Below are 72,089 nucleotides of genomic sequence, written 5' to 3'. Positions count from 1 at the left end.
AATTTCAACTAGAGATTTAGAGAGAGAGAGAGTGAAAATATATAGACACCTGTATATATCAAACACTCCATTAACATTTTTTCTTCTTTTCTTATCATATCCATCGTATCACCTACAATATAATATATACACAAAGTGATGAATAGTGTTTGGTGCATGTCCACCAAACTTCACCCTTCCAATTATCACAAGTACATCGTACAAATTAATATTTCTCAGGCCAACTTTAAGGGAGTTCCTTCCAAAGTTTCTATTAAAGAAATTAAATTTCGCGTGTAGTTATTTACGATCAATAATGAAAACTAGAAGATATAAGCCCCGAGAATGCTTTGTACTCTTTTTACATTTTTCCCATAGCAGCATCAAAGTAGGCCCTGTGAAAAAAAAATGCATAAGATTAGTCAGCGAAACATTTTTTGGTCTTTGATTGAAAATCTCACTGGTAAAGCTGACATTAGATCTATGTTTTATATATATATATATATATATATATATATATATATATATAGAGAGAGAGAGAGAGAGAGAGAGAGAGAGAGAGAGAAATTGCTTTGGTTGAGAACAGTGATTATGTAAAACATTCTCTAAAATAGGGACCTAAATTGCTTGCAGTTAAATTTCTAGCAATTGACCCTGCAGTCATGATCCAAAGGCTGAACTTTTTATTCTCCTTATATTATATATTATAAGGGTTGGAAAATTAAATTAGGGATAGATTAGAGATTCAACTTCCCTTCTTTCTTTGAATGTAAGCAATGCACTATCCAAGGTGACTCTAGATTTGAACCCTTAACAGGTAAAATGATGGTTTACTTCTATTGTAAAAACCACTTTTGGATAGTTATATCACGAACAAAGTCAAGGCAATGAAATTTTTTTGGGGAAATCCATATAGTGCAATGTTCCAAATTTAGTCAAATTAAGATTGAAGGAAAACTATTCAAGTAATTTAAATATGTGTTTGGATTACCTTATTTTATAGTTGAATTTTTTTCAACAACTTCAATTAAAAAAAATAAAAAAATGTTTGTGACTATTTGTCTATCCCCCAACATGGACTCATAAGATGAATTTAGTGCAAATCCTACATCTTCACAAAGGGGCCTTATATTACACAAGGATCACCCTAGAATATTTGTGGATCAATCAAATCTCCACTTGTCCTCTTAGTTAGCAACAAGAATCAAAAGAAGTCAGAAGTCAGAGTCCTTCTTCATAATCAAACATCAAGGAAAAGGCTGAGGTGGAAGGAGGTAGTCAGTTAGCTGCTTGCTGATCATGCCCCCCAACTTATATATAGTTCTCAAATGAAAAAAAAAATAATGTACACCTTTAGCCATTGTTCGTGTGCAAGTAGAACTGTCTACAAAACCAATTTAAATGGCCCTTGAAGCATTACTTGATGTGTGCCAATTCTGAAAATATTGCAGTTCATTTTATTGGTAGTTAAGTTGATGCAAAATAGTAACAAGAATCACATGGCTTAACAATCTTCTTTTCAAGGGATGTTGAAATTCAATTTACCCCATCAATGGAAGATAATGCACATATTGTGTTGTTTTGGTCCCTTAAAATGATCATTATAAAGTGGGAGGTATGAAAGTTTCAACTTGCTAACAATTTGATCCTTTCTACTTGTCAACTTGTAATAACTTCATCTTTCAAGTTTCAAAGGTGTAATTGTAAAGTTATGGTTTCCAAAACAACTTAAGTTGTTCTTCTAATGATCAATCAAATTGTATATTAAATCTTTTGTGGTTTCTTTGGTTAGTACATATACAACAATTTAACTTATAAATTCATTTTTTTACAAACTGTTGAGATATCTTCTGTTAACTTACTAATATGTAAGAAACAATTGTTAATTCTCAGATAGAAGGAGCAGCAACTATAGACGGCAGAGGACCAACTATATCAGACACCTACACTAAACAACAACCAGGTTAACCCTCTGACTAAACAAAAGAGTTGGTTTGTTTTTTTGTCCAAAATTCTTGATAAATATATTTTTCTTATCCGTACTATATTTCATTCTGTTTTCACTATGTAAGAATCGCTCTGTGAATGAAGCCTAATCTGACAAACCCTGTCAGAAATCTGCCTTGCTTTTGTTCAATCTTTAAACACATGTCTAGGTCTAAGTCGAAGCTGAGTTTCATTTCCTTCCTTATCCTCCCATAAGTTGGTGTTCCTTCTATTAGGATATGCGTAACAGTGTTACTATTAGGGAAAAATTGTCAAGACTATTTGATTTTGACAACAAAAGTCACAAACTTATGTCCTATTGAAATGAAAATAAGGGATATGATCTAAAAATTTATCAAAAATCCTTAGATGAATGATTTCGAAGCCTAAAATGACACGGGTCAAAAGCAAAGTCATTGTTGTGTGTATTTACAGTATTAGTAAAAATAGAAGAACAATCTAAGCAATTTCCTTGTGATGCTAGATGTAGTATAATCCTTCTTCAGTGAGTTCAATCATGTTCAAAGTGCTAAAATATTGGAGTTTAATTGACAATGAAGATCCGATATGAATTTATGAACCAAGATGAGGCTAAAGCTGAACTCAAGTACATATAACACATTGAGAAGCTTTAAATGAGTTAAAAATTGAACTGTGCCAGAAAACTTATCTAGACAGAGCGAACCATTTGGCAGTTTTTTACATGAATGGGATTTAGGTCTGGCTTAACCATAAGTGAGACCTAAGGCAAATTTTAAGAAAACTATTTTAGTTCAAAGAGAAATTATATAGTAGGTCTTTTTTGTTAACATCCGAGTATTTGTAGATTATATAGTAGGTCTTTTTCCAGAGTTCGAATGTGCTCATGAAGTTCATCAATATCTGTTGTCAATCATTATACCACTCTGGGACGATACTTTAGTTTCTAAGCTGATTACTTTGTTCAGTAGCTCATCAATCTGCTCTGCCATGCTGAGTGATGAATTGGAGCTAGTCTGAAAGTGTTCTTTAATTAATGTTCTCCTTTAAAAATTCCAACTCCTGTTTCTTGTGAGTCAATCTGGCAATGTCTTCCAAGTCCTTTGTTTCTGCTATTTCTTTTAAACCTCTTTGGAGCCTTGGCTTTTCAGAATTATTCTGATCATAATGGAATTTGTCCATGAGAGAGCCCAACATGGAATTCACATCCTTTACCCTTTTGGATTCAATTCTGGTTTCATCATCTGATTTTTCCAGCTTCTCTTGCAACTATGTCAATGCCTCTTAAAATGATTTAAGAGTAGCTTCTGCCATCAAATGATGACCTTCATCATCTTCAATAGCAACACCTTCTCCAAAGTCATCTTGAAGAATGGAAACTCTGTCTTGCAATTGTTTGATTTGCTCATCGGTTTCCCAATACTTAGCTTAGGAATTATGATAAGACTTCTTTACAAACTCTTTCATAGTTTGTAGAGCCAGAATCTGTTTCTGCAGGTTGTCAACCTCTTGAAGTTTCATGCTTTATCAGAGCATCAATTCCAGCTATATGTGTATGGACACTGCATTCTGTGATTGGGATTATGCAGACATGCTGGTATTAGCCAATGTTGAATATTTGTGATCCACAATTAACTATTTTGGACAAGGTTCTCAACTGAATCTCCATGCTGGAGGCAAGGAATATTAAGATAGAACCAAAGCCTGAAAATACCAACATAAAGGAAAAGAATGAAGAGAGGGGGAAAAAATAAAGCAGAAAATAAAGCCTCCATATATATATATACATAAAGAAGAGAAAACTAAAGAAAAAAGAAAATGGGGGGTTTATTTAAAATAATTGTTTCGGGTAATATGGTGGGAAATTGAGAATGACTTTCTTGGATCCTGCGAGAGACAATTTCACTGTTGCTCAAGTAGAAACTGCTTAAATAAATCAGAATCTAGTGAACTCATTCATTGGATGGCCCAAACATCTAGTGAAACCTTTATCTTATGTAAGTAATATAATAATCCCCTTGCCAAATTGTCATTTGAATACACACTTGTAATATTTCTTAAGTTGTTGATTAAATTTAATACTTATTTTCTTGTACCACTTAGGATTCAGACCTTAATGTGCGGAAGCCAGTTGAACATAGTAGTGATGCAAAGCTTGCAGGTGAATCTGATCCATTGGGAGAGTTGATGAAGATATTGTTTTATGTGTACCAGAATCCAATGGAAGTGCTCTGGGAGGCGAGCCAATTTGGACTTCCTGATATTGGGGCAAAATTTTACATCAGACATGCAGATCTAGTGGAAATAATATCAGGTGACAAGTGTTTAAACATAGCGATACTACAGTTGTGGACCATGTAAGTCATTTTCCTGCAACCTTTATGTTTCATTACCTGATAACCATTATTTTTAAATCTAAAACATTTAAAATAATCATGACTTGTCTTCCAAATAGATTTATGAATGAGTGCGATAGAAGCAAAGCTGATCAGTCACTGTATGGTTTGCTGGAGCCTCAATCTATACAAAATGCTAAGGAAAGACGTCAACAATTCAAACAATACATTGAAACATGGGTCAAGGAATCACAAAGGCAGTTGTATTTAGGAGCTTACTTGCATCAGTAAGTTCAATTGTTCTTCGAATTTAAGTCTTTTTTTGTTGTTGTACAATTATGTTATTATAATTGTCCAATTCAGGGCACATTGGCAACTATTTGTTCTCCACCCAAGGGAAAACACGGTCGTTTGGTTTTGTTCTCTGAGGAAGAAGCCTGATATTAACATGAAAGGCGCAATTAACAGGTTCTATTCAAATATACAAATCATGGCATCAGTTGGTAATTGTTGTTACATATACAGCAAAAATGGTTGTCATATATATGCTATTTTTTTAACTAGTGCAATGAAGACAATAACCAGTTCTTTTGAAGGCATGTCTAATCAAGGTGCACCTCGGTGGGTTGAACCCAAGGTAATCAGTACCTGTTTGTAATGAACCGTTTGTACATCTTTAAGTGTTGAATGTTAAGTAACCATTAAAAATGTTATATGTAGAGTAATGTTCAAAGTGGAGGGTTTGAGTGCGGATATTATGTCATGCATTGGATGTGGTGCATCGTGACTGCCGATTTGAAGGATGACTGGCACAAGGTAAACATAATGCATGGAGTTACAATTGTAACTTTGGTTAATATCTCTTAAGTTACTAATAATTTTATCTAATGTTAATTTTGTAGTGATTTTCTGATGGATCACTGTTAGACGTGGAGGCCATCACAACAATTCGATAGAAATGGGCAACTTACTTTTTAACTTTTAGGAAAAGCAGTTGCTAAATTTGATTTTTATTATGTACAAGTACATTTTTCCTGTGGTTTCATCAAAGAATTAGAACAATTATGGCTACAACTTTGTATGTTGGATACATTAAAGGATCATTAATTCAAAAAAGGGTATTCAATTTGCATGGACTTATGTAGGATGCATGTCATTTGATGCTATTGTTCAGATTTCATTCCTAGTATCGTGTAATTAGGATACATTTGATTAGATATGATCTTCGTACTTCCTGGTTTTGTGTTTGGTGCATCAACTTCAACTTATCAGGTTCATGTGTCTCTTTCTCAATTTGTCAATTTCTCTTGTGCATCAACTTGACAAGGATTGTGTTTTGACTGAGCAAGCTCTACCTGCTGATCTTGTTAAAAGGTAATCCTTATCTTACAAGTTAAAAAAATGCTCCTAAGGCAAAAAAAAGTGTCTATGATTTCTATATTTTTAGTCAATGTTTGTCTTATTTCTTGCATTTTAAAATTGATGAATTCAGTTTTTCATTTTTACTAAAAAAAGTTATCAATTTTGTCCCTCTCTACAAACTCTGTTAGTGAATATGCAAATGTGAGAAACATTTTGCTGATGTGTGTCATTGGTGATATGATCTAACAATAGTTTATAGCGGTTTGAAATCATTTGCCACATCAATATGCTCACTATGCTGATGCTGGGAAGGTAGCAGCACACTCATAGGGTAAATACCTTAATTTCTGGATGGTGCTCTTGGTCACTTGTTGCATAAGTAATTGAAATGCATGTAAGAATTCATAGTGGTAAAAATCTAATTTTGTATAAACATTTAGATTTGAAATGTATACCAGGAATCTTGATCCCATTTATTTACTTGTAAGATGAATTTTATTTGTATGTTTGTAAGGATACATTTCAAATCTATTTCTGCAATACTGTATAATCTATTTCTATAATTAATGGTCAAATATTTTTACACTTATCATATGTACATAAATGATTTTATAAATATTGAAAATCATGATGATGCTTTTGGTTGACATAATGTGCGTCTTATTTAATTTATAGGTACCATAGACCAACACAAAAAAAAAATTAGACATACAAAGACGGTTCCTATAAACGTCATAAAATGACAACATAATGTAGACATATAAAGACGGTTCCCATAACCGTCGTAAAATGGCAACACATACAAAGACGTTTCCCGTAAAACGTCTTAGTATGTTGCAGTCTTGACATGTCATCTACGACGATTCCCTACAACCGTCGTAAAACTATGTTTATACAAAGACGGTCATAAAAACCGTCTTAAAATGTAAATTATGGCTGCTAGAATTTAAGACGATCTCTTATAACCATCGTAAACAATGCAAACCTACTAAGACGGTCTTTGAAACCGTCTTAATATCCTGAAATAATCTGTAGACTTTAAGATGATTATTTATAAAATGTCGTAATTTGTAGCACATACTAAGATGGTTATTCTGAACCGTCGTAGTATTCATAACCTACAACGATGGTTCTCATAACCATCGTAAATTGTCTGATACGTTTTATGACGTCGATTTTAACGACGGTTGAAAACCGTCGTGACATGGGCATAATAATCGACTTAAAATCCAATTTTCTAGTAGTGCTAGTGACTTACTGACTAACGATTTCGCATTGAAACATAATGACTCTCTCTTAGCTTCTGAGTCTTTTTTATTTTCTCTCATACAATGTTTAAAAATTAATTTTCGCTGTTAAATTACTATCTAAATCCGTATAAATTAAGTAAATGTTTATATATACAGGCTCATATATACTTCATTAGAGTAAAAGTTGGATTTGGATACACAAAATTTTGAACTTCAAGGCATGAAAGGACAACGTTTATTTCATTGTTCTTAGAAGTTTTAAAAACGTTTATTTCTCCCACCTACTAATGTAGTTTTACTCCAATTTGATTAAACTACAAGTGGGTGCTGATGAAACAAAATAAATAAAAGAGATGGTACTCAAATATATATATATATATATATATATATATATATATATATATATATATATATATATATATATATATATAGTTTATTATTATTTTTTATCATTATATATAGTTTATTATTAACTATTTACTTGTATTTTAGAAAACATATAACTTTAAATGATTTCCAGGATTATTAATTTCACATTTTTCTATTTTAAAATACAAACTAACTCTAGAAGATTTACAGTCTTTCACAATTTAAGTTTTGTTAGATATACTCGAAGGCACTATGATGTGCATGCCCATATTTTTGGGATTTTAAGGAAGTCCAGCCATCATAAATTCGAAGCTCACAGATTTCCATGATCACAAAATGTCCTTCGTAGCTCATTAACAGATTTTCTGTATGTCACTTAATGTATTACATGTGTCAGAATGCAAGTGCTGCCTTCTTATTCAAGGCAAACATTTAATTGAGTGGGACACACAAAAATTTAATAGAAGATCAAATTGAAAATTTATGCTATTTTAATTCTTTTATGAAATAAACAAACATATTTTTAGTTTTAATTTTAATACTAACTTTATATTCTTGTAACCGTTGTCCATGTTACTACAGTAGAAGCAATAATTTTTTTAGATGAAGTGTCAACTTTATTAGAAAATAATAGAATCAATGTATATAATATTTAATTAAAATAGACTGACAATAGTTTTTTTTTACAGCATCATTTAATTATTAGTTTTCATGTATAGTAAAATTATTAGTTTTGTAATAATTATTGTAGTAGTTATTTTGAAAATCGCATATAACTATTTAAGGTAATTTTTAATATAATGAATAATGTATGGAAACTAATTAAACTGATATTTATAATGTATATAAGTGTTGTTTTTCCTTTTCACATTAGAAGAAGGAAAAACCTTTATAACATACTGGTGATCTGGAGGTCATAGTTATGGTACTATGGAGTTTAATATGCATTTGTTGAATGAGTAAGTAAAATGTTGTTCTTTATGGGTCACCTTTGTCCTTGACCATTTGCTTTCATCCGCAACTATGCTTTACCTGTTAGTTGATTCATTCAAATAATTTTATTAGTCTAACAACGGCACTATCAATGCTACACTTTTAAAACCGAATTATGACCATCACGCCATAAATTTCACTGAGCATCATTTACTATATTGTGACCCTCCATTGTGGACAGATTGTTCTAGGCCACAGAACTTTTGTGAAGGATCACTGTCAAGCTTAAACCAATTTGTAAAGTCAGAGTTGGTATAGTACTTAGCATTAACTTTAATTTGACAACTCTAACTCTACCTGTAAGGGGGAATCCGTATTTACTGTCTATATCTCTATCTCTTTTGCATAAACAAACACATGCCATGCACCAGCAATCTTGATTGTGATTCATTAATTTGGATTGATTCAGCAGATATAGATAGTTGGTTGAACGGTTCAACCTTACACAAAAGAGCTCGTGTTCCTCAAATAGGAAGCTTTATTATTTTTTTCTTATTTAAGTTGATTTAAGTGTTTGTAGTTATAAGATGGTGTGGTGGTTTGAGGGAGGGGCATAAGGGTTGAAGTGATAAAAAGATTTTGGGTTTGAATTTCCCCCACTAACATACTACTAATATTTGCCAATAAGAAAAAAGTTGCTTAAGTGTTACTTATCATTGCTCACTCAATTATGTTTCTCCTTTTTTCTTTTATTATTTCTTTATTTATTTTTTATAATTGGAAACAATGATCTGACTCTATATAAAACCTATTTTGCACTAGTTAAAGGAAGTGGAATATTTGGTGAGGTACCTAGAATCTCCTATGGAATCTTGCAAAGTCGAGCTCCATAAGAAATTTGACATGCAAATCATTTTTAATGAAGGAAATTATATTAGATCAGTGTGTGTTTGCATGGGTGTCATTAATGCTTGCATATATAATTTCTTCAATGCTAGCTGGGTGGTGTTACCTACTTCAGTGCACGAGGAATGCCTCTATCTAGGGTTTGTGTTATTTTTGAGTTTCTAAAAGTCTCAAATTGTAATATTGTGTTTAGTATTTGCAAAATTTTGGGATTATATATTTTCTAGTGAGAGAGAATATATATTGAATTACGTGCTTTACGATTGTGTATTGGGCTTCACTATTTTGGGGGTCAACATATTGGCTTTATTATTTCTAAGTGAGTGATATTGATCCAGATGACTCGAAGTTAAGAATCGGTATAGAAATATATTTAACATCTTTGCTTCTATCTCAGTTGTTAAAAAATCAATATAGAAAGTGACATGATGGCATTTTGGCAATTATATTGATCCAGATGACTCGAAGTTAAGAATCGGTTTGAGTTTTTAACATCAATTTTTACGAATCTATGTTGAATTTGTTTCTAAAACTTACACACAATGTTTCATATTTGATCATGTATCTTCACTCACTACACTCATATCCCTCTCTCTTAAAATTGATTTTTTTTATAATTGTCTCTTTGACTTTTGGTGCCTTGGTGGCTCCAAATTGTTTGCATGTCACTATTAGCAAGAGAAACTTTTGAGGATTTTTTGTTGAATTTGTTAATATGTTGCTGAATTTGGTTGGTAGGTTGCATGCTATTGTCATCATGATTTAAAATATAAAATACATTGTAAATGGATTTGTCTGAAAGATGTTATGTTTGTTGTAATCGGTCATGCTATTGTTGCGGTATGTGGGGTTGTGCCAAAAACATACGAGACTATTGGATTTTCATGTGGGGTTAGAATTTATTTTTGGATTTTGCTTATGCGGTTTGTATGTTTCATGGTTTGCTAGCTCTTTTTTTTAATATTGTCTTTTTCTTATGTTGGATCCTGCATGTGGGATTAATTTGTATAATTGAATGCTTAAATTGCTTATTTTTTATATTGTCTGATGTTGAAACATGTCACCTTAGGGTTTCTTTTTGGATTAGGTTAACTTGTAGTAGGAAAAATAATGAACTTATCACCAAGGAATTGGAAATAAGACACTAAATGATAATATATATATATATATATATATATATATATATATATATATATGCAACAAAAGAAATTCATGAAAAATTTTCATAATATTATCTTGTTGTCATTTAATGTCTTGCTTTCTTCCATCTCATTCATGATAAGTTCATAAAAAAAAAAAATAGTCAACTTTTAGAAGTCTAGGAAGAATTAGAACCATAAACAAAATCTTATAATTGTGAGAAAAGATAAATGATATGCAGCACATAAAAAGCCAATTTTACTAAAAGAGTAAAAAAAACACATTTTTATTTTGCATATTCATTGTGTGCCATTTAGCTATCATGAGTTGACATTTTTGCCTTATCTGTTCATGACTCAATGTGGGCTTAGCCCACAAAAGTTTCCGAAAGTCCATCAAATTAATTGTGCTTTTATAGGATTTGGATTTCATTTCAGAGTTCTAAATTGAATTTTATACCCTATAATATCTTTGTTTTCATTCACTACTCATAAGATATAATCCTTAAAATCTTTGTCTAACTCCTAATAATATTTGATTAAATCCATCTTGTTGGTTGTGCTTTATTACTATCTAGAATATAGAATAAATATTGTGTTGAAGTATATGGTTTCTAATATGAGTGTTATATATAGCTACTTATATAAGAAATGATTATATGCTAAAGCTGTTCTAGGATGGATACTTTCTTAAAAATTTGACTATAAGGATGATTATTCTAGTGTCCCACCCAAATTAACATGGGTGCATGCTATCCTTATATGTAGACACGAAAAAAAAAAAGCTCACCTAGGATTTCTTATAGGTTGTATGTGAGAAATATGATGGATGAAAATAGAGAAAATAAATGGAAATAGGTAAGATATAAAACAAAAAGGGTGTTTGTTTTAAGAAAAATATGAAATCGATAAATAGAGTGCAAATAACTAATAAGTTTTGCACTTTTTTTTTTATAATTCTCTCCTCTTTTATTTTTCTTCTATCAAACAATTTTTTTCTAATTTCTTTCTTTTTTATTTTATTTCTCCTCTATCAAATTAAGGCTTAGGAGGAGAACAAAAGCAAAGTCTGCAAAAGGGATAAGATTCAGATTTCATATTAGTGACGAACCTCCAATTTCAACATCCAAAACATCAAAGTCAAATAGAGTAGTTATATAGTTTGCCTTTTGTTGTGTAAACTACATTCAATATATCATCAAATATTGCCTTTCAATAGATAAGCTTGCATGGTTTGTCGTAGTCATGCATGTGCGTTCATAATACCCTTAAATAAATGAGGATTGACATCTCTCAAAGATATAGAAAGAAATTAAAAAGAGGAAAGTGGATGAGCTGGCTGTTTCTTCTATCGTGGCCAAAATTTAACCACATATGCACTTTTGACCCTAGCATCGTTTTAATGGTCCTGTCAATTTGAAGAAAATTTACTGCTTATATTTTTAATCTCAAATTGAATATAAAAAAAGGAGATTAAAATTTGAGTATTTTTTTTTCATGTGGATTGCTAAATTTAAAAGTTTATAGAGATATCGCTCAGTTTTAATTTCAAATATATAAACTTTGTGCATTAAGTTCTTTTTTATGAGAAACTTTGTACATTAATAACATCAAGTAATATTTTTTTATTCATAAAAATAAAAAAATATCAAGAATTTATAATAATTCAAGTATCTTTTTTTATCCAACTGACCTCGAGTAGTATATTATGATAATAGTATTTATTTTATTTATTTTTACTTATTTCATGATAGTTAATAGTTTTTGTGTAGTGTTTTATATGATGTGGATTGCTAAATTTAAAAGTTTATATAGATATCGCCCAGTTTTTTAATTTCAAATGCATAAATTTTGTGCATTAATATATACACAACTACAAAAAGAAGCTTCTACATCGGTTGAAAACAGATATCTACGACGGGTCCTACACTGTCTTTGTTCCAGATGTCATTGTATGTGGACAACAACGACATCGGTCATACTAGGACCCGTCTTTGTAATGTCAGAATACAACGTCAGTGCCTATATAACAATAGACGTTATAAAAAATGATTCGACGACGCACATGTTGAAGAACCCGTCGTTGTTGTGGTCCATTTCAATGTCGGGTACGCGAAGACCCGTCGTTGTTGTGGTCCAGTTCATCGTCGGGTACGCCTAACACCCGTATTTGTTGGGTTTTCTTTCAACATCGGCGGCGTGTTTACCCGTCGTTGTTTGATAGTATGTCAACGTCGGTAGTGAGTACACCGTCGTTGTTCTTTGAAGTTTCAACGACGGTGGTCCGTGCACCCGTCATTGTTGTCAAATAAACCTATAAAGACGGGTTTTTATAAGGACCGTCGTTGAAGTAGTTCCTCTGCTCACAAAATTTGGGTTATACCATTCAAATTTCTAAAACAAAGCTACACTTTGGTTATCAGTTATAAGGAACAAACAAATATTACTCACATGGTGTTCACATCTCCAAGATTTCGGCAACAACAAACATTATATGTGCCACTCACCTTGGAAATTGAATTATGTGCCACTGCTGCACTACCTTTTATCAAAACCTATATGTAGCATACATTATATGTTGAACGATAGAGACATCATTCATGATTAAAACCTAAGTTGCAAGTCCACCCTCAACCCAGCCCTTCTAAATTATCAGTAACCAATTAAAATCATTTTGAAATTCAGAACTTGGCAGTATGTGATATACATATAAATAGTAATAACAACGAGAGGGAGGGCAGGGACCAAAAGCAGACCCAATGATCAAGTCCTATGAAATAACACGTCCTTGAAAATAATTAACATGTGCAATAATACCGTTACTGCTAGTCTAGCCCTCAGTCCATAATCATATCTTAGAACTAACAGACTCTTACCAAAGTTTAATGATGCTTCTGATAGAAAATAAGGCAGCAAGTAGGGTTCACCGCAAATATTGAGAAGATAGATAGAACATACTTGTATACAGCTGCGTTGAACCATTGCTATTCATAGAAATTGTTACTAGTCTTCTGTCTTGGCCCAAAGATAAAATTTGCATCCTTTCAGGCCAATCAGAATTTAACCTTCGTGCAAAATCTTCCACTTCCCTACAAGAAAAGAAACAAAGTCATCAAATGCAACATAAAAGACAAAACAATAAAATAAAGAACTCAACAATTAGCTGACAAGATTATCCTCTTTCATAGGTTATATTTTGAAATGACCATTCCACAAGTTGTTAACTAAAATTAAATAAATGAATGAACTACTATATAAGACAAATGCAGCACGCTCAACACTGAATTCAATTAAGCAAGAATCCTCTTGATTAATAATAATTTTAATGGAATGCAATGAATGAAACATGCACTAAACCAGTCAGGAAGATTCTGCATTTCATCAAATGACGATATTAATTGCATGCAACATTCAAAATTTGAGAATTTCACCCAACTGCTTTAGCAGTAATTACCTGAGCATCTGACAAACTCCTCAAGAACTCTCTTTAATCATAATTTTCATCCCCTGGTCGCCTTCCATTGGCATCCCTGCAATCTCTGTACCAATACCATATAAAACAGATAGCTTCATAAAAATCATAATATAAACCAAAATATTATTAGACTGAAAAAGTGACACTAACAGTTGATATAATGTATGCCTAGCTGATCAATTCAACAATTCATGTAAGCCTAGCTGATCAAATTTTAGAAGTAGAACATTTGAGTATAATGTATTAACTTATAGTTCATCAATCCACAAACAAGGAGGAAACACACATCTTCAATGCTTGTGCTACTAGTCATTTTGCTGCTAGTGAACTTTAGGAGCAGAATCAAAGCAAAAGCAAGGTCAAATGATAATATGAACTGCTCAAATGATAAAATCACTTATTAGAACAATCTTGTGGTAGATAATCCACATGTTGAATAACTAGTCTTGAACCCAAATTTAGGTATATAATAAACAAACAAGAACAAAAGATTATGTTAATTACCTTCGAAATAACTTGTGAGGCAGATTCAACCAAAATCTCCAGCCCCAAGGTAGCCATCACTCATGCAAAAACAATGATACCCTGCACAGGAAATCTTATTAGTTATTAGCATGTACCTCTACCACTGTTGGCCAATAAGCATCTCAAATCATGGCCATAATAATCAGATTTTAGATTTGTTGCTTATTAAGAATTCCTGGTTGGTACATGAGGTTTGTGCGTATGAAGTTGGCTTCTGTTAACAGCAGCCTGGATTTTAGTATTGACAGTCTAATGTCAAAAGATGTAAGTATCAGGGCTGTAGATAATGGGTTTGCTTTTGGAACTAAAAAAGGAAACTAAAAATTATTGGTTTTTTTTTCCTGAGTTGGGATTTGATAGCTTTTTGGTGATTTCAGATATTGCAATCAATTAATTATTTGCCACACCCAATATACCTTGACGATTCCTCAGTCCATAATAACATTCCTGATGGAACTATGACCCACAACTCAGTGGAACCATTAGATAAAGGTTTGTGCCAAAACCTAGGCATGCATTTACCACACCTAAATGGTTTTAATGAAGGGGGTTCTCAGGTAATCAAATCCTCCTAGTCGTTTGTCTGCAAAACCTTTTTTTATAGGGTTGTCTACGAAACCTACTTCATGCGTTTAAGCACTATGAAGCTAGTGGTTCTATAATTCATTGGAATGATTATTTTATTAATAGTGGAGGACCAATTATAAACTTACCTTTCAATATCCTTTCCTGCCTAAATTGGAAGTCAGAGTGTGGATGCACTAACTCGTAGGTTTAAGGGGGAAAATAAATATAATTGACTTATTTTTGTTGAAGTTTCAACCACTTTTTCTAATTGTTCTTTTATCCAATGATTTTCAGTATGCAATACCAACTTACCAATCAACAAGTGAAACTAAGATACACCAACTTACCAACCAATAACAACCCATAAGAAAATTTTTTATTTTTAATAATTTCTAAACGCACAATCAAAATTAATAAACAAAAAGTACCTTGTGCCAGCAATAGATTCAGAAGGTGGTTCAGTCCTTATGGTCTTCAATTTAACCTTCTTGAGTAACTCTTCCAATTGATCTAAGTTCCTCTAAAAAATGTAACAAAATTAATTCAAACCCAGAGATAACTTTGTTCACTGCAGTTTCAAATTTCTGATTTATTACTCTTCTAATCATATCCCCAATCATATAACAATATTTAATTGTTTGTTGTTAAGCACATTACTATTTATTTTCTTTAAATTTATGAAGCTACAAAGTATAAGATTTTTATGATGATATGTTAAAAATAAATTCTGAGTCACTATATGAAAACAAAAAGAATGGTATCAATTGAATAATAACTACAATTAATGACTCTAATTTGTTAGGACTAAGCTCAAACATATTTCTTTCTTCATGTAGGTGTTCAAGTTGGAACCAGATATTATTACAAATGTGGGGATAGTTCTATTCCAGCCATGAGCCAACAACATTTCTTTTAGACTTTTCCAAAACCTAGTCCAAATAATTATCCAACTCGAATAGCAGTTCTTGGACTCTTAGTTTCAACTGAAGCTTAACCATAACTCTCATACTATTCATCAAAACAAAAAAGTACACAACGCAAATAAAAAATTACATTATTGAACAGTGTCATTCATGTATCAAGAAATAGTTCAGATGGGGCAAGACGAAAATTGTATCCAACCACTTGTGCATTTTTATAATTATAATAATAACCCTTAATCAGTGTGAAGAAGAAAACTAGTACAGTAACGTAGATTCCTTTTGTCATTTGAATCCAACAGGTTATGCATATCTAATGATGGAGGAAAATAATCCAAACCACAAATGCATATGTAATAAATCCAACAAGCTATGCTCAAAGTGCACCAATCTAGATACAAAAAACGCGAAACCAAAACAACCAAGAACATAAACTTCCTTAGTACTCTGACTTAAGTAAACCCTTTGGCCTTCAAATCCTTTTGGCATATTCAACGATGACATTGTTAGGGCAACTCAACAAGTCAATAATCACATTTTAAAAGTCTTACTTAAGTAAACCCTTAATACTATAACACATTTATATTACCAAACAAGAACTCAAAAACTTCGACATCCTTACCTTCACACTAGCAAGGTGGCGACACCACTCCAAAGGGCACGACTTCGGCTACGTGGCGGTGGTGGGAACAATAGCTAGGGTTCGTTTTGCAGAGGTCAGGGAAACGCAATGTGAGGGTGGGCACGACGGAGTCGTCGGTGGGATGAGTTCAGGCAACAGCGCGCTATAGGTTTTTGGAGGACATGAGAGTGTTCAATCATCGCAAAACAGGAGTATATAAAGTACAAAATTAAAGATGGTGTATGACTAACACCGTCTTTGTATCTGACTATTTCTACGACGGTGTCTATAAACGCACCGTCTCAGATAAGTCCCACCAAAGGTACAAAGGCGGGGTTAAAATGAAACGTCGTCGTATACAAAATGCATCGTATATAAAACTTATATATTTACGTAAATGCCACCGTGTGCACTACTACGTCGGGTTATATAAGACCGACATAGAATGTGCATCGTAAAATAGGATATTTTTAGTAGTGATAACATCGAGTAGTATTACGTTAATAGTGTTTATTTACTTTTTTCATGATAGCTAGTTAACAGTTTTTGTGTAGTTATTGTTTTGTTCAAACATTTTCTGATGTGGATTGCTAAATTTAAAAGTTTATAGAGATATCGCTCAGTTTTTTTAATTTCAAATATATGAATTTTGTGAATTAATATATAACATCGAGTAATATTATGTTAATAGTATTTATTTACTTTTTCCATGATAGCTAGTTAATAGTTTTTGTGTAGCTATTGTTTTGTTCAAACATTTTCTGATGTGGATTGCTAAATTAGAAAGTTTATAGAGATATCGCTCCGTTTTTAACTTCAAATATATAAATTTTATGAATTAATAGATAACATCGAGTAGTATGACGTTAATGGTGTTTATTTATTTATTTACTCTTTTTATGATATATATAGCCAGTTAATAGTTTTTTGTGTAGTTATTGTTGTATTCAAACAATTTCCTCATTGTTTAATAATTATAATATTTTTGTAATACATTTAAAAATTATGATCAAAGATTCAAAATTCAGAATCAGAAATCTGGATTTGCTAGAAAGTAAAGATAAATAACATTAAGTATATAGTACTACAAAACTATGTTAGATTTAGATTTGAGACGAGATAATTTTTTTTTTTTACAATTTAGAGTGTTATAAGATCTTAGATGTGTCTTATGTAACATGGATATGAAAATTCTACAAATCATTTGATCTTTAATTACATGCAACTTCTCACGCATATGATATGATATTTGGTCCAGGCTTAGGGTCAAAGTGTAGGGGTTTCACTTCTTTTTTTAGTGGTCGAAGAAAATTATGTTAGGTTTAATTAATTTATATTTCTGTCAACTTTTTTTGTTTAGTGCAGAGTGATCAAAATGTTTTGGCCTCTGTAGTGACTAAAATAAGGCTGAAATGAGTGAAATTGTTGATAAAATTGATATATGGACGCTAAATAAGTCACGTGGTTGAGTGGCCAGTTGACCACAGAAGTAGTCGCTATAGAGAGACAAATCATTTGCAATTTTTGACATTATACACTTATGTTATAAAAATAATTTATGGCAAACCGAAAAAATTACTGGTTGAGTCGCGAACAATGTCGCTTTCTTTAAGACGTTTCGTGGCACTGCCAAAAATTGTGCAAGCAGACTATCAACCACGAAGTCTCCAGGATAAAACAGCCCATATCATTGTATAAGATTCCCACTGCACTGAGGGAACCTTTTTAGAATTACACCCTCTTATATGACTTGAAAAGTCACTCTAATAGCCAACCGAAAAATATGACTTGAAAAGCTAGTCACTCTAATAACCAACCGAAAATTTAGTGCGACAGAAAGAAAAAGGGATAAATTTGCCGGAAATGCATCGGCTTAAATATGGGAGGGAGAAAGAAAAGTTGAGGAAATGCTTCTCAATTGGGACAAGAAAAAATGAAGAGACTCTCTATATATAGGGAGTGAAAGATTATTCAAGTGTTTACTCTAAGCGATGTGGGACTTGAAGTTTTTTTTTTCTTCAAACTTTCATCCATTGTCTCATTTGTTCTAACACTTTAAAATTTCTTTTTTAATAATTTAATTAACGCGAACAAATTACTTTAACTTAAATTTAAAATTTATAAGCTTAACTTTTTATATGATTTAAAATAAGCGACTGAAAAAAGGTTGGTGTGTTGACTATAAATTTTAAATCATTATTAAGAAGTGTGACTCTACAATATTAAATTGGTTTTATAGTTTCATTTGTGACCAATTATGCAGTCTTTAACGAGAGACTAATAAATATATATAATGTAAAAATTGGAAGAAAAAAAAATAAGGATCCTCTTTTTTTATTTCATATCCCTAAATGGCTAATGAAGCCTAAATTGAATTAACCAAGTAACCTCAATAACTCAATAGGGATGAATTGAGTTCTTTTAAATATATTTCACGCTCAAACCTAAATGCCTAAGAATTATAAAGATGAAGAAAATTGATTTAAATCCCAAAACCCCAACGCATTTTAAGTACAAATAATAAAAACAAGTGACTAAAGAGTTTGGGGATAAAAAGAGTGTAACAATATTTTATTTTGGCCTAGTCAAGTTGACCTACATATAATCCTCAAGCCACACTTGAAATTTTCTATTAAGTCAGTGAATTACATAGCAACGAGCTGATTATGTCACTATGAATAACAATCCAACCTCGAGACATCCCTCTCGAAACCCAAGACCTAGTCGATCTTTAGGGATCACACACCTTAGCAAATGTTAAGATATAGTAACATACATAGTTCTTTTACGCTCACGAAAGCCCCCTTGACACAACCCAACCAAGGACGCCACTCCCTATATCTCATATGAAAACCCCAAGGGACACTCCTTTGTAACAACACAATTTGCTAACAACAACTTCTCAAAAGCAAATAGCAACAATTAAGCACTAGCAATCTATCTTGATCAACAAAGCAATTCACACATACATGATCCAATTTCTAATTCTATGTTAGGTATTTGATTTCTATTTGGACAACAACTACTTTGTCTCTTTAGACAAGATTCCTCAATGAAAAACCATTCTTATATAGGGATTAATAATGAATTAGGAAAGTTAATAACAAAAAAATCCAAAATTGATTAGACAAGATTAATAACAAATCTCAATGGATTAGATTTAAATAAAAAAATAAAAAAAATGTTTTGAAGTAATGAGCATAAATATGAGCTAGTTAAACTCGTTGACGCATAAAAAACTTAATGTAGAAGGGGATACAAAAAGTCACACCTGAAGAACTGGTTGTATTTTCATCATTGTGTCCATGTTGGTGCGCATGAGTCTCAGTATGGAACATCGTACCATACGTTCTCACATTCCCCACATGTCTAGTAGGGCGAGGGTGAATGACGAGATCAACACCTATACCATAGTCTCAACATGAAATATCATATGATAAGCCTTCATATTCCTCACACGTCTAATAGGCAGAGGATGAATGAGGGGATCATCATGGAAGGGTCCCGCAAACTCAATGTATAAAACATGTATAGTAATTGACTTCGAGGATACACTAATGCCTCAGGATAGGCACATTGTCACCAAAAAACAATCAAAGTGAACTTGGACCTTCTATTTGTTTAATGTCCATCCAACTCTACCACTCACATTGATGGTAGGAAGGAACTCAATGCTAAACATCTCCAAGAGTCTCGATGCATCCACTAATTTGCTTGGTTGAGAATACAATAACAAAGTGTTTCAACATCAGATAAAAAAAAAAGCAAAATGAAAGCTTTTACCATGTGAAGTCATGGTGGTGACAAGGTCATCAATGGTGAGACAACAATGGTTTGAAAGTGGTGGTGACAAGGTTGTTGTGGTGAGACAATGCTGGCTCGAAGGTGGTGACAATGAGGTCATGATGCAATCATAATGGCAGATTAAAGTTGGGTTGGGGAGGTCACAATGTAGTCACAATGGTGGTTCAAAGGTGTGGCAGTGAGATCGTGGCTGAGAGAGATCTATGATATTTCAAAGGACCAAAGAAAGGAGATATGGTTGGGGTTTGGGTTCCCAATGTGACGCGAGGGCATGGTTGGGGTTTCAGTTGGTGGTGTGGCGATGATTTTGTCATTTGAGGTTGTGGTGGGGTAGAGAAAAATGATTTTGAGGATTTCACGAATAAGAATGAAGTGACAATGAGAAAGGAGTTTCGAAATTGGTAAAGATATAAAATAATTCAACATCGGTTTTAATTTGAACTGATGTTAAAATGTTTTTCCAGCATTGGTTTTAATTTGAACCGATGTTGAAGTATGTTTTCAACCAATTACTATACATTTTTCAACATCAATTCTATAACGATTTTCAAAAAACCAATGTTCAAAGAGGTGTAATGAAATAAGATTACAACATTAGATCTTATCAAGCCGATGTTGTGAAGTGGCATTTAATTTTAAAATGCCATTGCACCTCTTTCAACATTGGATTTTGTTCTTACCAGATTCGGCAAGAGGTTGCTTGCGATAGTGATCCTTTGTGAGCCTCTCCATGAACGATGGGGGGGGGGGGGAGGGGAGGGGTACACGCTCAAGTTAGAGGCATAGAGGTATGCAAGCAATAGTATGTGAGTTGGAATCAAAATGAATTACCTAAGTCCCAATGGTCTCTTATATGGGGAAAGATTGGTTATCTAATCTCAATCTTTTCCTTTCAAATAATGTATATAGGGAAAATATCATAATTATCCTATCTTTCCTCTAATAAAAAATACTTTTTGGTATTAGGATTATATTTTTATCTTATGACTAAGAGATAAAGTTTCTCTCTTACCTTATTTAAATCTCCTAGATATTCGAGATTTGAGTAGCCTACTCGAACGACCACCAAGCACAGTGGTTACTGAGTCCGAGTATAACATATGCCCCTGAAGCTTTAAAGTTGGTTGTAAGAGCTTAAGAAGCAAAAATTATCCCTTTGAGTTTTTTAACCAAGTCCAAGTGACTCATTTGTTGACCCGAGGATGACCTCAAGTACTACATAGGGGTCCTAGTTCTGAGTTCGAGTTCCTGGCAGTTGAAAAGATGTCTCCTCAACAGTTAAGCCAGTTTCAAACGCATTTAATGTTTTCACGCCATTTTGATAAAGGGGGTAATGATTGTGTCCTTTGGTTTTTGAAACACTCTTGGGACAACCAAAAGTCGTGCCTACCCAATAGTTGATGAGAAACAATCTATTGGTCTAAATGGATGCGTCTCCTTGACTATCAGAAGGTTTCAGAAGGCTATAAAAGTAGAGTTTTTCTTCTCCATTCCTTACTTTAATTTCTTCTATTCTTTTTCTTCGGTCACACCTCTCTTTGTCCAGGTACGACTCTCAACCCCTTTCTTTTTCCCTACTATGTCTTTTTCTGGGGGGGTTGAGCTCTTCGGTGGAGGCAAAATGCTTTCACCGAAGGACTACCTTATCGGAAAGTACTTTAATGATGATCCTACCCACCATCATGGTGGTTCTGATGACAGAAACGACCAAGGTTCTAGCACGTCTGTCGGTGGCACTGCCATAAGTGGCATCACCGCCATTGCTGGTGAGGGCTCTCATCACTCTGTTGGTGCTGGTCCTAACCTTGATGGGGAAGAGGTTGAATCTCCTCTTCTTATTCCTCCATTGAATGTGATAGATTTGGACTTGAAGTTTACCGCCGTCCAAGTTGTCTAGATCCTTCCTTGTCGTCCTTTTATTCCTCCTCCACCTCCCCCTCCTCGCAAGCCTAGTAAAGCGAAGAAGGAATTCCCTTCTGTAACCTTGTCGGGTTATCAATGGCTTCATGGGGAAATGGACTCCTACTCGAGTAATTTTACTTCTTACAACTCTATTATCAAGTTTATTGAGTCTGCTGAGTTTAGTCACATCTGTCGTTCTGACGTGATGTTTATTAAGCCTTGCCGAGAAAGCGAGTGTGTCTTCATGCGAGCTTCTCCATGTGAGACTCATTTCATGTATATGTACTCGACTTTTTTCTCAACCCTTCATCTCATTGTCCTTTTTGACAAGTTCGAGATTGATGTTTTGAGAAAGTTGAATGTTGCTCCTACTCAGTTACATCTGAATGCTTGGGTGGCCATTTGTGTCTTTAGGACTATGTGCGGCATTTTCTCTATGACTCCGACTACCACTAAGTTTTTTCATCACTACTCTATGAAAGAGAACAAGAAATTAAAGGTGGTTGGATTTCTATCGCCGGCATTCCCAATAGGGCTGTTATTGGCCTTTAAACTTTTACATATAATAACTTTAAGGGCCACTTCTTCTGAGTGCGTCTTGGGACTGAGTCTTTGCCGATTTACTTCACTCGGCAGATGCAACTGAATTTTCCCTTCTATTGGACTTCATGTCCTACTAAATTTATTAAAAAACTTGTCGCCTGTATGTCTGACTCAGATTAGGATGACATGGTTGTTTTGTGTAAGTTCCCTAGGAATCTTAATTGTAAACTCTTGGGGGATCTTTCTTTTTCTAAGACTCTGGATGCCTACTTGGACTATGAGTCTTGTGCTTTTATCCTTGCCATTTATGTTTGCCTTTTGCAATTTGTGTATCATCTTCTAACTTGGTATTTCTTTTTTCTTTTGAGTGATCATGGCCAAGTTTGATTACCAGTCCATGAAGAAGGCTAAGGTTGAGAAGGTGGCAAAGGTTAAGGTGGCAAAGGTTAAGGCTGAGAAGGCTAAGGTCAAGAAGGTTCAAGTTGACAAGGCTTGAACCAAGAAGTCGCCTGCTACTTGGGGGAAGTGAAAGGAGAATCCCAATGATAACTGGGTTCCTTCGTCTGCTCCACGTAACACTGGATTCATCATAAGGGATGCTCTGATTCCATAGGGTGATGCTTAGTGCTTCTTCAAGAGTCAAGAGTCATCTGGCCTTTGTGCTTATGGATGGGGTGTTATCTTTGTGGGGTAAATATTTTAACCCCCAAGCCTTATGCAATCCTCTATGCTCAACCTTATTGACTAAGATATGCTGAGGGTGGCCAATCCCCATGCATCCATGGACTCTTTTTCATGATTCGCGGTGAGGAGTTAGGGAATTGCTGAGTTTTGGGCCAATGAGGTTGAAAAGGCCGAAATAGAGTGCCTCCAAGCCAAAGCTGATTGTGCCAAGGCAAAAAAGGCTTTGGAGGGATTAATTAAAGCCAATGACACCTTGCTGCAATCAGCCAAGGAATCTCGAAAGTCTCTTGAGGATGCTGAAGCTATGTTAAAAGAGACTAAATCCAGAGAATAGGCTTTAAAGAACAAGTTGACCTATACTGAAGACTCAACAAAGACCTTGTAAGAGGAGATTGAATGTCTCAACAAGGAGTTTGATCTTTTCAAGGTTAATGTGGCTGAAATGGAGGAGAAGATGAAGACTGGTCTCAGTGATGCAAAAATTAAGATCTTGAAGACTCACAAGGCTGGATTCAAAAGACCCTGTGGCAGGTCAAATTTTTCTTAAAGGATGTCGACCTCTCCTTCTTTAATGTAGACAAGGATGTCAATGGCGAATGTGAGTTGGTCAATGAGGTGGATATGCCTGCCGACGTGGTGCCTGAGTCGACCTAGTTTTAACTTGTCTTTATTTTACCTTTTTTTCTAAAGGCTTTTGGGACCTAACCTATCAAATAGGGTCTCCTTTACTTTTAATGAAAACTTTGTTTTGGATTTCCATGTTGTCTATTGCTTTTCATTCTCTAACTTTTAGGAACTACTTGGTCTTACAATCACTTAGTGAATATGTTGTATTGATTTGAAGTCTTTTCAACTTAGTTAATTTGGCTTAATTTTTAACCAACAGTAATCTAAGCTTTTGATCTTTCGCCGATTGATTCATCTTTGGTCTATTTAGCCAATTGACTTAATTATTTTTGGTCTTGTGATTTACCCACGTAACTCGATCTCTTGGTCTTTTATAGCCAAAAACTCTAGTTATATGTGATCTATTATGGGCCGATTTTACGAAGTAGTCTTATTTAAGCCAATTGTAAGTTTCGATTTTTAGCCATGTAACTCGATCTCTTGGTTTTTTTAAACAACCAAAATTTGACCAAGTTATTTGTGGTTTGAGCTGATTGTGCGTGGCAGTCTTTAAGTCTTTTGCAAATTTCAATCTTTTTGTCAATAAGCCAAACATGCGTTTGGTCTTATTGAATTTTTTACTCTGAGTAACCCATTAGTTTACTCGGATTGAATAAATAATCTTTTGTGGCAATAATAAGAACACTTTTATTCAATGTAAAGTTAGAGAGTACCTCATTAAAACCTCTTTGACAAAAAAACCTCTTGGGAAAAATGTTAGAGTTGGAAAAAAAGTGCATCACCGCTTGCAAGTCTAACAGTAATTGAACTTAAGGTGAATGATGTTCCATGTCCTAGGAATCTTCTTTTTGAATAGGTGCTATAGTCGGTAGGTTCCATTTCTGAGTGCTTCAATAACTTTGAAAGAGGTCTCCCTTGTTGGGGATTCAGAAGTACAATGATAAGTCCATAGTATGGCCGATAGTTCTTCAGCCCGGTTTTCTTTGGCCTTTCCTAATTTCTTTTTCACATCTTTGAGTATGACTTTGTTGGCTACTTTAGTTTGCCCATTGCTATGTGGATGTTTTACTAAAGTCGTTCTATGCTTGATGCCTAATCCTTCAAGGAAGTCTTGAACTCCTTTGTCAAAGACTCTGATTTCTGTTGTCGGAGATCAAAGTCTTTGGAATTACAAACCAGCAGACTCTGATTTCTATTGTCAAGATATGGCTATGGGTTCGGCCTCTATCCATTTGGTGAATTGGTTTATTCCTACTAGGAGATATTGCACTTGCTCTTTTGGTTGTGGGAAAAGGTTGAGTATGTCTACTCCCTATACAACAAAGGGCCATAGTGCCATTATGTTGTGCAGTTCCTCGACAGGTAAGTGAGAGATGATGCCAAAAATTTGAAACTTTTTCACATTTCTTCACGTATTCAGTGCAATCTTTTCTCATAGTCGGCCAATAGTACCCTGTTCTAAGTACTTTAGTTACTAATGACCTGGCTCTTGAGTGCATTCCACATATTCCTCTATGCATCTCGTTCATTCGGCCTGACCTCGACTTAAACACTTTAACATGGGGCTATGAAGCCTTTTCTATAAAGGTTTCCTCCTTTTATCACATAATAGCTAGCATTTCTTTTGATTTTTTTGTCCTTTGTTGAAGTATTTGGGAGTAAGCTCTTCTCTAAGAAGTCCCAAAACTCAGTCATCCATTCTCGACCAACCGGAGTTAGGCTTGACACTACTTTGCTTAGACTCGGTTCTAAGATTATCTCTTGAATGATTGTCCTGTATTGCTCTTTTTTTTCTTGGTACTGATGAATTTTGACAGCAAGTCGACTCGTTCATTATTTTCTTTTATAATATGGTTGAGCTCGAGCTTTGTAAAAGCTTCTATTAGTTGAGTGGCCAAGTGATAATACCTGGTCATTTGAGGGTCCTGTTGGACCTTGTGGCCTCAATAATCTTAAGAGGGATAGGCTTAGAATGCAGAAGAAGCAACAACAATCAATTTAACAATGTTCTTTAAACATGCAAGACACAATTGATTGCAACAAAATAAATAAGATAAGGGAAGAGAGAATGCAAACACAGTTTTATACTGGTTCGGCCACACCCTTGTGCCTACATCCATTACTCAAGCAACCCACTTGAGTTTTCCACTATCTTTGTAAAATCCATTACAAAGTTTGAACCACACAGGGACAACCCATCCCTTGTGTTCAGATGCTTTTCAACAAGAGACTCACAGTCTCATAACCAATCTCATTGAATAAGAAGAATGGAAGAAGAATTCTCTCTTGAAGAGAAGAATATTACAATAAAGATCATGTAGGAATCCTTATAGATTTTGCAAGTGTTTAGCCAAGGATTTCTTTTGAGAAAGCATTTAACAATGAAGTTCTTTTGGAATCTCTCTCATTGTCTTTTGAGAGGATAAGACATTTTTGCCAAGCAAAACTCTCTTAATCTTTTGAGAGGATAAAACATTTTGATCAATCAAAACTCTCTCTTTAATTTGTGCCCAAGTCACCTATTTATAGGCCTTTGATGGTCATTCACAAATCCAATGAAAAGATGTGACTGTTGGCAAATTTTCTGAAAGCTCTCCACTGGTAATCGATTACAATGTTTGTGTAATCGATTACACAGTTATATTTCTTGAATAGTTGTGACTCTTCATTTAAAATTTGAATTCCTAACATTCAGAGTCTCTGGTAATCGATTACATATGATGTGTAATCGATTACACACTTTCAAACCATTGGTAATCGATTACATGTGCCTTGAATGACTTGAAACCTTTCATTGTGAGGCAAGGCTTGATCTTGAAGAAATCTTGAATCAAGGCTTTGTTTGTTGAAACAATCTTGTATTAATCTTGAAGCAAAATGAGCCTTGTTTGATTCTTCTTTTGACATCATCAAAATCATGTATACATACATTCACAGGTCCTTACTCTGATATTTTTCGTTCAACTAACCAGTGACGAGCTTGGAGTCGCTCCAACATCTTAAGTGCTTGGCTCCTGCTTCTTAGGCTAATTGAAGTTTGGCAAGGAGGGCCTTGTACTCAGCCTAATTATTTTTTTTTTCAAACTCAAACCTCAAAAACTGTTCTACAATGACTTCGTTTGGGCTTTCCATGATAAGGTCGGCTCTGCTTCCCTATTCGTTGCATGACCCATCTACATAGAGTGCCCACTGATCGAGGCCGTACCCGAATCAAATAAACATGAAAATGCAGTAACTAGGAAGTGATCCTAGGTCGTTTCCCAACGAGCAGTGACAAACCAAATGTTCATAATATACTTGCAGTAACAGTAACGATTGGGGGGGGGGGGTTTGGTTGTTTGGTAATTAAAGAGCAGAACAAGTAAACTGGAATACGAAACTACTAATATTAAAAATGAGTTGTTTCCTCTGATTCAGAAGCCATTCTCTTATCCTGGGTTATGGAGAATTCGTCCCTAACAGTCAACCACTTAATCCAACCCTATTTCAATTTACTAAGCGAAAATCAACTTAGGGTTTTCAATACGTGATTAGGCACCAGATACACCAGTTAGCCCTTCGTCCATTAAGCATGAACTCAAGTTAGGCTCAGAGGCAATTAATTGAACACGAAGCGTGCACTGATTAATATTCACGAAATTGGGATAACTGGTGAAGGGAAAACCGCCAGAAAATCACATTACAAGCGAAACCTCAAAGAGAGTTGGGCTTCGTCCTCAAAAGGAAACAACACCAGAAAATCTAGCCTTCCATGGATTCAAACAGAAAACGCAAATGAAACATGAAGTAGAAACGTAAATGAACAGAAACGTAGATGAACAGAACGTAAATGAACAGAAATGTAAATGAAACAGAAACGTAAATGAGAGTAGAAGAAGAAGCAAGAACGAAATTGTAATTAGAAGCAGAAAACGTAAAGTTGCATTACGTGAATAGTAGCATCAAAGCAGAAAACGTAAAACCCTAAAACAAAAGCTCTGAATAATGAATAGCATAACAGAATAGCCTTGCACGAATCCCAAGGCTACTATTTAAAAAGAGTCACTCAAAGTCACTGGGCCCTATTACAATACTCTGGCCCAAAACGAAATAAACACTGAACAACATAAAATAAAATTGCGAAATTTCCTAATTAACTAAGGTAAGCGCTGCTTAATTTGCCCTCTTCAAGTCCATAACCAAAATCCGGATTAAGCCCAATGTTTCATTAATTCCTGAAATTAGATTAAAAACATCAAATTAGCTAAATGAGCCCAAATAATAAAACTGCCTGATTAATTGACAATTAAGACCAATCAGTAATTAAAATGGTGCAAAAAGGGTTTAGAAAATAGAAGAAAATGATGGCACATTCAAACCATTTGTAATCGATTACATGTATTGGTAATCGATTACATGTGCCTTGAATGACTTGAAACCTTTCATTATGAGGCAAGGCTTGATCTTGAAGAAATCTTGAATCAAGGCTTTGTTTGTTGAAACAATCTTGTATTAATCTTGAAGCAAAATGAGCCTTGTTTGATTCTTCTTTTGACATCATCAAAATCATGTATACATACATTCACAGGTCCTTACTCTGATATTTTTCGTTCAACTAACCAGTGACGAGCTTGGAGTCGCTCCAACATCTTAAGTGCTTGGCTCCTGCTTCTTAGGCTAATTGAAGTTTGGCAAGGAGGGCCTTGTACTCAGCCTAATTATTTTTTGTTTCAAACTCAAACCTCAAAAACTGTTCTACAATGACTTCGTTTGGGCTTTCCATGATAAGGTCGGCTCCGCTTCCCTATTCGTTGCATGACCCATCTACATAGAGTGTCCACCATTTGAATTCTTTTTCTGTCATGGTTGCTAACTTGACAAGAAAATTGGCTAGGCATTGGGCTTTCATTGGCCCTCTAGGCTCATATTTGATTCCAATTTTTGATAGCTCAATCAACTAGGAAATCATCTGGCCTGCTAATTTGGGTTTCTTTAGAATGGTTCAAATGGGATAGTTTATTCGCACCATGATCTGATGGCTTTAGAAGTATGGTCTTTGTCTTCTAACAACTGGACTAAGGACAGGGCTAACTTTTCAATCATCTAGTACCTGGTCTTGACATCCTTGAGGATTTGACTAACGTAGTAGACTGGATTTTGACTCTTCTTTCTCCTTTACTATAATTACTAAACTTATAGCGTACTCAGACACTGCTAAGTATAGGATCAAATCCTTACCCAACTTGGGCTTAGTCAGTAAGGGGGGTGAAGCGAGGAACTCTTTAAGTTTCATGAAGTGGGCTTCATATTCCTCGCTCTATTCTATTCGTTCTTGCTTCTTAAGTAGCTTGAAAAAGGGTTAGGTTGTATCTGCAAGTCTCGGCAGGAACCTGGATAGATTCGGTGAGTCTTTGTACCTCTTTCAAGTTGGTTGGACTCCTCATTTCAATGATGGCATTGCTCTTCTCCAGATTGGCCTCTATCCCTCTATTGGTTAGCATGAAGCCAAGGAATTTTCCTCTTTGTACTCCAAACACAAAATTTTCGGGATTGATCCTCATGTTGTACTTTTGGATTTTTGCAAAAATCTCCTCTTAGTCTTTTCCATGTGAAGAAATGCTTGCACTTTTGACCACCATGTCGTCCACATATACTTCTAGATTCTTCCCGAGCTGATCCTTGAATATTTTATCCGTCATTCTCTAGTAAATGGTTCCTGCATTCTTGAGGCTGAATGGCATGACAGAGTAACAATAATTGGTTGTGTCGATCATGAGGGTCATTTTCTCCTTTTCTTGCTTAAGCTTGGGAATCTAGTTATAGCCCGAGTATGCATCTAGAAAATTGAGGATAATGAATCCAGATGCTCCATCAACTAGACAATCTATACTAGGGAGTGGGTGTAAGTCTTTGGGGCAAGCTTTGTTCAAGTATGTGTAGTCGGGGCACATTCTCCACTTCCCACCAGAACTTTTCACCATTACCACGTTGGTCAACCACGTGGTATACTACACCTTTCTAATGAAACCAACACTTAGTAGTTTCTTTACTTCTTCATCTACCATTTTTCCTCTCTCAGGACCTAGTTTCCTTTTTCTTTGGGCCATGGTTTAGCCTCCGGGTACATGGATAACTTGGGATAGTGGAAGTTTAGGTCAATTCCCGACATATTTGATGCAGACCATGCAAATAGGTTAGTGTTGGTTGCTAGCACTTGGGCTACTAACTCTTCTACTTCTTTACTTATTTGACACCCAAGTTTGGTGCATGGTGAAGAGTCTTTACTGAGTTGGAAGGGTTTGACTTCTTCTCTCAGTTTTGCTTCTCTTGGGTCGAGTTCAGCCTCAACTAGGCTCTTTTGAGAGAGGTGCATGCAACCAGTTGTGCTTTAGGTTCTGTCGCCTTCTTGGCCTTGCTGATCCTGAGGCTAGCTGCATAACATTCCCTTGTCGTTATCTAATCTGCTTAGATTGAAATGATTTTGTTGTTGTTGCTCGAAAACTTCATCGTTAAATGCAACGTTGAGATGATGGCTCCGAGTTCATTAAGAAATGGTTGTCCTATGAGCATGTTGTATGAGGTGTTCGATCATGATGAACTTTGAACCCTTCTCATCACCAAAATTAGTTAGCAAGTGAACGTATTTGATGGTGTCGGTAGTCTCTCCTGAAAAGTCTATAAGTTTCTTTGAGAATGACTCTATTTGGCTCTCTGGTATGCCTAACTACTTGAAGGTTGACCATTACAAGACGTCTACCAAGTTTCATTGTCGAGTAACACTTTGCATACTAGGAAGTTTGCCATCTCTATCCTGACAAACATTGGATCATTGTGGCATTGATTAATATCTCCAAAGTCTTCATCAACGAAAGTGATAGGGGGCATTGTTAGTCGTTGTTTACGACTAACTTTTGTATTGAATAGTTACATAAAATTAGCATCTTTCCTCCAAATTATGGTTCTTTTTGTAGGAATTATACATATTCTTATGTTTAGTTTGATTTTATATATTGAATACTCCCATTTTGTGAATTAATGTTGAAACCACTTCAATTTCAGGCTAAAAGAAGAGAAGCTTCAAGCAACTGGTATCTCGCTAAGCGAGGCACAACCATTAAATAGAACACTAAGATAACATTAAATAGAAAAAAAATATATAGCATTATCAAGGTAGATTTAGTAGAACAACCCAATGCTTTCTCACTTGATTGTTTTTACTTTTCAAACCGTAGATATTTAGTTCACAGTTAACTAGGTTTCCATACAAAACTCCAACTTGATATTTACTTCGCTTTTGATGGTGTACAAATGTTTGCTCACTAAACATACATTTTCTGAGTGAAACAAGTTCCCTGTGGATACAATACTCGGTTCTTACCATTTTATATTACTTGTGCAACTCGGTGCACTTGCCATTTTATATTACTTGTGCGACTTAGCGCCGTTGTCGGGGAATTTCTTTTCATTTAGATACTATAGTTCAGTTTGTAGACATTTATTCTTTATTCTTTGATTGATTTTTGTGAATAGTTAGTTAGAATTATTTTCTCTTGATTTGGTTAACTGCTATTTTGTTTAGTACTTTTTGTATGCGAGGTAACTCTTCAGCAGAGAATTTAGCTCCATTAGATTTGGAAATAAAAGCCACCTGCAGGAGAAACAACGCAGAGAGAAGGAGAAAAATTTTGCAGGAAAGGACAACACAACCAAGTTTGGAGGAAGCTCAATCATCTGAATCATCTTCACTATTTCCAGAGTTAAAAGAATCTGAAGTAGGTGCATTTGAAGCACATATCATGGCTGAAGATCAACCACGGAGGGTGACTCTTGAAGATTATTCTAGCTCAACCGTGCCGCAATTCTTTACAAGCATTGCGCGGCCGGAGGTGCAAGCTCACAACATCACATACATTTATTCCTTGATCCAATTGATCCAAGGAAATTTTTTTCATGGATTGCCAAATGAAGACCCTTACGCACACCTTGCTATTTATATAGAAATCTGCAATACTGTGAAAATTACAGGTGTGCTAGAGGATGCAATAAGGCTTAGTTTGTTCTTATTCTCCTTGGCTGGAGAAGCCAAGAGGTGGTTGTATTCGTTCAAGGGAAACAACTTAAAGACTTGGGAGGAGGTTGTAGAGAAGTTCTTGAAGAAATATTTCCCTGAGTCTAAGACAACTGAAGGCTAGGCAGCTATCTCTTTATTCCATCAATTTCCAGATGAATCCTTGAGTGAAGCGCTTGAGAGATTCCGTAGCTTGCTGCGGAAGACACCAACTCATGGATTCTCCGAGCCGATTCAGCTGAATATTTTCATAGATGGTTTGAGACCACAATCCAAGAAGTTATTGGATGCTTTTGCTGGAGGAAAAATTAAGTTGAAGACTCCTGAAGAAGCAATGGAACTTATTGAAAATATGGCTGCTAGTGATCATGTTATTTTGTGTGATCGGACTCATTTACCTACAAAGAGAAGCCTGCTAGAGCTTTCTTCACAAGATGCACTATTGGCGTAGAATAAGTTGCTAGCCAAGCAGCTAGAATCATTGACGGAGACACTTAGTAAGCTGCCAACTCAACTACAAGCGACTCAACTTTCACATTCAACAGTTCTATAGGTTGGAGGTTGTAGCATATACGGAGGAGCACATGAGTCTGGTTGTTGTATACCCCTTGAAGATACTGCAAAGGAGGTGAATTATATGGGAAATCAGCATGGACCAGGGTTCAATACAGGTGGATTTGTAGGTTACCAGCAAGGTGCCCATTTTAATCAGAATCAAGGGAAGTGGAGGTCTCATCCTGGAAACCAATTCAACAAAGAATAAGGAGGACCATCCAACAGGCCTCAAAATCAAGGGCCTAGCCTTTATGAAAGGACCACCAAGTTGAAGGAGACTTTGGCTCAATTCATGCAAGTTTCGATGTCCAATCACAAGAGCACAGAGTTTGCTATAAAGAACCTGGAGATTCAAGTAAGACAACTAGCCAAGCATATAGCTGAAAATTCTTTTGGAGGTTTTGGGGCCAATACTGAAAAAAATCCCAAAGAAGAATGCAAGGCTATCATAACTTGAAGCAAAAAGGTAACCATGGTGGAAGATGAAGGGAGGAATGGTGATGAGCAGGAGTTAGTTGCTGAAGAAGAAAAAAAGGAAGAAGAAGATCAGGTGAGGGAGAAAAAAATAATTGATGAGGAGGAAAAAGAAAAAGAAGAAAAAATAAAGAAAAGAGAGAAAAAGAGGAAGAAAAGAAGACAAAAAGTGAGTTGGCCAGAGAAAAGAAGAAGGAGGTTGTCTCATGTTCAGGGAAGGAAGCACTATACCCTTTAGTGTCATCCAAGAAAGACAAGGAATGACACTTTGCTCGTTTCCTTGATATATTCAAGAAATTGGAGATAACTATCCCATTTGGTGAAGCCTTACAGCAATGCCACTCTACTCTAAGTTTCTGAAAGATCTGCTAACTAAAAAGGGGAAATATATCCATAGCGATAATATTGTGGTGGAGGGAAATTACAGTGTTGTTATTCAAAGACTCCTTCCACCTAAATACAAGGATCCATGGAGTGTCACCATCCCTTGCTCTATTGGAGCCAGAAATTATGCCAACAAGAATGAAATTGTAGCTGGCAGATCGATCTATTACAAGGCCTTATGGCGTTGTAGAAGATGTTTTGGTCAAGGTGCGACAATTTACCTTCCCTGCAATCTTCGTGATCATGGACATTGAAGAGGATGCTGAAATCCCACTGATTTTGGGTCGTCCCTTCATGTTAACTGCTAATTGTGTGGTGGATATGGGGAAAGGTAATCTGCAAATGGGAATAGATGATCAGAAGATCACATTTGATTTGTATGATGCAGAAAAGCACTCACTTGACCGGAATGTTTGTTCCAAGATGGATGAAGTTAAGAATGAGATGGTTTTGATGGCTAGAGCCAAGCTTGCTCTAGATCCTTGAGGTAATATGCGTCAAGCTAGTGACGTTAAAGAAGCGCTTACTGGGAGGCAACCCAACTCTTTTTCTTTGTTTTCTTAATCATTGCATATAGTTAGGTTTCAACTTGTTTGGGATTGCTAGAGTAAGACATCAACATGTTTTGTATGAGAAAAAAAGGGTTGTTAACGCTTCTGTGAAGCTGTGGATGAGAAATAACTTTGAAAAATTTTTAGTCATCCACTCGCTTAGCGCTCCCTGTACGCTAAGCGAATCATCCTTCATGTGTTGAGCGAGTCCTCACTCGCGCTAAGCGCACCAACCCTTACCCATTGGCTGAAGGGGTCCATCTAAGCGAGACAGTTGTGCCAAGCCCAAAAACTTCTTTGGAATTGCATTTATTGGAATTGGGCTAAGCGAGTCAACTCGCTAAGCGCACCTATGCACTAAGCACAAATATCTCTCTGCCTGGACCCCCATGCCAATTGGGCTAAGCGGGTCATACCCGCTAAGCCCAATTATCTCTCTAGAATGGCATTGCGCTAAGCAAGGCCATCTCGCTAAGCACAACCCCACTACTGCATCATGAGCCATTTAATTCGCTAAGCCAGCTGCGTCCCGCTTAACGGAAGTTGCAGACCAATCAGAGCTGCAGAACTTGCTAAGCGCGTACCTTCGCGCTAAGCCCAAATCCTTCTCGGGTTTTCTAATTCTCGAATTGGGCTAAGCGAGCCTGTCCTGCTAAGCGCGTGATTTTAAAATCTAAAAATTCAAACTTCATTGAGTTCTCACTTAGCTAGTCACTCGCGCTAAGTGAGACAGTCGGAACTGCAAAAAATAACACTTAATTGCCTTAGGCAGTTACCTTTGTGCACATTATAACATTTCTTCTCCACCATTGGCATTCACCATCTGCACTATGCTCGTTTTTCCTTTCATTCTGCTTCCTTTGCCTGCATCTTGCTCAATTTCCTCTGCAATCCAAGTTAGTGCCACATTCTTTCTTGTTAATTTCAACTTTTGAACCCTAGGATAGAAGACATTTTGTTTGCTCTAAGAATTGTTGATTTTGTGTTGTGTTGTTGTTCATTTCTTAGTTGTTTGATTATATGTTGTTAGGGCTTTAATTTTGCGTATAATGTAGGTTCATTTCTTGTGATTTGATTAGAGTAATAGTCCTGAAAGTAACTAGATAGTAGGGGCTTCGAAGCCCTAATATTTTTCTGGAAATTTCGATGTTCTCGCTAAGCGACACTTCTCACTAAGCAAGTTCATCAATTTTGGATGAATTTTTGGGTTTTCTGATGAACTCGCTAAGCCAACCCTATCCCGCTAAGTGTGTTCGAGAGTGAAGCTAAGACTTCAAGTGGTGCAGTGGAGACTGAAGTTAAACCTTCACATGGTGTAGTTGAGAGTGAAGCTAAACCTTCAAATGGTGTAGCTGATACTGAAAGTGAACCTTCTGTTGATGTGTGAGACAAAAAATGCTGTAGTGAATAGTGAAGCTGAAACTTCAAGTGGTGCCCTGCAGAGTGAAAGAGAGGCTTGTGTTGTGTCTGAGATGAAAAACAATGCAGTGAAGAGTGAAGCTCAACCTTCCGTTGATGTGAATCATAAGAAAACTAACGCAGTTGATAGTGAAGCTGAACTTTCAGTCAAAGGTGGGCTTTCTGTTGAAAGTGAAGGTAGTAATCAAGGAGATGAAGATTCAAGACCTGCCTCAGATGCTTTGGATGGACAAAATGTGGGTACAGACGTAGTGAAAAACCCATTCTACTATTTGATCAGGGTTCCCAGATATGATGATGATGAAAATATAAAAGAGAACATAAAAAATGCTCTTCTCCAAGTAGAGGAAAAGACTAAAATTAGATATGCTATTCGAATCAAAAGGCAGACTATAAAGGTAATATTATTTTGAAGGCAACAAAAGATGTTTTTTTTGTAAAACGAAAGTTTGAGACTAATCTTCATAATTATTTTGAATTCTACTATGGGCAGGTGACTTGTAAGGATTTCGACCAATAGTTTAGGGCTACAATAGCAGCCCATAGAGTTGCTCGTGACTTGCTCAAATCCAAATGGTAGGAAATAGATTCAGTTCAATCCATAATGAACAGATTAAACAATGCAATTTCTGTTGGGGATATAGATGGCAAGGTATGCCTTCAATTTTGATCCTAGAGATATTTATAAGGATTTGAATCTTCTGCTTGTTTTGTTGTGTTTACTTGTTTAGATATATGACTTATTGGCAGATAAGAAGCATGGAACACATGATCGAGCATGAAACTTTGCCTCTAAATAAAGAAAAGCAATTGATACGCGAGATCAAACAATTGAAACAAAATCGTGATGAGTTGACTTGTAATATGAAAAAGCAGGATCAATCACAACAATCTATAGACAACAAGGATGACAATATTGAAGAGCACTTTAAGGTACCATATGAAAGCTTCTCTTTGCTAGATTTCCTGAATTAAATACCTGATTGCATTTCCTAGGCACTATTGATATCAAGTATGCGTACTTATTTTTAGGGGATTTGTAATATCTTTGACAATGCATTAATCAATATTTCACTATTTTTAGCATTTACAGCTTTTGAAGAAGGAAATGGAAGTGCTTAGAAATAATGTTCTGAAGTCAGATACAAAAACTAAAGCCGCAAAGAAGAAATATAATGATGAATATGATAAATTGAATAAGTTCCCTTTTTACTATACACGCTAACATTGGTTTCCACCTTCCATCTCTTGCAATCACGCTCAAAATCGAAACATAATTATGGCTATTATTCCAAAAGTTCATGTTAGTATTCTCAAATTACATAATTAAAAGCAGAACACTACATTCTGCACCTTCCCCCCTCCCTTGCAACAATAAATAATAATAAATGAGACATAGCAAAAATCTGAAACACAAAATGTGGCAAGCAGATACAGGAGAATTAGGAGTCCAAACAGATTCTTACCTGCAGTAATGATAATAGCCACACCAACCCAAAAAGTAAGAGTGGAAATAGCAAATATGGCTAGTGATAGTGCTCCGATATATAGAGTTGTCACAAAAGCAAAGAACAAAGCCAAGAAGCCTCCAGCCACACCCAAAGCAAAAACTCTGTCACTTTTGACTCCCTTCAAGATTGCTTGTCTTCAAGGAAACCTTCCCCAAATGCCTCTAAAAAAATATTAGGAATTTTCACATTAAATAAGCACAAAGGCCTTTTCATGGGCGTTTCTTAAAATTGGACAAAAGCATAACAGAAAATTGCATTCCTTATAGATCTCAAAATGTTAGTCATTCACACATGACATTCTTCCCCTCATTCCAATGAATCATCACTAAGTTCACCTATTAATTTCATATAAAACTTATATGAAAATAAACTAATATTCAAGTAAAACCAAGATAATAAATAAACACCAATTGCCATCATTGTATGTTATCTGATAGGAATCGATAAATTACAAGCATCAACTACAACTAGTGAACACCTTTTAAATGCCTAATCTCATTCAAGCTCCCTACTATATAAACACAACATATTGTTATAAAACCAGTTAACTAATTGACAATTTGACATAGATTAATCTACCTTTTACATGATACTGTTGCATCATAATGTCAAAATAAATGAAAGTAGAATTATATGTCACACAAGAGATTCATCATTCATAACTATATACAGATGAGGTTATGGATTTGAGAGGGACAAATAGAGAAATATTTATTTGTATAACAAATTTTACAATTAAAAGACAAGGATAGAAAAGTGTAACATATAATAAATGAGGTTATGGATTTGAGAGGGACAAATACAATCAATAGAGAAAATCCTCCTTAAGTCTTAAATTTGTGAGCATTGTCATAATAGTCTAGAATTAGAAAACATGAAATAGATTCCTGAAATTAAAATGCACAACTTTTAAAATATCAGATAAAGTCCTAAATTAAAATTACTGCCATTGTGGGTTCTAGTTATCCTAAAGAGATGCTCATCTGACTATGATCAGGCATTAGCAAATGTTTCATTATGATACATGGTAGCCACCAAAATGTTTCAGTCACGAGATACCTTCATAGAGAACCAAAAATAGCCTATAATCAATGCATTTGAGTGTCTGTTCTACCCTTCAGGCTTTGGTCCAACGGGTATATGTGTCATTAGCTAACATTATCGAGTAGTGTTAGACATCACAAGGGTGGTTTTATCCACATGCAATGGTTAAAGTCACTTTCGTGATCAATGTTTGTTAGCTAGCATTTAAAACCTTGAATCTACCAAGCATTTGTGCCTCACGGTAAAACTATTTGGAGGACGACCGAGCACCTAAGTCATCATGAGGTCAGCTATAAACAAACCCATTTGAATTGTGACACAAAGTGGTAGTAAAAGTAATTGGTTTAGGACTAAGGATGGCTCATATTCTAGTTTGGTCGAATAACCTATAGAATATTACATCTTCAATTTAGGGAACTAAAAGGGTATATAAAACTGTCCATTGTCGAGCCTAAGAGACAAATAGGCTTCTCACTGAGGTCATCTTCGATTTTGTGAAATCAAAGAAAACACAACTTTGTAGAGGATTTTCACCAAGGTCATCTTCGAAAAACATATTCAACCCTCAGGATTTAACATATGCAATACACAGACTTGTTACAAAAATCATCTTTCGTTTAATAATTTAAGAGGGTACAAAAACCTACTGAATTAGTTATTCAATTAAAAAAAATTAGAACCATTATATTTATATGTAAATTAAAGAGGTTAACATCAAGAGATTAAATTTCAGTGATTAAACAACATGCATGAGTTATTGTAAATATCTAATATATGTATATGATTCTTACCAATAGAAATTTAAAACAAAATTAATTAGTATAGTCACATATATATACCTGGGCCAAATGTTAGACAAGTGCTAGAAGCAAACTATTTTGTTTCTCTGAGCGTTTCAGATTCAACAGTGCAGTAGTACCACCACCAAGAAAGTGCCCAATGATCTATGAAAACATTATTATAATCATATATAAGGTTTATACAATATTGCCATGTATAAAATAAGATCAGCTATGAGTTTATACTGTATATTACTGTAACGACAAATGTGGGTTCATGTACTAGACAAAGCATGGACTGAATATGGTATCCAATATTAGATTGGATGGATTCATACTATCATCAAAATGAAAAAGATTAAACATATATGACATTTTTCTCAGTAGAAATGAGATGGCCTGGATCTATATGAACAATATGTTAATAACCTTTCCGTTCTCATTTTGCAAACAAAATTAGTGTAGTGATAAACTTGCCGTGAACATATAATGTAGATATATTTAAAAAAAATAATAAAACACAGATTGAAACTACCAACAATCAACAACACCCAACAAATATTGGTTATAGCCCAATTAAATTTCATTATTGTCTTACCGGATATGATCGCACTGTCCGTAATTTCCAGTTACTTTTACTTCAATGTTTCAATCGAATGTCAAATATGTAGGTCCCCAACTGCTTAGGAAGCTACAAAACAAATATAAATATACGGTGAAGTGTACAAAATCATTGTGCCTTACCTGAAAAATAAAGCAGGACAAGTGTTCTCATACCTGGGTACAACTAGCGACCTGAGCTACAACCACTACGTACGGTGCGACCTAGGGTGATGGCCACGGCACGAGGTCCAGTGAGGCCAAGGTGAGAGCTTGGGTGAAGCACAACACGCAGTACAATGAGGGTATGGTAGGTTATGAGCGCGAAAATGTCAGCATTTGTGGGTATGAGCGCGCCACAGAAGGAGGGAATTTGATGAAAACTACAGTGAACCAAACACGTCAGACGCTAGGTCACAAATTAATTAATTAAAATATGTTCAAAATTAAAGATGGGTTTTACAAACCGTCGTTGTCTCCTTTCCTTCAAAGACGGTGTGAGCCAAACACGTCTTAATTTGTTTTGACTTAATGGATTCTAAGACGATCTTGCAATACCCGCCGTCGCACTCTCATTCGAAAATGGGTTAGTGTGACACCGTCTTCGTATAGCAATTCATATTTACGAAAATACCACTGCCTTATTTATTAAAACGATTTTCTAACGACTGTCGTAGAAAAGACTTTTTTTAGTAGTGCCTATTTCTTTGATAGTAATATACAAGTGAGAAGTTAGATTTGATAATATCTGTGTAAAACTATAGCATTCGGGCATTATTTAATAAATATTTATCAAATAATTTTATTTCAAAATATACAGTTTGATTGAATATTATTATCATATAAATCATATATATCACAAAATTTTATATAAACACAAAGTTATTTAACACATTATTAATATGTATGAAAAATAACACCATGTACATTTTTAAAACATTGACAATAACTTGGTTTATTTTATCTCTTGTAAAAATAATATATGAAAATAAGAATAATTTGATTATATATTTATTATTGTTTAATTTTAACAAAATCTACCCAAATAACTAGTTAATATAGCGAAGAATTAAAATTCAACTGTTGATTTTTTTTTTATCACTATTCAACTGTTGAATTGAAAATTTTACATTTTATCTAATGTTATAAAAGTGTTTAAACCTTATAGCAGTTATCTTAATACAACTCTCTCTTCTGCTGAATGAAATAAAAATTAGATTTAATTAAAATAATTATCTCATCTCATCTCATTATTTTCTAACCTTAAAAATCAACAACCATGCTTCTTATCTATACCAAAAAAACTATGCTTCTTATTTATTTATGGAACTTGTTAATCATTATTATAAGCGCAATTAATGGTGTTCTAAACACAAGTTACGGAATGATAAAAACAATTTTTTATTAAAATAAAAATAAAGTTATATTGATAACATTAAATCTTATGCTCTTTAAATTTTTCATTTTTTATTCTTTAATTATTGTCTGAAAAACAACGGTTAAAAGAATAGTCTCAATACATTGATGGTTAAACGAAAAGTTATTTAAAATTATGTAGAGTTTACATAAGTTGTATATATAATAAATGTTTAAAAAGTAAAATTGAAAATAACTTGGAAGGAAATTATTCTCATGTTGGACCACAACCATTAAAGAATATAATAAATGAATCACGTTATCTTTTATTTAGTGAAACTTGATTTTTGTTTGAAAAAGCCAGCCACCTCGTCGCATTGATTGAATGAAGCAATATATTGAAATCCTGGGTTGATTGGAAAATCATGTGGGAGTTTGTTTTATGGATGGAACGTGACGTAAGGCATTATGAAAAGTGTGGATTTGGCACTTGGCAGTGATGTTCCTCAATTTTATATTGGTTTTTCTAAATCTGCTACAATCTTCGTAATACCAAAAAAATATTTTCCAGCAAAATCACGCATTATTCACTTATTGTCCAAGCATTTATATCTTATATTGAAGTGCTTATGGCCAGGTCCATATATGAATATGTTGAAGAAAAAACTATTGGAGAAGCAAAGCATGGTTTTTTAGTATGATTAATTTGTTCAAACTAAATAATGTGTGTGATCATATATCACAACAACAATAAACAATAAATAAATAAATAACAACTTCACAGTTTTTCACAAAGTTATTTTTCAAACAATTCGTTATTGGATTGAGTAAACTTAATTTCTCAATGTTACCATTATGAAAATGATCCCAAGGTTGTTGATGATCATCTATCTACGTGTTTTCCAAAGGAAAATACACGATAAAAGTTTTACAACATGGTTGAACATATTAAACCAGGTAATCTACGATCAGCCTATGTAATTAACTTGTTAATCTAACCTATAAATAAGCAGAGAAAATGCTAACTGCTAGCTATAAGACAAGCACTCGTTTCACTAGGTATATCTAGTTAAAGGTTTGAAACTTTTATGGAAGTATAGTGTTTTCAAGTTTTAGGTGGCTATCCGTTAAAAAAAAATAAAAATTGGTGGCTAAAAATATTCTAAAAAACTTAAATCTATTAAAATAATTAAGAGCCAATTTAAAAGGGGTACCTTATGATGCAATGTCTATAGTCTCTACTCATTAAAAGAAAGTTACAAAGCTAGAAAACGTACTTAAATTGGCAACCTTACCCCAAAACAGAAATACGATGCATTCAGATGTTGCTTGAATTTTATTTATTTCCCCACCACCCATCAAAATTACTCCTCCATGTCTTTCATTTGCTTATATTTTATATGCGATTTTCCAAAATAAAATTAAAGGCCAGCAGCACTCAGCAGACAAAGGGATCAAATCGGTAGATGGGGGACCATATTTGCAATTACTTTTGTTGGGCGTATTTCTCTTTCTGGAAAACTTAATAGCAGACCCCCCATTCTGCCACTTTAATTATTTTAATCCTACTATCAAAATGTGCCTCCATCATCTTAACATTTTTTCAGTGCAAATGGTTAATAATTTTTAATATTTCCATATTACTAAAGTTACAACTACAAAAAAGAAAATTGCTTTGTCTAGGAATAGCATTTCCTCCTTTTTTTTTTTTTTTACTTTAATGATCACTCACATTACCTTCTTTTTTTTTTTAACTTTAAAAACACTATCTATCTTGGAATAACATCAAAGAATAACTTTAAATCTATATATGGCCCAAATATAAACTCTCCCAAAAAAACAGAGTGAAAAGAAAAGTGAGCAGAATATAGAAAAAGAGAAAACGTTTTAATAATACGTTGCAGAACTATTGAAAAAAATTGAGAGCACAAAGTATAACTTTGTCTAGGCAACATATAACTAATTTTGCATTCTCAAGAATTATCGATGAAGAGTTGTAGAAGAAGCTGTGTAAGGCCTCTTGTTAAAACATTGCTGGTAAACTATATTATCTAGGAGAGGCTGTACATTACTTATCACTTTATTAAGTCTGTATTTGGATAAAGATTGATATAGTTGATTTTGAATAAAATTTAGACTTAAATATGTTTTTGATCCTTAATATATATTTGACTTTTTCATTTGATTCCTATTAAATTTTTCTTTCAAATTGGATCCCTGAAATTTGAAAAGTTTTGTTTTAGATCTTTGTCGTCAGTTAAGTGATGACGTGTCTGTTAAATATCTGATAACACAATTTGCGGCGGTTAAAAAACTGTCAGTATTTGTTAAAAATCGCCAATACAGTAAAAATCCATTTTTCTTCATCATGTGTACCAGTTATGTCAAAACACCACCCATTGCCTTTCGAGTTTCCACCCCCTCTTTGCTTATTTATTCTCCTCCTCCACTTTCACTCTCATCGCAGCAACAATGGAGGGGAAGAAAAAGACAACAAATTTCCTTCTCTTCCTGTCCCTATCCCTGTCCCTCACCTTCTCTCTCTTCATTGCATTCCAACTCCAAACCCAAAGCTTGCCCCTCCACTCCCTCCTCCACCCACCCATGCTTTCATGGCCCGAATCCAAACCCTTTTCAGAACCTGACCCAGAAGAAGCTCTCTCATTTCACCTCCACCAAATCTCGAAGCTACATCAGAATCCTCTATAGGGGCCCTCTCTGTCGCCGCTTGAATTAGCGTCAGTGGCATGTCGATGCATGGCCTCCCCGCCTTGCACTTTTGCCTCAATGCAGTGGGAAACGATGGCGTCATCATTGACTCGGGCACCTCCGTGACCCGACCCACCTACATTGCCCTCCAAGACGCCTTTTGTGTTAGGGCCTCGCATTTGAAGCGTGTGTCGGAGTTCTCACTCTTCAACATGTGAAGACCTATCCAGGCTCACGAAGGTGAAGGTGCCTACGCCGATGCATTTGGCTCGTGGCCTGACGAGAGCAGCTCTTCATCTAATGAATACAGTGATTATGACTTTAGTATTAAAGGCATTCTTTGACCCAATAGTGAGACTTGTTATGATGCATTTTCATTGATGGGTGTTGTTGAAGAGAGTAGTAGTGGCTTCGATTCTAGCATTACAAAAGAGGGTGATGAGGGAGATGATGAGTCGTTGATTCAAACTTTTGCCCATCCATTAATCATACATGGTCACATGTCACACATCAAGGCTTTTGGTTTTTTCTTGCACTGTCCCTTTTTTTTCCCAACCCTTCCCACGAACATGGTCACGTTTCTTGAACCAAAACCCCTTCAATTGATTCGTGCAATTTTTAACCTCCAAAAAATTTAAATTTGATTTTGTGTGCAAATACTAGCAGTTTTTGAGCTGCCACAAATCATGTTATCTAATTTTTAATAAACACATCATCACTTAATGAATGATAATCTAAAACAAAATTTTTCAAATATCAAGGATCCAATTCGAAGGAAAAACTTATCAGGGATCAAATTTATATTTAAGACAAATTTATTTTCAAATGGAATGATTTTCGTTGAATGCTTTATTATCCTAAAAGCAAATTTGCTATGAAAATAGTGTACTTTTTTATCAAAGTAGCGAAAAAGATGCTTTTATCAATTTTACTCAAACGAGGTTTTGATATGAAATCAATTTTAGTGGACAATAAAATGTTGTAATGAGAAAGTCATAAAATTGAGCCTTAAGACTTTAAGTTGAAAAAGAATGTCAAGTTTATTTATATGATTTCCTCTATGATTCATTAGTGAAAATCTTCTTAATGTTTATTCCCTCAATTACACAATAACTAATATCATAGTCGAATCTAATAACTAACTCGAAAGAGTAAAATGGATTGATATTAAAAATAATTTTCGCTTAAAGAAGAAACTACCATAAACCAAACAATACACTCTCTAGAAAGTTAATAGAATTAAGTGAATGTTTGTTTAAAACTATACCAAAACTAGCTAGGTTGGGAGATCCTTTAAGGTCTCTCACCATGGAAACTTGTTTTAGATCGTTAGATCTCTATTTTTAAATTGGTAAGAAGGATGTTTTCTTTTCTTTTTCCTACTTTTTTCCTTTTTCCTATGTTCCCATCTTCTACAACACAATTTATAACCATAGTACATTTGTGAAGGTGTGGACTTCCTCGCACAAAGTTTTACATAGCCACCAAGAGGTGGGTCTTGTTAATGGCGCCAAAATCATGTTTGCCGTTGGTGGCCTTGGTAGCACCACAAAGTTCTGCATAGCCACCAAGTTGCTTTGTAGACTCGTCGCCCATTTTTCTTAGAGCACCACCCATCTGATTGCATCGTGACCAACAATTAATCTCAACATATCCTAAGACTCACCTTCAACATATTATCTCTCTTCACCATCGCCAACATGGAATTCATGAAATCACACCCAACAGTTCATTGTGACACAGGTCCTTTTATCATTCCATATTTTCCTTATCATTTAATCATGTGTGCGGGACCATTAGGGCTGATCAATGGTGTCGGTTTCTCTATTCCGATTTGCATTTGCTGTTGTTTGATTATTGGTTTGTTTTTGTAATTGGTGATTGATATAGGTAGAGACTAAAACTGGGGTGTCAGTGGGTTTGAGAAACTTTAACTGATTTTGGGACTACGATTGGTGGTATTGTTGAGGGGAAAAGGAAAGGATTGATGGTGGAGAGAAAATGGGAGAGTGGTGATGGTTGTTGTTTCGAGGTAAACATTAGAATAAGGCAAGACCAAAATTAAGCCTTTCAACACTTACTATAAGCCTTTCAACAGAAGCTGATAAACATAAATATTAACTAACTGCTCTATAACAATCAAATGGACAGTTACATCAAAAAGCATAAGAAACCCTGCTGAAAATGGACCTTTGTGCTTAAACCACGTCCAAGACAAAAGCTTCATTGCTTCTAAAGCAATGTCAGGACTTACATGAAGTATATAACCAGCATAAGATATGAACTGCTATAAGCACAACCTAAAGTATGAGACACCCAACGTTAATCAACATTGACACGTGACACGAGATTCTACCTATAATTTAGACTCTAGAACAACTATAAATAGATAGATCCTCAATGTGAGGCAACTAAGCTCATTTAAAGACATACATTAATACACAAATACACTCTGATTGTCTCTCAAAATTTCTCTATCTCTCGATATTCTCTCAATAATCGTATATTTCCATAGCAGTTTCCATAGGAGCAAGTGAGCAACAAGGGAAGAGAGGGGCAAAGGTGGTAGTAAAGGGTGATAAGTAGAGAACTCTAGGTAGTAGCGGAAGTGTGGTTGCCAACAAATGGGTGGGGTCGAGGGAGGTGAGAGACATAGGAACAAGTTGGGAAAGAGAAAAAAAAAATCATCTATTTATTCTAAAAATTATATCTAATGGACAAAATTCATTTCTTAAAGTAAAAAAATATATTTAAGGTTGTGCAGTGTTTGGTTTATAGAAAAGAAATAGACTAGATAAAAAGAAAAATAAGAGGATAAAAGTAATTGAAAAATAAAGCAATGATTATATTAAAAATGTTTGATTGAAAAGAGATGATGAGAGATAGAGAGGTATGGATAATAATAGGTAAGAAATAGTAGTATAAATGAGTCTCATCATATTTAAACTTATTTTTTTATAACAAACAAACATCATTCATTTTCATCTCCACAAAATTAATTCCATTGACTGTAATTGCAAACACAGCCTAAATCTCCTATCCTTATAACCTTCCTCTTAAATCTAAAGAGATTCTGTTTTAGTTGAGAAGACTTTAAATGAAGCGAGTACAACATTTCTCCTAACAAATATGATTTGATTTAATATTGTTAAGGTAATATATTTTTTTGAAGAATTAGTTAAGGTAATATAAATTAAGGTACTAAATTCATGTCAATGGCATTGCTCTTGCACAAATCAATTTGTCAACGTGATTGTGTTGATGACTCATGAGTGATATACCCGAATCTCTGATACTTTTTTTGGGAAATTAACCGTCATGTCCTTTCACTTGGTCATTTATAAGGATTATTGCCAGAGTTTGTACATATAATTTGAACTTGCCGCGAGTAATAAATTTGTGCGCGGTCCTTCCCAAAGAAAACACACATTATACTCATGGCAAAAGAGTATCAAGAGAAATCTAAGTTTTACATTGATTAAAAGTAGTGTTAAAATAAAATATATAAGTAAAAAAATAATGTTAAAATATAATATATAAGTGGAAGATAATTTTTATCTTATGAGTTAGCCTTTAAAATTAAATTAAACATAAATTCATATTTTAAGAAAGAGAAATACATGCCAAGCATGAGCAGAACAAGCCCACTATGTACATCTTTCAATCAGATGAAACCTCAAACTGCTCTAGTTTTCTCTATGTAAAGACAGAAATGGGAACATCTTTGATGATGAGAAGAGCTATCTAGGCATTGGAGTGCAGCACGGTAAAGTTGAAGATTTCTTTTAGGTGCATGTCCATGAGGCACGATGTTTTTCCCTTTCTCAAGGTGCCCTACATGACATGAATAGGACCCATTACTAAGCACAAATTAGTTCAGTGTCCTATTAAACCATTGGCTCATCCTCACCCTAGTTTTTTTCTTTTTCTTTTTGCATATTTTAATTTAATGGTGTTATACTTTCTCTTGATGAAGTTTTTACTACTACTTCCATGGATCATTTCTCCACAACACTTAAGCATAAGATTTACAAGAGTAGCCCTTAATGTATTTGATGGGAAACAATGAGAATATTTCAAAATTTTGTGCAAATAAGCATATTCTAATTTCTAACACATGCTAGTTGCATGCTCGTTAGTCGAATTTATTGTGAATTTAAAATACAAATTAAATTTTTCCATTGTTGCAAAAATGCACCATTTTCAGAATTCTGCTACAGCTGCCGCTTTCATAATTGCTAATCGTTGTAAAACATACTTTTGTCAATATTTCGATCAACTGAGTTCAGATTTGACAATACAAGGGTCATTAAAGTGAGGGGGAACATGGCACATGGGATGCTTCCTTCAGTTATGTGCATATATGTATGATGTGTGAGGAGAGCTTATAGCTAGCTTATATCACAAGTTGATCAAATTATATATATTTTTTACAGTAAATTTCTAGGCATCAAATTTCTGCGACGCAACAGCTTTGTACATACCAACTTGTGAAAAATCAACTTTAATGAGAAAATCTTAATCATATGAAATATAAATGACAAAGGAAAAATGAATTCCTTTAATTATGTTGATCTGAATGAATGTTATCCTTTGCATTTGTTTGATAAAAAATTGTCACAATACAACCTAAATAATTCGTAATGGAAAATCCTTACCTTAAATAATCATTCAATATAAATTGTTTAAAATACCTAAATCATTAATTATTTTACAGTTTATATCTATCTACTAGGCTAATTCAATAAGCAAGATAACATATTTATAACTGATATAAACATTTTTAGAGGGCACCAATATATATATATATATATATATATATATATATATATATATATATATATATATATATATATATATATATATATATATATATATATATATATATATATATATATATCCAATCGAATAGTACTAGTCATGCAATTTTTACTTAGATGGAGTATGCATACAATAAATTACATGATTATGCCAGATTATATATAAATTTATGTCATTCGCATTGTTAAAATGAGAAATTTCATCGTGCTTTGGATTCTCGTGAATATATTAAATCCTCATTAATATATGTTAGAATCCGTTTAATTGTATAATTCAGAAATCATTATAGTATATTTCAACCATGTAACCATACAAGAAAACTAATTAATGGCGACAAGTAAATAAATATAGGAGATTTAAGTTGTTGCACTTCTAAAACTGCGAAGGTTCAACAACTCTTTTTGGCTTCGATCGTAGGCTTCATTTGCGTAATTTTAAGCTAGATGCACATATTTCTGATAGAGAGCTCAACTGCAAAACCCTTTATCATAATATAAGATAGTACCAAGTCATCAAATAGTATCTTAATTAAGCAATAGTACGAACTGAAGAAGTTATTTTCTCTTTATTTTTGGTTCCAAAATAAAAATAAAAATGTATTTGGTACCACCTTGATAAAGGACGTGACAACCAAGCAAATGAATAGAGAGGAGAAAGAGAACCCAAATACGTGTTCTAAATTTTCAAAGAGAGATCTAGAGAGATTGAGACTAGCTAGAATTTATGATAATAGGAAAGTATGATAATTGTGGAATTGTATAAATTTAGTTTCAAGATAAGGTAAGATGGAAATTAATCTATGAAAAAAATATAAACATTAAAAGGCAAGAATGCGACATGAAACCAACAGCAATAAAGTCCATACTAAATGTTTCCTTTATTGAATTTTTTTGTATACAGTTTGAAAACCGGAAAATTAATTACTTGGCGTAAAAGTCATTTAATTCGCACACACTCTTGTCTAGTATCAGTTTGACTAGTAGAGATTCAAGCATATCCTCCACTCAGAGAAATCCGAAGACTACATAAACAGATCAAAATCAAAGCCAAAGCCAAATCCAAACAAATTGATATGAACATTTGATGGTGGAAACGACCAACCAAGTAAGCTGTTTTCGAAAACAAGCTATCATGAGAATTACAATAACACACATCCAAGGGATCGAAGAATAAAAATATAATAGAAAATAAAAGAGTCTCTGTTTAAAACATCAACAAAAACCACTCTATGGAATCCACATGTTTCTGTGAGCATGTTCGCTTTTATGGTGATGGGGAAGAAAATCAACCACTTCTGACTTGGGTTTGATTTTGAGGAATATGCTGCCTAAATGTGCCTCACACATACCCTTTTAAACACTTAAATGTATTTTGAATTTTCTCCTCACCTTGTCACGTGAAATTTCATTTATCTCTTTCTTCTTAGGCATAAAATAAGTTTAGCCCGATAAAAATCTTGTAAACACATATGAAGCAAGAGATAAACACAAAAATTTCACGTAACAAAATTAGGTAAAAATTCAACCTGAAATGATCCATTCCCCAACTAATTAACATTATTAGAACATAGGGGAATGAGAAGGAGAAGAATTCACTAAATTGAGAATGCTATTCCAATAATTATTATTATCTTCGTAAAAATCACTGTTAGTGCCACCACCACCATCACCGTTCTTGGACTCTCCACCATCCTCTGATGACAAACTTGGATCGTCAGAGTTTGTTTTAAGCAAAAGATTGGTGAAGCCTTCTTCAACAATGTCATGTGAGCCACTAGTCCTGAGGGACTCAGAGGCCCACGTGCCTTCCATGTTCATTGTGAATTCATGCAGACCAGAACTAAAAGTAGTAGTGATGGAACTATCATAAGTACTTTTCCACTCTTGCTCAGCTTCTTCTTTCACAAGAGAAGAAGAATTTCCTGAATTCCCCACAAACTCAATCATAGGCATTGCACTATCATTATTATTATTGTTTTCTCCTCCAATTCCGTTCATAATTGGTGGTGCATTCTCAGAGAAAGATAGTGTAGAAGTAGGAGACTCAAGGTCCCCACTTACCCCAACATTGCTTACAATGCCACCATTTCCTTCATTGGATTCTAACCACCCTCCACTATTCCAAGCCTTGAGAACATCAAGGGAAGATCGTGACGGTGGCGGTGGTGGCCGCTGTGCTTCTGGCTTATTATTATTATTGAGAGCTGAAGCTGAAGTTGATGCTGAAGATGAAGATGCAAATGTAGAAGAACTACTTCCAAGTTGATGCTGAAGAGAATGTGAACGTATTTTTGACTCTCTTACAAGTCTTGCTTCAGCTTCAAGGCGAGCACTCTCCCACTGAGCCATGTGGCTGAGGTTTGCAGCGGTTTTGGATTGACCGTCACTAGAGAGAAGTGCATCGTTTTTAGGCTTGTGTGTCACAGGGTCAATTCCCATTTTAGTTAACCTTTTCTTAATATGCGTGTTCCAGTAGTTCTTGATCTCATTGTCCGTTCTCTTTGGCAAGTGTGTGGCTATTGCCGACCACCTGAGTACAAAGACAACACAAGCATAGTGTGCAGACACACCACAAAAAAAAAAAAAAGCAATGTTAAAAAATTATATTAAACCCTAGAGTAATCCATCAACTACTAAAACAGATTATTTAATGTTGTTTTTAATTGATAATTTTAATGTTAATGTATTATATAAAAAAAAAACGTGACTTAACTTATGAGAGAGAATGAGAAGCTTGTGTATGTGAACCATGTTGAGAACATTAGATAATCACATTAATTCTATGCGGCATTGCTTTTTTTTTTTTCTATTAACAAATATATATATTGCATTTTTGCTTTTGATTGTGGCAGAAGATATATGATATATATAATCATTTTGCAATTAAGATTCGTCTCGAATAAACTTGTATGTCAGGGAGAAAATTTAAGGAAATGGCACAGGCCACAGAGCACACAGTTTCTGAAATTTTTTGTTGGGGGAGGGTTGGAATAGTTGGGTGAAGAAATTGAGAGGTCATTGCATTTAAGACATTCTGCTGGACAGCAAGGGCACAGGAGCAGAAGAGAAATTATAGCTCTCACACGGAAAATGAATGATTCATAGTTAGTGTAGAGTGAGTATGGGAATAAAATATCAAGCTGAGGTAAGAAATGCAGTGACATAATTATCATTATTTTCACATGTTTTGTTATAAATTTCCAAAAAAATTGGAAAATATTTGTGGAAGGAAAACAAAAATATCACTTTCACATTTTCAAAACAGAAGAAAAAATCCATAATGGGTCTTGAGTTTTGAAATTATCTGGTACATTGCTCAAAGGAAAACTAAGATGCAAAAGAATTTGATTTCAAAGTGAAAAATAGAACCATATAATGATATATCAATATCCTACTACTCAACAAAGAAAAATACCAAACCTGTTTCCTAAGAGGGCATGAAGTTGAATGATGGTTTGTTCTTCTTGCAAGCTGAATTTTCCCCTCTTAATGTCAGGCCTAAGATAATTGGTCCATCTTAGTCTGCAACTCTTGCCACACCTCTGAAGTCCTATATATATATATATATATATATATATATATATATATATATATATATATATATATATATACACATACACACAACAACAACACAAGGAGTTCCATTTAACAACATGAATACTACATTGCAATAATTTCATATATGTGTACTTACACATTATTACTCACAACATATACACAATATACATCAAACTAACACAACAAAAAAAAGTGTATATATATTATATAGTACCAGCTTTTGCTGGCAAAGCACGCCAGCTTCCATGGCCATGTTCTTCAATATAAGCTAAGAGCTTCTGATCTTCCTCTGGAGTCCATGGTCCTTTCTTTAAACCTACCTTGTCGCAGCATGGTGATCGTCCCATTTGCAAGTGGAAACTAATAACTAACACTAAAGACTGTAGTAGCTTTTCCTCTTATTTATATAGCACAATATGAAGAGAAAGAAAACTATGGGGAGAGAGAGAGGGATATAAAGAGAGAGAAAGAGAGAGAGAGGAGCATGCACTTAATTATAAATGAAGAGATGGGCATGGAAGAAAGGTTAGCGGCATAAATGGAATAATAAACAAAAACTAAATTAACAACAGTAAGGTACATGTGTGTGGACTATATCATTACAAGAGTACCCTTTGATCACTACCAACTGAATTCTCTAGGGTATATAGTATTGTCCACTTTTTCAACTTGGGCTAGTGAATACATATTAAATAAATATTAAGTAGTGTTTGAATGGTATTGATTAAAAAATTTAATTAAAATATATTTATTAATTAAGAGACAAGAAATTATATTCTTCATAATATTTTTTATACTTTTTAATAATTTACCCAATAAATATTTTTTCTTTTAATTTTTTAATTAATATCCTGTAGACACGAATTACGAAGACCCTATACATTATTATATGTTATGCAATAATAGATTGATGGAAAGATCGGTTATAAAAAGCAAAGGTGTCCATTGTCTTTTCGTAGCATTCACTTTGGGTAGAATTTTGAAGCCATCGACAGCAATGAGCTATACCAAGTTATAGCCATAATTTTTAAGTGATACATCATCCAGCGGTATTTATGGCATGGCTAAGGCCTGTTTTTAATTATACATCATATGGCTCATTTTGAGTTTTCTTTTTCTTTTTCTCTGTCAATCAATATCAGTAGGAATATATTTTTTATTTTCGATAGTGCTATTTATATATTATTCTCTTTACATCCTTGTCAAGTACTAGTAGAAGTGGAAAATGAATCAAGTTAAGTGTAGAAATTTAATGAATACTACCATTACATCAATATTAGTATAATAATGCATTTCTGTAAAAAAAAAAAAGTATATAATGCATCATATCGTTAATGCAAACTCATAATTTCTATACTAAATTACTAATAATTTATTTTTTGTGTTAACTAAAGACTACACTAACAGAAATAATTCGAATACCTGATGTTTTTTGTTCGTAAACAATTGATCTATATTGTTTTATGGTGATTGAATTAGATAAAGGCATTACGGTAGATGATTTGTATCTTATGTTTGATTTAATTTTTTTCCTTCACATATTTTGCTAATTAAATTTATTTCTTATTTAAGATATTTTTCAAATTTATTATCAATTAATTAAATTATATTTGTAGAGTTTGTACTATAAAATTGATTAAAAATTACATAAAATTATTTGAAATAAAACTAGTAATTGTCCCATGTTTTTAATTTAAATTTACATAGACCTTCACCTAAAAATAATATTTATTAAAATTATAGATGTAGGTGAACTAAGATTAACCTAATTATTGAGGCTTAATTAACTTGTTAAGAATAAGCTCAACTCATTAAAAAAGTGAAGTTGTTTTCTTAGCTTAAGTCTTTCTTATTTTGGTTCACAGGATAATGAACTTCGATGGATTAGGTTCAAATCTTATATTTGTTAATTTTTTCTTTAATTTATATATTTTACTTGAAAAAGGTCATAATGATATTAAAAAATCAAATAGTTATACACAAACATATAAAAAAATATAAGGTTAAAAACTTTATATATATAATGTTATTAAATTAAAAAAAAGGACTATATGTTGTGTACATATCAAGCTATATACCTTATGATATATTAAGTTAAAAACTTAAAATGTTAATTAAATTTGATTCATGAAATAATGAAATCAAATTTGTTTATTAACTCTTTAGCGTTGCTTTGAATGAGAAAATAGCGTATGAGTTGAAGTTACCCCTATACACCTTAGTTTTTACCTCAAATTTAATTTTAATTTTTGTGCTTTTATTTAGGTTTGACCAAAAAGTTCAAAGCAATCAAGAATTTCTGCTAGAAATTGGATATATCAATTGAAGGTCGGCTACAAACCTACCAAGATAGTACTTTCTTCCACTTCTGATTTGTATCTTAGTGCAATTAACTGATGCCTTATCTAATGGTACATATCCAGCCATCAGTCGCAGTTCAAAAGTATCTCTAGTAAAAAGAGCAACATTTGATCTAGCACTAGGATGAGAAGACGCAAAAGCCTATATAGGAGTTTAAAAAAAAAAAAAAAATCTTGTTCATACATTATGGAGTACGTTATAATTTACACTAGGACAAATATTTGTAATAATATATTTTCTAACACATTTTTAAATATATTCTTGTTTCTTTTACTAAATTTAATCAGAAATACGAAATCATTTGAGTCTCACTCTATTAAATGATTCATACATGTATGATTACTTGTAAAATTCAATAATAGAGATCGATTATGTACTGGAAAATTAATGAATAAGAAAGTATGTTACTCTGTTATTGACTATATAAGAGTCAGAAATGCTCTTCAATTCAAATTACACCTATCACTTGAGAATTTTCCTTTATTTTAAAATTTTATTATTAGGACTTTAAAAAAAGCATTAATAATTTTTTCTAATAAATTTTTTTTAGAAGAGAATCTAATAATATCTTTGGTTTTGGGTATCTCATCTATAAATATTCAATTAATATACAACTAACTCCAACTCTTTAATTAGATAAGGCTGTTTGAGTCTGAAAAGACTATTTTTCTCATAGTGAAGAGTATGATTAATTAATTTCTTACGGATTATTTGAAATTAAGAAATTTAATAACTTACAAGAATAATAACATCCTTCTACAATATTTTTCTATTGATCTTCGTAATGTTTAATAAAAAAAACAATATTAAATAAAATAATATATTTAAAATCTAAAACTTGTGAAAAAGATTTTAGAGGATTTAGAATTATCCAAATTACATGCAACAATCCAATTTCATCTTGGACTGTAATTACTTACGAGAGGTAGGTTAATAAAATAGTCTTTCAGAATGTGATAAACTAATTAAGGTTCGAATTTTTGTTAAAGGAAGTTTTATATATTTAGTGCATGTGTAATAGTAATTCAAATAAGATTCTTAAAAAAAAGTTAACTATGAAAAAAGAGTCTAATTCACCGGAAGAGGTCCCATGCATTTGGAGTCCAATAGTAACTCAAACAAGATTTTATCTGAAAATAAAAGATAATTTTGAAAATAAAAGGAAACTTGGATTGTAGCTTCTTTCAAAATTCATTGAAGCACTTAGTCATAAGTAGAGATGGGCATTTGGGTTTGGACATGCGGGTTGCCCTAAAATCCTACAACATGTAACTATCGTGGTATTTAGACCTTGATATTTTGAGCCCATTTAAAATATAGGTTTTTTTAATAATAGGTTTAATTTCTTTAATTTAATATAAAAAATACAATACTAACAAATAAGGGGTATAAGCTGAATAATTTTTTATTAAAAAGTAGTATAAGTTAAGTCTAAGACACTAAGAGACTCGATGCCTTGCATTTTGTGTTTAGAAAGTTAGGTTTTTCATTTTCGCCTATTCTCCACCTAACTTGTGATTGTCACCACCTCCACCTGAGTGCATGTGACTACCACTGTCGTCACCTATGTTGTTGCACCCTCCATTGATGCCACCACCAGCTCCATTGCAGACTCGCACACCTCACAGTCTCTCACAACACCCCCCCCCCCCCCCCCTCACCTTCTCCTTCTTCGCAAGTGATCCTCCTCAATCATTCTCATTCTCCGTCATCTCACCACCCTTGAAGGTTCGAAGCCTCCAACACAAAGTCTTGTGTCATAGTTTGACCTCGACATTTTCTATTTTTTTTAAAATTATCAAATGCGGGTCAGACCGCTAAACCCGCGGGCTATATAGGGTGGGTGCAAACTCGCTAAAAATGAGCTCATTAGAAATGCGGACTTTACGAGTTTTGGGCTTTCTAGATTAAGCTTCACGTGTGAGCTTGCCTGTAACACACCAAATAAATCCCACTAGAATGAGAGAGATTGCAGAGATTGTGAATGTGTGATACTATACAATTGAGGATAACTTAAAAGAATTAAATGATATTATCTATACTAATAAGATGCATCTAGGGTAGCTCATCAATTAAGAACTTCATAGATAAGCATGTTTGACTTAGAGCAATTATTAGATAGGTGACCTTTTAGAAGTTTCTCAGAAAATGTATGAGTGAGAAAAAAACATGTTAAATAATTTCGTGTTAATTTTTGGGGGCAATCATTAATCTTGAAAGCAACCAAAATTGATTGTCAAGGTTTCAGAAATGGCTAGGGAGGGTTCTGACTGATAGAGGACTCTGACCAATAACAATGTTGAGTGAAATATCATCGTGTGTAAGATGCCGAGTTGTCTACACTTGATGATGTTACATTTCCCGCATGCCGAACTCTAACTATAGGGGTAGGCAAAGGGTCACTCTAGATCGAGTTTGAGGTATATTTTGATCTGAACTTAGTATAGATTAATTCAAATTTTTTCTTATTTTCTTCTCCAACCTAAACCAAACCAATTTAATCATGTTTAGGTTTGTTCTAATCAGATTATCACATTTATTATTAAAATAATTGAAAGAATATAAATAAAAAAAAAGAAATTGATACTAAATTACTGTTGATTATCAAATCTATCTTGATAATCTATCATAAGTCATGACAATCAAAATAGAACTAAAATTTCAAAGACGCTGCCATTTCTTAATACAAACACTTACATCTTAATAAAAATATAAAAAAATTAAAAGATATCTTTTAATATGGTAGATCGATTAGGTTTGGATTCTTAAAATTAAAATCTAAGACCCAAACTAAATTGATCGGATTTATAATTTTCTGATCTAAACCGAACCAATGATTTAACCAATCTGATTTTATCATTGTATTATTATATTGATCGGGATCTGTGAACGCTCGTTCTTTGCCATACTATTAAGGCATAAAACAGATGACCAAGCTAAGCCAAGTCGACATCCACTAAATATAGGTTTTAAGTTTTAACTATAAAGTTACCAGTTACCCAGATGAGAAAATTGAGCTGCCAAAAAAGGTTGGCACTTAATAGAGGAGGCTGTGACCAAGGTGAATGAATCCATGAAAGAAGTTTAGGGGCTCTTTTGTAATTTGCTAGGATGAGGGAGCAATTTATGAGAGTGGGGCAATAGGGTTGCGGAGGGGTATCTTGAATGATTTGGTGCATGAAAAGACAAAAGAAGGGTCCCGTGATGAAAAAGGGTTAAAATAGAAAACTTAAATGTCCGTGCTCGTACGTGGTGTGCGATGGAAAAAAGTCTCATGGATCCGAGACTCATATTGGCTGCAGCAAAGACAATGGGGACACCCTCCTTAAATTTTCTTTGATCGTTGCCAGCTCTAAGCATCGTAATGGTCCTGCATAGCCTTAATGATCCCATTAAATGTGTAACTATTACACTTGTCAAAGTGATACAAGTACCACATGCTTCATATCTGACAAAAAGAAAATCAAAATCTTTGAGTGAATCGATTCAACAAATATCACTTGTAATCTTGCTTACTTTTTCCCACATTGTGATATTCTTGCTTGTCAAATAAGTTTATTGAGATGAGAAAAATTGAAATATAAAATATATGCATATGATACATGAGAACATTATTTTAATTTTATAATACAGATGATAACATAATATTGAGGGTGTAATGTTCAAAATTATTTTAATGGATTTTATTAGGAATGAAAGAAGCTTGCGGGGTATTAGACATAAAATTAATTTAATTAGTTACTAGAAAAAAAATATTAGGAATGAAAGAAATGAACGATATTAGGAATGAAAGAAATGGAAGATGAATGAAAAATAATTTTAGGATTCATTCAATTCATTCATTCAAGTATTACAAAGTTGATGTATTTATAGAAAGATAGAAAATAAGTAACTTGAGTAACCAACACTAACTTACTCAAATAACTTCTAATAACTATAACTTGAGTAACCAACTAACTTACTTAAATAACTTCTAATAACTAACTAAATGAATTTTATCTCTAATACCCCCCCTGCAAGCTGGAATGTGTTGAAAACACTTCTAGCTTGGAGAATACAAGCATCCATGGCCATAAGAGAAAATAAAAGAATCAATCAGGTATCCGAAAGGTCCCCTTAAAAAAATGATGCATAAAGGGATGGCCTACCCAGTTATATAAGAACTTAATCATCAATGACATCCATGGCCATGAGAGAAAACAAATCAATCAGGCATCCGAAAGGTCCCCTTAAAAAATGATTCATAAGGGAGTGGCCTACCAAGTTATATAAAAACTGAATCATCCTCGTGAACCACCTCATGTGGGACTCGCAACACGCCCTCTCGAGTCAGGGCTCGATGCCACAAAGTGAGGGCTAGTAACATTATCCACACCACCGGGCAGAATCATAAATAGCTTCAATAGGAAGCAAGAGACACGGAAGCAAAAACTTCTGATACCATATTAGGAATGAAAGAAATGAACGATATTAGGAATGAAAGAAATGGAAGATAGATGAAAAGTAATTTTAGGATTCATTCAATTCATTCATTCAAGTATTACAAAGTTAATGTATTTATACAAAGATAGAAAATAAGTAACTTGAGTAACTAACACTAACTTACTCAAATAACTTCTAGTAACTATAACTTGAGTAACCAACTAACTTACTCAAATAACTTCTAATAATTAACTAAATGAATTTTATCTCTAATAGGTTTTAATATTAACTATATATTCATAATTATATAATTAAAATTTGTTTTTCTTACGTCCATACATGATACACTTTTATATATGTGTGAAGAAAAATATCTAGTAAGAAAATCATTTTATTTAAGAGTAAGAATAATAAATATTGATTATTAAATTTTATTATGACTAATCAAGATTAAAACACATAAGTCGCGTAATTTTTTCTTAAAAAAGTCATATGATGTTTTTCAAATAATTATGTGGCAAATGAGTATTCAATTAATTAATGATGATTTGATTAACTAAATTAAGGAATTAAATAACTAAAATCATAAGATTGAAATGACACAAATATAGTTATAAATTATTATAACTTAGTAAGTATTAGAAATATTATTAAGAAATAGAAATATTGTAAATGTTTATGAGATTCAGTTGAAACTTTGCAGGATTTTGAGAAAAATATCAGCACCACCTAGTGAAGAAATAATCGCTCAGTGATGGAGTACCCAACCAATCTATGCTGATGTGCTGAATTAGGGTCTTTGTAACTACCTATAACAGTCTCAACCATTTCAGTTACAATGACATTCAAATATTCAATACTGGAGTCTTCGCCCAACGAGGGAGCTAAAAAGTGAGCGTTGCTTAGCAATGTGTTTCCAGTACTGAGTGATGACTTGATTCTTGCACCTATAAATAATTAAGCATTTTTTTCCAACTATTTTAGGGAACTTCATTTTTTTTCTATTTTCTTTGTTTTACTTTATTTTTGTGAGTTGCTAATAGGAGAGGGAGTTGAGTTTAGATTCTTGAAGGTTCTCTAATTGAATTGTACTCTAGGAATGAATGTGGAGCTTTAATGGTTTACAATCATGGATCTTCCCCCATGCCCCTATCTTGTGCTAATTTCTTAATTTCAGTTTCATGTCCTTTTCTTTCGTAATGAATGAAACTCTGTTCTAACTTTGTGAATCGTTCGTTCAATTGTATTTTAATTTCATATATTGTGATTCAATCTTGTTCTCTTTGCTTATTGTCTTTAGTATGTTGAAAATCAATGCATTGATCTTAGCTTAATTAGGGTTGCACTTGGAAAGTTGGATCAAAGGTTGAACTGAAAATTAAGAGACATTATTACATAGATTTAAGAATGTAAGTATATGGTTATGTGCATTCTTCAGAATCTGAACCTAATGCGTTCTTGCTAAGTGAGAGTGCTCACAGAATTAAGGTTCTTATTTAATCATTCATAGAATTAGTAATTAGTTACAAGGAATTAAGACTAGTTACTCTAGTGCAATAGGAACAAGGGAGTAGGGGATCTTGATTTATATTTTCCACCTAGAGTCATTGTGTTTCTTGAGTATTTGGAAATATTTGAATAGTCCAGATGTCTTTCTTAGGTTATTAGATTTTCAATTATCACTAACTACTAACCATGACAATCTTATATTTTGATTCACTTAATTAACACTAAGTGATAAGAACATGGTAATTAACTATATGAGATGATCGTTTCTTTACTTTTATTACATGTTGACCGGTACACTAATCTAAGTTTGGATATCAAAATTAATTTTCGTAAATACATCTAAGTCACACAATACAAATTAATACCAACTCAAAAATAAAACAATTAAAGCTTAAATTTAAGGTCCACATGCAAACAATAGATTGGAGCACTCTTTGTGCTCTACTCACATATAAATATATTGTAACTTTGCAGATTAAAAAAAATGATCCACCAGCAATTGTTATAAAATAAAAAAAATCACTTATATTAATAAAAGATCTAATATATATAACTTTTTCATTTAAAATAAAAAATAAATATTATAAAATTTATTTTAAGTCTCACTCAAGGTTAAACTGATTTGATACTAATCAATAATCACATAAACAAAATCACATTTCATTTGATCCCTATCTAATATAAAAACAATTGAAACAAAAAGTGACTTTAAAAAAAAATTAATATCACTCTCATAAAAAAATTCTCTATATATATATATATATATATATAACCAGAATTACAAGATCACATAGGTCAAATGAAAATTCACAATTTTTACTGGTCAACAGTAAAAACATTTTAACAAGCAAAAGCAAACAACTCTATTGATGTAAAAAAGTTAATCTTAAGCACAAGTAGTGTTAAAGATTAGAGATATAATCAGCAATCAAGAACAAAGTGTTCGCCATGTTTATTAATAGATAGCATACTTACATAGTAAAACTCAATACCTATAGACTTCTAAGTCCTAAGAAAATTGATCACAAATAAATGTTTAAAAACAAATGGGAAGAGCTAATATCAATATTACGAGAAAAATGGATAATCAATTGAAATATTGTCTTTATTAAATTCTTGTGGGTATACATGAATTAAAGTTTAATATATGTTGGTGTAACCAAACTTTTCCTAGGGTCTATTTCATAAAAATAAAACCTAAATGGAAGTGAAGCCTTAATAAAGTCCGTACTTAGCTAGATAAAGAAACTAGTGAATAACGAACTGTATTTGTCGTACAAGTGGAAAAAACAAGCTATCGATTTCAATCATTTATGAATATGATGGCAATACAAAAGGAAAATTTAAGTTTCAATACACTGTGTAGGATCGTCAATTAGGCAGGAAAAAATAGCTTATGTGGGTCATGAATTCATTGAATGATACTGATAAAAAAATAGTAAATAAGCTAGCTCTTATTTCTTGTGCAAGGTTGTTAGGGTATGCATGCGTATTATTATTGGTCATAACTCGTATCAGAGCAACAAGTCATTAGCAAAGATGTCTTTTTCATAAGAGAAATTTCTTCCAACAATGCATAATCATCATCTGGTGACACCGACTTTTGAGGGTTTTAAAACTTAACCATGAGTAGGTTTGAGTTGTTGCTAATTTCACGATCATGAGCATGATAATGTACTTATTGTGTTTCTAGGTTCAGAACATATGCGTTGATCACAAATACTCATCATATGGAAGATGATCTCATCTTCTAGAAAAATTTGAGTACTAGGGTTCAATTATGCATCTTATAGCTGTCCCTGAAATATGTCCATCCTAATGAGGGAGCAACTTTTTCAATGTCACCTACAAAATTGTGTTTTAGTGATAGGGTGATTCCATCATAACTTTCCTTTAATTGAATTGTTTTAGCTAATATAGGAAAAATAATCGGTGAAACTCATCTGACTAATAATACATTTTGCTAAGTCTTTATGTTGATAGAAGGTAGTCGTGACTTAAAACCTTTTAGATTAAACATATGCTTTCCTACCAAAGTGAGGCAGGATCCTATGAACGTGAAAGTTTAGGTAAATTTCTAAGCACCTCGGGGAAGCTCCTTGCTTAGGTCAAATCCAGTATTAGAAGTCATCTTGGAAAATTACAAAATATAGACATCAATTTGATACCATATAGCTAGCTAGGTAGGAAAAGAGGTTAGCTAGCTAGTATAACCCACTCCCCTTGGTACTTAATGAGAATAACTAATAGAGTGCGTTAGTTTTCCTTGATCTCATAGGTTCAAACCATTCAACTAAAACATCAGTTATAAATGAAAACAAAGTCACTAAAAGAGAAAGGTATCAGAATAACTAGCATGGCATTCTTTAACCGAATGATAACTCATTCATGGTTGAATTAATCAACAAAATCAGGGTCTCAAGAAGATTTTGATTCCAATGATATGTAATCATATTACCCTAAGTAAAAAAATTACGAAACATTCTTTGTATATTTTCGAGTTCGTTAATCCATGCAATTGCATCTTATTTCACTTCAAATGAAAATATCCTGATAACAATCCAACATTTCCCCTCCAGATGCCTTCTAATTATTTATTGCCAGATTTCACACCAATAAATCAATAACCTAAAACATCACCCTGATCACCGAAAAAATGAAAAATTAAAAAAAAAAACATTGACCCAAAACGCAGACACACCACGTTAAGAGGTACATTAATATAGCTTCAACTTTGATTTTGTACCTCTTCGATTATTTAAGTTTAAGGTTAGATCACACACCTAAGTGAATAAAGCATTTCATGCCAATCTTAGTAAAATAGTCAAATTAATTTAGATATTTACTTTTGTTTCGGAGGAGCAAGTGTGCAAGGTGCTTTTACTTCAATTGCTCCAACCTCGTTCATGACTTGATTCATTGATTAATGGTTACAGAGGAAGTGGTATGAGCTCATAGTTTTGACATTTTGAATTAGCAATATTACAAACAGGTAGAAGGCTAGAAATTGGATAAAGACAGAAAGACAAACTTGCAGGTTCACATGGTATTGTTATCAGTGTTTCAGAACTTTAGTTTTGTAGATAGCAATGCCATATTGTGTTTTCAAAGAAAAAACTTCTTTGCATTTGGACGGATGTTTATGACCCAAGTACCTCCTGCAACACATAAAATATAATTAATTTGATCTTATCAACATATTAAAGAATTTAAGCTCGGCATGGCGCAGCACGACATGACACCACACTAAAGAAGCAGCATATATACCCAAACAAATTAGATTGACGTCATAGTATCCTTTGGCGAGACGCTGTTGTTGCCGTTTGTTTATTTAAAAGAATTTAATTTTGTGTAGTGGTTATTCTATGGATAAACTAATTTTGTAGAGAGGCTATTTAGTTCAATCGGATTTTAGAGTTTGATTTTTGTCTCATATGCAAGATTTAGAACCGGGGAGTGTTTGAAAAAACGAGGGAGTGCGTTTTTTGAAAGAGTCATGTGGGAGGTGGATTGTTTTTTTTTTCAGAAAACAGTTGAACCAGGGAAGTGTGTTTTGCAGGGTATGTAATTTGGGTAAAAAATGTGTATTATAGTGAAATGGATATAGCAACTGTCTTTGAATTTGATGGTAAATGGGTTTGTGACTTTGTGTAAAATGGCCCAATGTTCAGTTTTCATTTAGCTTTTGGTGCTCTTTCAAACTTCAAAGAAATACGCACAAAGAATTGCTATTCTCACCATAGTTTTTATGAAATGGCAAACTTACCCTCCTCCCTTTTCTACAACCCCTTCATCCCTCACACTTTCCTCTCACGTTGACACCCACCACCCCTTCTCCATTGTTCCTTTTGCATCAAGCCCGAATCTCCTTCCTTTGAACTACATTCATGAGTTATATATTCACTTGTGTTTGTGTTTGAGAGACTGGTGAGGTTATTTTTGCATCTTGAAGTACTCTTAGAAATCTTGCACAATCTCCATATGAGATATAGTTGAGTGCAAGGAAGGTTCAATTGTGTTCATGAACCAAGAGACCAAGAATGAGTTGTCGGTCTAATAATCTTCGTCAATCCCTTCTTTGGGCATTCGATCATTTTGTTGACGTATTTGAACTTCTCCCTTGCTTATAACATGATGTTTAATTGAACTTGTGTCAACAAGCTACTAGGATTGTCATTTGTGGTAATTGTTGAGACAAAGTCCCTCCAAGAACTAAGTGTTTTAATGATGACAAACCACTATGAAGTAAAATTGAAGTGATAAAAAGTAGGACTACCAAAAGAAGAACTATTCAGAAGATGGAAAGGCAGTCGTGTTTTTTGGATCAAAGTGCATATATCACAAGTTGTATATGATTGAAATAATGATGTTCAAGATAGCTTGAGTCAAGGGATAAATATCATAAATTATACATGATCAAGATCATCAGAAGTTATGGTGCAATTGAACGTGTAGAAAAACATGTCTTGAACTCTAGAAGCTAGCACACACAAGTTAGATGCATCAGAGCTTGGAAAACATTGATCTTGATGTTGTTGTTCTTTGTGATCTTTGAAAAAGTCCAAGTCATAGAAATTCAAAGGAGATGATTCTCTTAGTTGGAAAAGAACCACCGACCAAAAGTAGAAGAGAGATTGTAAAAGCAGTAACAACACTTCATTAAAAGACTAGTTGTAGAAGTTATGGTGCAATTGAAGTCATGTATGATAAATTATACATGACTTCAAGATCATAAGAAGTTATGCTGCAATTGAACGTGTAGAAAAACATGTCTTGAACTCTAGAAGCTAGCACACACAAGTTAGATGCATCAAAGCTTGGAAAACACTGATCTTGATGTTGTTGTTCTTTGTGATCTTTGAAAAAGTTCAAGTCATAGAAATTCAAAGAAGATGATTGTCCTAGTTGAAAAAGAACCACCAACCCCAAAAGTAGAAGAGAGATTGTAAAAGCAATAACAACACTTCATTAGAAGACTAGCTGTAGAAACAATCTCCAGAAAACTTCCAAAGATTCAAAATTCAAATTCACGAGGAAGCCACCAATATCTCAACTAGCACCAATGGATATTTCCTAATGGATTCTTCAAAAGACTATAAGGTGAAAGCTAGTGACGATGGAGCAAAAGCAAAGACAAAGAAGACAACTAAATAGACTTGTATGATAGAGGTTGAATAAGGTAGAATGACTACCTGCATGAACATAGACAACTCATGCATCATTTGGATTCAAACTCCAATGGCCATAAATGGCTAGCTCTTGATCAAGTTTATAAATTGATTAAATGCGAAGGAGCAACTTGCAAAGAAGATTGCCAAAGTAGAGGGTAAAAGTCAATAGACAAACCCTTTATCTAACACTCTAGGTGAAAGCTAGTTCCTAAAAAAAAGTGTTTTATCCACCACTCCCTTGGTGTGAAAGAACCATAATAGGTAGTTGTGTGTAGCCAATAGCAGGTGCTACTAAAGAGAGCTTAGGAAAGCAGTCAGGTGACTAACGTACTGATGTTCTGGGAGCATAACATGTTGTTGTTGTGTGTCTAGTAGAGGTATTGCTAAAGAGAACTAGGAAGACAATTAAGTGACTATGATTTGTTAGGTTTTGGGGGACACAACGGGTTGTTGTGTGTGTCAACTAGCAGTTGTTGCTAAAGGTGAAGCCTAAAGAGCTTTTTGAAATAATATTGGGTAAGAGCCTCAGGAGGTTTCAAGAAAGAAATAGTACCTAGTTGTAGTGGCCTGTGGAGGCTTCAAGAAAGAAATAATATCATGTGATCTTTGGTTTTGGTAGAAATCCTATAAATGTAGGGATTGGACATAGCTCGAGTTGGATAAAAAAAAAAGTGTAAATTCTTGGTGTGTTGTTCACTTTCTTGTTGCTTTCAATTTATTGTTGTTATACACTTAATCTATTTTTACAAAAACCTATTTTAAGAAACTTTAACTTGATTCTTAATCAAGGATTTTTTTTTATAAAATTGTTTTATCATTCAAAAGCAACTCCAACTCTGTGCAATCAAGTGAAAGTTAGAAATTATAAATAATAGGTTTTGTATCATCTGTGAGTAGGTTGTGAAATAGTAACCAACAAGTCTACCTAGTGATTTTTCATTGAACTTTTAAGTTAATCCAAGTTCTTGTAATATGACATAAAAGTACTCCTATTAGTTTTTTTGATTTTGTAAGCAGAAAAGCTAGAGAAATAATTTAGAAGCAAGTGTGTTTGTGAAAAAAATATCCAAATCAGTAAAAAGTCAATATTTAATTTCATTCTAATGCCCGACTAATTCACTTCAGTAATGTCATAGGGAGATATGGTTTGTCTCATCCTTATACCATCAACCACATTTTACTCATTTTACTCATGGGATTAGAATTATTGATGGTCTTAGGTTCAAGAAAGAGTTCTGGTACCATGTAAAGAAGGAAATTCCAGTGGAGAAGATTCTCTTTATATTTAATACAAATACTAATACAAATATAAATATAAGACTCCAACATAATCATCTTTTGTTTGTATGCTAATTTACAATTAAACGATACAAATAATTAATTCCTAATGATAAGAATCATAATCTCCAAGATATTAGGGGGTGTTTGGTTTGATTGTTTTCTGTTTTCATTTTCACTGAAAACAGAAAACGGTGATGAAAATGTGTTTGATTGGATTTCTGAAAACATTTTCAGTGAAAATGAAAACAGGAAACAACCAGAAAATGAAAACAATAAATTTTCGTTTTCAGTGTTTTCAGTTGAGAACAAAAAACTCATTTCGAGTAAAATGAAATTGTGGTAACAATGAATGTAATTTTAAGCAAATCTAAAAATACAAAAAGACAAGAAGTCAATATATCATAAATTTTCAGTATTTTTATTTCATGAAAACAGAAAACAAGAAGTCAAACCAAACATATTTTCAGAATTCTAATCTTTTGAAAATGAAAATAGTTTTCAGAAAATGAAAACAGGAAATGAAAATAGAAAATGAAAATGCAAACCAAACACACCCTAAGGATTCATAGGAATCATAGTAGCGGGATATCATAGAGACAACTTATGTTTTGTTTTGTTGCGTTTCGTATGAATTCCAAATTTTTCATATCTCTTAACTTCTTGGGAGAGATCGGTACCTAAAACCTTTCTCTTTATGATGATAAATCTACAAAATATTTTTTTTAATAAATTGGTGGTCATATAAAAAAGAAATATAAGAAACCATTTCCAAAATTGTCATTGTTTCTATTCAATCATCCAAGGGATGCCCACTAGGAAAATAAAAAAGGTAAAAAAATAAATGGAAAAAGAAAATAATGGGATAAAAAATATACAATATTAGGTATTGGATAATTAACTTTATCTTTGAAAACATTCACTTTTTTGCAATGAAATTTTGAATAATGATTTATCCCACAAATAATGTATTTGAATGAAAAAAACAAAATTATCAAAATGGGAGAAAGTAAAAAGAAAACAAAAAAAATAATCATCCCCAAAAGATTTTTGATTATTTAATTATATTCATGAATCATGACCTTGTACAATCAAATATATCATTTCTTTTTTCCCCTCATTAGCAACAATATTACTTATCATACCATCAAATATATCATTTCTTTGTAGAAGTTGGCTAATCTATATTATTTTTGTCATTTTGTTCATATATAGGTGGAAACATGGGCGGATGCAGGGTATTTGCTGTGGCTATTGCGCCGACCTTATTTGTTAATCTATATTAAAATAATTATCTTCATAAAAAATTATATATTATCTCCATTGGATTTTTTAACTTAAAAGTTCAAATAAACATAACACAATCAATACAAAATTTATATGTTCAAACTCAAACTATTTAACCCAATTCTTATTATTGTTCCAGTGACAAAAAAACACACCACATACTACATAAAAGACATCATTTCATGTATCATCTCAAAACTAATAATAATATTTATTATAAATTAAAAAAACTGATAAGATAAAAAATACATATGTACGATTTAGATAAACAAAATAAAATAAATATTAGAAGAATCAAGGGAAATGAACTAAGACATAAAAACAAAAAAGAAAGGTGGGATAATAACAGTTAAAAAAGCGGGAATGCATAGGAAGGATATGTCCTGTGGAGGACAATTATAGTATTCGAAATGACAAAATCATAAAACATTTTTATATAGTGTGAAAATATATATAGGACAATTTAAATTTGTAAAAATTTAAGTATTTTAGATTTCTTTTATCATGATATAATATATTTTGTAATACGTTGTAATATTTTACTTTTGTGAAAATATTAAAATTTATTTTTAGTATCCAATAAGAAAAATTTCTAAATCCTCTGCTCGTGGAAAACTTTGCTTGCTTGTATCCTCGATTGAGTTTCGGTACTTATACTCATTATCAGTAATAATTTCTTTTGCTTTTGCTTTGGTTTCTTAAAAAAACTCGGTTACTTAATTACCTTTAGGGGGCTAAGAAATTTAATTGATGAAAGATATCCATCAAGTAAACTTTGGACGACTACAAGGAAATTTGAACCGATGCTCACAAGAAAGTTAATTCTTTTGTCCAAATCTTAATGATTTGCACCAACATGCATTGACTTTCGGCACCTGAATACGTTTTTTAATTTTCTCACTTGAATGTTTTCATAAAAGAACTTGTGGACTAAGAAAATATACTCATAAATAGGTACTTTATCTTGAAGGTTTTTTTTACCAATATACACACTCTTTTTCCCAAAATTCCCACAATATATCTATTCCAATTTTTTCCCAACCTATATTAGTTTTGGCTACAGGTAGAAAATCGGGTTTGGTCACTCCAACTCCTGTGCTTGAGGTTTGTTTTTATTAAATTATTAAAAAAATATAAATATTATATTATATAAATATATTTTTAATTGATTTTAAAATTACTTTTTTATTAAATTAATTTTTTAATTTTTTTAAGAGTTGATTAAATTAATTTTTTTAATAAGAAAATGATATTATTAAATATAATTATTTTTTATATTATTTAATTTACTTAAGATATTTTTTAGGTGAATATTTTTTTTAAAAAAAATCTGAATTTTGTCTAATAATATATTTATTTTAGTAAAAAAATTAAAACTTTTAATATTATTATTTTACTAAATATAATTTGTTTGTTTGTCATTAGATTTAATTAAAAATGATAATACTTTTTGTTTAAAAATTTATTTATAGAAGAATATTATACTACATTATCAATAAAATACTTAAACAATCACATTTGGCTAATGAAAAACATAAGATGAAGATATGTTAGGACAATTGTTTCTGTTATGATCATGTTGCCGGTAAATTTCACGTTTTTTCTACTTTCTCGTTCATTTTTGTCTTCGTCCATCTCAATAGGAATGCAAGTTGAAACGGGATGATCCTTTACAATCCTCTTTCTCCTTGGGTTAGGACCTCACTGATCTCCTTCATATTCTTGCCACATTGGTTCATATGGTAGTAAATCAAAGGAGTTGTCGTAGACGTGCAAAATGTGTTGTAAAGTGAATAGTGGCAACACATAGTTCATAAGATCAACATTGACAGATTTACAGGCAGTCATAGCATGAGAACACGGTACATGTTTAGCCTGATATTCACCACAATCACACTCTTGGGATTGTAACATTACTCTAAACCTTCATGGTGGTCTGGGTGTTTGAAGTGGGGATTAAGTCTCTGTTACAATAAATGTGTGATTATGTGTGTCGAATTCATTTATAATATGTGTATTTAATTCTTGTTGACTGTTATTCATTACCTCAGAGACGACGACTTCAGAATATCGTGAGTCAGAGTTGATCATTACCTGAGTTTGTCGACCTCTAATAGCAGAGAGTTGTGTGGTCTTAAAGTATGTCTCCTTAACCAACGATGACACCAGCAAATGTCTTGTGTTTTTTTAACATGGAATTAATAGACTCAAACAAATTGGTTGTTATATGTCCCCAATGTTTCCCCTCACCGAAGCATTGTACCCAATTTTGTTTGGGTAATTGATCAAACCATTCAGCTGCACTTGTCTTATTCGCACGGATATTCCCAAGATGTCGCCAGTGCATCTTCTCCGTGTATGCGTAACTTGTAAATATTCAATCAATCTATTACGTTATGAAATTTGATTGAAAGTAAAGTTTAACAAAGAAATAAAATAGATTTTCACTAGCCAGCATGAGTGGTTTCTTTAAATATTTGCAGTTTAAGTTTCCATGAAGAAAATTTTGTTCAATGTGGCGCAAAGGAAATGGGATGTGTCTTGAACCCATAAGTTACTTGGGTTGTTGTAGGCACTGATAATTGGGGGGGGGGGGGGTCTATCTGAAATGAGAGAAATGTTAATTTGCAGAGTAATATGTCTTCTCAAATTCTTTAGAAACCCCCCCCCCCAAACTGAAGTTGTCTCCCTTTCTACAATGGCGTAGGCAATCGGGAAGATATGGTTAGCTCCATCTTGTGTTGTATCTATCAATAGTGTGACAATATACTTTCCATAAAGCCATGTACCATCTACTTGTACTATGGGTTTGCAATATGCAAACCCATTAATGCATGGACCAAATGACCAAAAGACACGTTTAAACATTCTTTTGCCCAGTACGATTTCTCCTCCCTCATACACGGATTCTGTTTGAGCAGCGACCACAGTCCCGGGAACACAAGATTCCAAAGCTCCCACAAGTTTTGGCAGGTTGGCATATGATTCTTCCTAGTTTCCATGAATAATCTCCAATGCTCCTTCCTTTGCTAACCATGTCTTTTTGTAGGATGGGGTATAATTCATGAACGTTTTGATCTTTTCAATCAATGTCTTGATGGAGACAATTGGGTTTGTTTTGACAATTGGTTGGATGATCTGTGTTATGACGTGTTTGTCGAGTTACTGATGATCTTGTATGAGTATTGGCTCGAGACAAGTGTGATGATCTCTAATACTTTTAATAATCCATTTGTTATACCTCTTTGAATTGCATGCGCCTAAGCTCCATGTACATCCATTTTCATGTGATTTACACACCAAGTTTAGCATTCTCTGGTTAGAGTAAATTGTTCTGCAATCAAAATGATTTCTGATGTTGTATTCTTTGACTGCTCAAATATATTGTGCTTTTTCATCGAAGGTCATGCCAACCTCGAGTGCACTGGTTGGTGGTTGTACATTATGTTGCTTCTGAACGAAATGGTGTCGATCAATGTAGTGTGGTAGGTGGTCAAAGTTGAAGTCTACTGGACACCTAGGTTGGTGATATTGCAACGGAGGTGACGAAGGTGTCGTTGGTCTTCCAACTCCCTCATCATCATCGCTTTGGTCATCACTTTGGTCATCGCTTTGGTGATTGATGTGATCAAAGAACTGTTGATCCTCATCCTCATTAAAATCATCCATGTTTTCCTCATGAAATCATATAATGGGATCGATCTTCGTTAACGATGGGATGCTCATTTCAGTTTGATGTTTGTGTGTGTGGTTGTTGTGAGGGTGACGTAAAGGGGGATAAAGGATGGTTTTGTTGGTCAAAGGAGGTTTGTTGGACATAAAAAAAAAAAGAATCATTTTCGGATAATAGTTGTGTATATGAAGTTTAAATATCAAAGGGGTCTTATGTTTCAAGCTTGTTGTATGAAGATACTGGATCATTGAGGTCTAGGTTGTTGTACGGTAATTGTTGTGGAGGCGGTAGTCGTAGTTGTCGACATGAGGGTTGTGGAGACTATGGTTTTGGTTGAGGAATAAGGTCAGTAACAGCATAGAATTCGGCAGAATTCAATTGTGGATTTTGGAGAATTGTTTCCATCGCGCCTCTGAGATCGTAATTGTCGAGTAGTTGTATTGAAATATAATGTGTCTGATTCTGATGAAATGAAATAGGGACACGAAATAACAATTGAGCAACTTTTTCAGTTGCTCGAGTAGGGAGATGATTGTTAATTTTCCGAATCAATTGTGTTAACGTAATAGAACGGCTGATGTAAATAAATATTGGGTTCGCATATGTGTACACTGATCCCTAAATTGGGTTGTCTGCTATGTGACCATTGTGATAAATGACGATCAAAATTTCT

At 33.5% G+C, this 72,089-nt stretch overlaps 1 protein-coding gene across 1 annotated transcript; it reads right to left on the bottom strand.

Annotated features, from left to right (window-relative positions):
* Positions 1-49,339: 49,339 nt before the first annotated feature.
* On the bottom strand, positions 49,340-52,279 carry MYB11 (protein). The gene is made up of 3 exons (XM_003554518.5): positions 51,930-52,279; positions 51,578-51,707; positions 49,340-50,687 (listed from the first exon to the last, which is right to left on the bottom strand). Exons 1-3 carry the CDS (start codon positions 52,060-52,062, stop codon positions 49,718-49,720), a joined length of 1,233 nt encoding a protein of 410 aa, XP_003554566.1. The 5' UTR covers positions 52,063-52,279; the 3' UTR covers positions 49,340-49,717.
* Between the last annotated feature and the right edge of the window lie 19,810 nt (positions 52,280-72,089).

The sequence above is a fragment of the Glycine max genome, chromosome 19 (assembly GCF_000004515.6).
Source record: "Glycine max cultivar Williams 82 chromosome 19, Glycine_max_v4.0, whole genome shotgun sequence".
NCBI classification, from domain to species: Eukaryota; Viridiplantae; Streptophyta; class Magnoliopsida; order Fabales; family Fabaceae; genus Glycine; species Glycine max.
This window is presented reverse-complemented; position numbering and strand designations above follow the sequence as displayed.

What these genes read in the sequence shown, in the direction of transcription:
- MYB11 (XM_003554518.5), bottom strand. Translation starts at nt 52,062, where the DNA reads ATGGGACGATCACCATGCTGCGACAAGGTAGGTTTAAAGAAAGGACCA. An exon ending in TGCTTTGCCAGCAAAAGCTG is followed by an intron (nt 51,708 to 51,929) that starts GTACTATATAAT and finishes ATATATATATAG; the next exon opens with GACTTCAGAGGTGTGGCAAG. An exon ending in CATGCCCTCTTAGGAAACAG is followed by an intron (nt 50,688 to 51,577) that starts GTTTGGTATTTT and finishes CTTTGTACTCAG; the next exon opens with GTGGTCGGCAATAGCCACAC.